The sequence below is a fragment of the Triticum aestivum genome, chromosome 5A (assembly GCF_018294505.1).
Source record: "Triticum aestivum cultivar Chinese Spring chromosome 5A, IWGSC CS RefSeq v2.1, whole genome shotgun sequence".
NCBI lineage: Eukaryota > Viridiplantae > Streptophyta > Magnoliopsida > Poales > Poaceae > Triticum > Triticum aestivum.
The window spans coordinates 390,712,179-390,780,355 of record NC_057806.1 but is presented as its reverse complement, the minus strand read 5'-3'; the positions used below and the strand labels follow the sequence as shown (position 1 = coordinate 390,780,355).

The 68,177-nt window shown below is 46.4% G+C and overlaps 2 protein-coding genes across 2 annotated transcripts; both read right to left on the bottom strand.

The window, feature by feature from the left end:
* Positions 1 to 22,581: 22,581 nt before the first annotated feature.
* LOC123106976 (subtilisin-like protease SBT1.7) lies at positions 22,582 to 32,006 on the bottom strand. Its single transcript, XM_044528995.1, has 3 exons — positions 30,562 to 32,006; positions 26,589 to 27,341; positions 22,582 to 23,554 (listed from the first exon to the last, which is right to left on the bottom strand). The coding sequence occupies exons 1-3, from the start codon at positions 31,261 to 31,263 to the stop codon at positions 22,691 to 22,693; spliced, it is 2,319 nt and encodes a 772-aa protein (XP_044384930.1). The 5' UTR covers positions 31,264 to 32,006; the 3' UTR covers positions 22,582 to 22,690.
* Positions 32,007 to 38,355: 6,349 nt separating this feature from the next.
* Positions 38,356 to 51,216, bottom strand: LOC123106974 (senescence-induced receptor-like serine/threonine-protein kinase). Its single transcript, XM_044528994.1, has 13 exons — positions 51,094 to 51,216; positions 44,278 to 44,842; positions 43,123 to 43,622; positions 41,765 to 41,900; positions 41,521 to 41,592; positions 41,362 to 41,433; positions 41,206 to 41,277; positions 40,824 to 40,969; positions 40,452 to 40,720; positions 39,996 to 40,122; positions 39,693 to 39,761; positions 39,417 to 39,606; positions 38,356 to 38,879 (listed from the first exon to the last, which is right to left on the bottom strand). Exons 1-13 carry the CDS (start codon positions 51,194 to 51,196, stop codon positions 38,489 to 38,491), a joined length of 2,712 nt encoding a protein of 903 aa, XP_044384929.1. The 5' UTR covers positions 51,197 to 51,216; the 3' UTR covers positions 38,356 to 38,488.
* Between the last annotated feature and the right edge of the window lie 16,961 nt (positions 51,217 to 68,177).

Genomic DNA, 68,177 nt, shown 5'->3' with positions numbered 1-68,177 from the left:
CGCCGCCGCAGTCCGCGCCGCCGCCGAGCACCGCCGCCCCCTAAGCCTCCGCCCCACCGGACCTCTCACCGGAGGTAGCCGTCGCGCCCCGCCACCAGTTTTTTTATAAAGACCGACTGGTTTTTTTAGAACCCTAGATCCGTTTTTTCTGATTCGCCGGTTTTTCGCGGTTCTTCTATTTGGCGGACGTTCGTCCGAACGATCGTTTTAACGAACGGTTCTTCGCCCGTTAGAAACAGCCAACGAACGCTCGTTCGTTAGTCTGTTCGTCACTTTTCTTTTATCAGATTTATTCCGCAATTTTCTCTGATTGCGATTTCTGATCCGATATTAGTTTCTGTTTTTCTTTTCGCTCTTTAGTCGGAATCAGGCGATTCAAGTGCCTGGAGTTTCGTCTCGAAACCCTCTTTCCGCTTATAGTCTAATCATGGTTAGCCGTGTCCCCGGTTATGGACAATTCTTGAGTATCTAGTATTTGGGTTATCACATGTATCTCATCATTCTTAATTAATATCGTTGGGTTGTTAATCAGTTTAATTGGGATTGAGTTGGAGGAACCTTCTCAATGATGTTTCAACTACCATGATAGTTAAATAAAATATATTCCTTTGTTGTAGGAAAAAAATGGCTTTTCGCAAAACTGTAACCATAGAGCTTTCCACCAGCCAAATATGCATGTAGTGATAGCATTATTCTGTTCTTGATCTATTGTGTTACATTGCCAGCATATTCCATGTGCTGACCCGTTTTTGGGCTGCAACGTATTATGTTGAAGACTTTTCAGACGAGGAGTAAGGTTCGTTAGGTCGTTGCCGTGCAGCTCAGCTATGCCGTTGGAGTTGATGAACTCACTTTATCTTCCAAGCCTTCCGTTGTTATCGTATTAGATGGCCTTAAGCCATATTATTGTAATAAGTTCTCTCTTGAGACATTCGATGTAATAAGTGTGTGATTGCTACTCTGTTATAAATCCTTCGAGTACTATGTGTGTCAGCATTACCGATCCAGGGATGACACGGAAGCACAGAGACTTGACCATCTGAGATCGGGTCGCTACAAGATGGTATCAGAGCACACGCTGAGTGTAGGACACGACCACTAAGATAAACCCTAGGTCACACTTCTCTTCTCATTTCTGACTTCTCTCCATTTTCTACTCTTTAGGTTGGCGGAGATGAAGAACAAGTTTGCACAACCGGATGAAGACACCTCTTTTGGACGTCACTTGAAGGAAGTCACTAGGTACCTGAACATTGGAATACCAAGTTTCACCGGGACGTACAACGCCACTTTACCTGAAGAGGAGCGCTGGAGGATACAAGTACAAGTTCCAGGAAGGATGTTCTCGCCAACTTCTAAACCCATAGAGTTTTCTTTCGAAGCACCCACCTGGAGTCTAGGCAAGAGCATGGCAGCCCACATTACCATTGGACACATTGGAGAAGTTTACAACAGGGAACTTAAGGACACTATTTACCAAATATGTGGGCGTCGAGACGAGCAATGGGAAGTAATCAGCACCAGGAAAGATAGATCCATTGCAGCTTTCATCCAGGAGTTAAACCAGCACATCCGACGTCAGGAAAACCAGATGTGCGCGGACATGATGGACTTAAAGAAGGCGAAGACTAGAATCATCGAGCTGGAGGAAGAACTCAAGTTTACGCGATGGATATGAGGAGGAAATCAAGACACTACTGGAGAAGAATGACGACCTAGTCAAGAAGATCGGAGTATTCATGGGTGGACCAGCACAATAGAAGAAGAAGAAGAACCCAAGGAGATACGCCCCGAGGACTACATCATCATCGACGACACCGACTCCGATCCTAGTGATGATGACTATGAAGACGAAGCAGGAGCAGACATCATGGAGTCTTCCACCGATCAAAATTTCTAGATGACTACCATATATCACTAGTATTTCCCCCATGTATTTAGTAGTAATTGAGCACTTGTGCGATAGTTCTAGATCGTTTGTATGCCCTTGCTTGATTGATTGAGTGAAATGATTGTGTTTGTCTCATGTGCATATGGGTAGTGTTCTCTCACTAGACCCCTTCTCTATTCTAATCTCTTCCATCTAAACCCTCAGATGCCTCCGAGACGTGACACCGGTTTTGCCTTCCCACCGGAGCTCACCCAGTTAATCCAACAACAGAATACCTTGATGCAATTGCTAGTTCAGAATCAGGGCAACAACAACAACAACAACAACCCGCCGCCCGTGGACAACCTAGCCCGTTTTCTAAGGTTACAGCCGCCAGTGTTTTCCAGTAGCACCGAGCCCATAGTTGCGGACGATTGGCTGCGCCGTATTGGAAGGGAGTTGACCACCGCAGGTTGCACAGATGCTGAGAGAGTGCGCTTTGCCGCACATCAATTGGATGGACTAGCAGCCTCATGGTGGGAGAATTACACAACCACTTTTCCTATAGCCAATGTCACTTGGGACTAGTTTCAGCAAGCTTTCCGCACAACCCATGTCTCCACTGGAGCTATGCAAATGAAGAAGCGGGAGTTCCGCAACTTACGCCAGGGGAACCGTACTGTGGCTCAGTACGTGGATGAGTTTAGCAAGTTATCTCGCTACGCCCCTGATGATGTGGCCACAGATGCAGCAAAATAGGAGAAGTTTATGGAAGGGCTGAATGATGAGATGAGTATGCAGTTGATGGTAGCAACCTTCAACAACTACCAGGAGTTGGTAGATAAGGCTCTTATGATTGAAGGGAAGCAGCAGCAGATTGAGAGCCGCAAGAGAAAGTATGGACAAGGGAAGTATAACTCTGGAGCTCAGCAGAAGCCTCGCCTAACCCCGAACTCGGGAGGACTTGTTCATAACCATGGAGGTCACAACCACACTGGAGGAGGATCGCATAACCACAATGGATCTAAGAATGGGAATGGGAATGGAACCAACAATAATCATAACCGCCCCAACCCAGCCACACCCGCCAAAAGGGACTTAAGTCATGTTACTTGTTTCAAGTGCGGGAAGACTGGACACTACGCCACGGAGTGCCCTGAAGGAAAGAATGGAAATGGAAATGGGAGCGCTGGGAAGAAGCCAAATCCATTCAACAAAGGACAAGTGAACCACGTTAACGTGGAGGAGGTTGAAGAGCAGCCGGACGCGGTAATAGGTAAGTTTATGGTTAAGTCATTTACCGCTCTTGTTCTTTTCGATACTGGTGCATCGCATTCATACATATCAAGGGGATTCGTGGATAAGTTTAAGCTACCAACCCAGACCCTTAGGACCCCTCTTTTAGTGAGTTCACCCGGAGCAGAGTTTATGGCTAGCCGATGGTGTGACCAGATACCCTTAACCATTGGTACACATGTTTTTCCGTCCGACCTAATTATCTTGGAGTCACAAGGATTGGATGTGATATTGGGTATGGACTGGATGTCAAAGTTTGGAGGAAGCATTGACTGTGCTAGTAAGTCGATTTATCTCACCACTCCGGAAGGAAAAAGGATTAAGTATGTATCTAGGCATGTGCCTAGGAGGAGTCAGGTGAATGCCCTTACGGGAGTTGTTCAGGAGGAAGTGCCTGTAGTGAAGGATTACCCGGATGTTTTTCCAGAGGAGTTACCAGGCATGCCACCGATAGAGACATTGAGTTTTTGATAGAACTGTTGCCAGGTACCGGACCAATATCCAAGAGACCCTATCGGATGCCCGCAAATGATCTGGAAGAAATTAAGAAACAGATCAAGGAGTTATTGGAGAAAGGATACATCCGAAGAAGTTCATCACCTTGGGGAGCCCCAGTACTTTTGGTTGAGAAGAAGGATAAATCCCTGAGGATGGTTGTTGATTATCGAGCATTAAATGAAGTGACGATTAAGAACAAGTACCCACTGCCGATGATCAACGATCTGTTTGATCAGTTGCAGGGAGCTAAAGTGTTTTCGAAGATCGATTTGCGATCGGGGTATCATCAGTTGAAGATACGAGAGAAGGACATACCGAAGACAACATTCACAACACGATATGGATTATACGAGTACACGGTCATGTCATTTGGACTGACTAACGCCCCTGCCTATTTCATGAGCATGATGAACAAGGTGTTCATGGAGTATTTGGACAAGTTTGTTGTGGTGTTTATTGATGATATTATGGTATACTCGAAGAACGAGGAGGAGCACAAGGAGCATTTGCGCTTAGTTCTTGAGAAACTCAGGGAACACCAGTTGTATGCTAAGTTCAGCAAATGCGAATTTTGGTTGGAGGAAGTCGGGTTCCTTGGACATGTTATATCGGGAGAAGGTATAGCAGTAGACCCCAGCAAAATTCAGTCAGTCACTGAATGGTTGGCACCCACTTCAGTTAGCGAGATCCGCAGTTTTCTTGGACTCGCAGGATACTACCGGAGATTCATCGAGAATTTTTCCAAGATTGCAAAGCCAATGACTGAACTGTTGAAGAAGGATACTAAGTTTAAATGGACAGAAGATTGCGAGGCAAGTTTCCAGGAATTGAAGAAACGCTTGACTACAGCGCCAGTGCTAACACTGCCAGATATACATAAGGAGTTCCAAGTGTACTGCGATGCCTCACGCTTAGGACTTGGATGTGTGCTTATGCAGGACGGGAGAGTTGTTTCGTATGCCTCACGACAACTGAAACCTCATGAGTTAAACTATGCCACACATGATTTGGAGCTAGCAGCCGTAGTACATGCATTGAAGACCTGGAGACATTACCTTATTGGAAACCGTTGTGATGTGTACACGGACCATAAGAGTTTGAAGTACATTTTCACCCAGAAGGAGCTGAACCTTCGACAGAGGAGATGGTTGGAACTTATAAAGGATTATGACATGAAGCTACACTATCATCCAGGAAAGGCCAACGTCGTAGCAGACGCTTTGAGCCGGAAGAGTTATGCTAATATCCTTGAAAGCAAGGGACTGCCGAAGGAATTAGCAGAGGACATCATGGAACTTCGATTGGAGATTGTTCCTAGAGGATTTATTGCAACAATGGAGGTCCAGTCAACATTGCTGGACAAAATTCGGGAAGCTCAGAAGGATGACAAAGAGATTGCCAAGATAAAGGAGAAGATGGGCAAAGGAAAGGCCAAAGGTTTTCGTGAGGATGAGCATGATACCCTATGGTTTGAGGACCGAGTTTATGTGCCCAATAACCAGGAGATCAGGAAGTTAATACTTCACGAGGCCCATGACTCACCCTACTCGATACACCCCGGAAACACAAAAATGTATCTGGATTTGAAGGAACGTTTCTGGTGGACCGGTATGAAGAAGGATATTGCCGAGTATGTCACCGTATGTGATGTATGTTAGTGTGTGAAGGCAGAACATCAGAAGCCAGCAGGACTGTTACAGCCTATGCTGATACACGAATGGAAGTGGGATAAACTGGGCATGGACTTTATCACCGGATTGCCCAGGACCAAAGTAGGATATGATTCCATATGGGTAGTAGTTGATCGCTTGACCAAAGTAGCTCACTTCATCCCAGTGAAAACCACCTATACAAGTGCAAAGTTAACCAAGATATATATGTCCAGGATAGTATGTCTGCATGGAGTTCCGAGGACCATCGTATCAGATCGAGGAACACAGTTTACCTCAAAGTTTTGGCACCAGTTGCACCAGACTTTGGGAACGAGATTGGAGTTTAGTACAACATTTCACCCGCAGACGGATGGACAAACAGAGAGAGTCAACCAAATTTTGGAGGACATGTTGAGAGCTTGTGCGCTAGATTATGGATCTAGTTGGGATGACAATTTTCCATACGCAGAGTTTTCATATAACAATAGCTATCAAGCCAGTTTGAAGATGGCCCCATTTGAAGCCCTGTATGGACGAAGGTGCAGAACACCGTTGATGTGGGACGAGGTAGGAGACCGACAGTTGTTTGGACCAGACTTGATCAAGGAGTCTGAGGAGAAGGTTAAATTGATTCGTGACAGACTGAAGATTGCTCAGTCCAGGCAGAAGAGTTATGCAGACTCAAAACGCAAGGAGGTAACCTATGAAATTGGAGATCGAGCATATCTGCGAGTATCACCCTTGCGAGGAGTGAAACGTTTTGGAGTTAAGGGAAAGTTAGCCCCGAGATTTGTAGGACCGTATCGTATTTTGGAACGGATGGGAGAAGTTGCCTACAAGTTGGAGTTACCCGAGGGATTGTCAGGAGTTCATGACGTGTTTCACGTTTCACAGCTGAAGAAGTGTCATGCTGAGATGGCAGATGTACCGCTAAGAGATACAGTACCCCTGGAGGCGATTCAGTTGGACAGTGATTTGACTTATGAGGAGAAACCAGTTAAGATTCTTGAGTTTGCCAGCAGAGTCACCCGCAGTAAGGTTATCAAGTTTTGTAAAGTTCAGTGGAGCCACCATACCGAGGATGAAGCCACCTGGGAACGGGAGGATGATCTTCGCAAAGACCACCCACACCTATTTTCTAGCCAACCCGAATCTCGAGGGCGAGATTCATCTTAAGGGGGGTAGGTTTGTAACATCCCAAATTTTCAATTTGGAATGTTATACATAGTCATCCATGCATATCATATTTTATTCGCATTTCATCTCGTGATCCTCGAAATCCTAAGCAACTCAAGGACCCTCGGAGAGAGTTGGGGATTTCCCGGTTTTCAAATTTGATCTCTATCAAATCTTGAAAACGAGGATTTTTGGTTTTAATTATTTTCTCTCCATAAATATTTCACACTAAAATATATGAGAGGAGATAATATGACTTCACCAAGATAATTGAAATATTGGAGGAAAAATATTAAAACCAAATAATTGTTTTATTTGGATTTTATTGCAATTTTGTTTGCATTAGAAAAAAAATTGCACTTTTTCCAAAATTGCATTTTAGGGCCAAGAAAATGTTCATCTCGTTCTAAATATTTTATTTAGATGGAGAAAATTTATTTTGGCATTTTTAGATTTTTACTTATTTTTTAGGATTTATTTTGGTCGGCGAAATTATTATTAAAAAAAAAGAGGTTCCCGCGCCGACTGGGCCTAAGGCCCAGCCGCGCCAGGCCGCCGCCGCCGCCTTCCCCGCGAGCGCCGCCGCCGCCGACTCGGACTAGGAGTCCGAGCCGGACTCCTCTCCGCCGCCGCGTCTTGCCCCCTCCTCCAAGCCGCCCCGCCCCGCCCTTATATACGCCGCCACCCCGCCCCCAACACCCCACCACACCACCGCCGCCCGCGCCGCGCCAAGCCGCCACCGCCGCAGCCAAGCCGCCGCCGCCTGCCGCTGCCGCCGCCAGTCCGCGCCGCCGCCGAGCGCCGCCGCCCCCTAAGCTGCCGCCCCGCCGGACCTCTCGCCGGAGGTAGCCGCCGCGCCCCGCCGGCGGTTTTTTTATAAAGACCGACCGGTTTTTTTAGAACCCTAGATCCATTTTTTCGGATTCGCCGGTTTTTCTCGGTTCTTCTATTTGGCGGACGTTCGTCCGAATGATCGTTTTAACGAACGGTTCTTTGCCCGTTAGAAACAGCCAACGAACGCTCGTTCGTTAGTCAGTTCATCAGTTTTCTTTTATCGGATTTATTCTGCAATTTTCTCTGATCGCGATTTCTGATCCGATCTTAGTTTCTGTTTTTCTTTTCGCTCGTTAGTCGGAATCAGGCGATTCAAGCGCCTGGAGTTTCGTCTCGAAACCCTATTTCCGCTTAACCAACTCAAACAAGTTTTCTCTACTGCAAAATTTCACCTAGTTTCAGATTAGTAAACGAAGCTTCTTTCTTTCGCCGTTTGAGTTTCGTTGCTCCATTTGATTTGATTCTTTTTGTGAACCGAAGTTCTTAAGTTGAAATTTCTGGTCAACCTATTTCTTGGAGTTTTGCTTGTGCATTGTTGCTTGTTACTTATGTATGCTATTGTTTGCTTGCGATAGAACACCCGGAGTGCGAAGCGTGCTACTACGAGTCCCTAGGTTTCGCAGATCGTCAGCAAGGCAAGTAACACTTTGATCATATCCCTTTTATCACCCAGTTTTTATGCATTAGTCTCAATCCTCAAACATTGCATGATTAGGATGTTATTAACTTGTGGGTTGGGAAGTAGTCGATGAGGTAGAACCTATTGCCCTGTTACATTCAAACCCTTGGGAGTTACTCTACGCGTTGCTTATATATACTATGCTATGCTATGCTCGTAGACGTGGTTTGGGTTGAGTGAAATACATGACAGATGTGAGCTTGTTAATTAATGGTTCAACTTAAGGTGGCAACTTAATCAAACATCTGGGTGGATTGAGGCACCTGGAGTACCCAGTGTTGCCTGTATTTTTTGGAAATCCCGGAGTACCCGTGTGATCTTCCTATGGACCGCCACCCAGGCTCAAAGGGAACTGAGATGATTCATGCTAGAAACTTCCGTGTGCAGCCACAAGCTATTATGGGCTCTAGCATAGTTGAGTAAGTTACGTGAAGCTCTTGAAGAGGCAGATCAGCAGGTAGTGGGATGTAGGTTTGGTATGGTCTGTCCGGAGTAGAGAGTTAATGTTTCTGAAAGACTGTGTCTCGGTCATCCGTTTCTCAAACACCATGTAGTGCGAGAAATCAAACGGAGGCGATCGAGTCTTGTGGGGAAAAGTGCGCAAACCTCTGCAGAGTGTACAAACTAATCATGGTTAGCCGTGTCCCCGGTTATGGACAATTCTTGAGTATCTAGTACTTGGGTTATCACATGTATCTCATCACTCTTAATTAATATTGTTGGGTTGTTAATCACTTTAATTGGGATTGAGTTGGAGGAACCTTCTCAATGATGCTTCAACTACCATGAGAGTTAAATAAAATATATTCCTTTGTTGTAGGGAAAAATTGGCTTTTCGCAAAACTGTAACCATAGAGCTTTCCACCAGCCAAATATGCATGTAGTGATAGCATTATTCTGTTCTTGCTCTACTGTGTTACATTGCCAGCATATTCCATGTGCTGACCCGTTTTCGGGCTGCAACGTATTATGTTGCAGACTTTTCAGACGAGGAGTAAGGTTCGTTAGGTCGTTGCCGTGCAGCTCAGCTATGCCGTTGGAGTTGATGGACTCACTGTATCTTCCAAGCCTTCCGCTGTTATCGTATTAGATGGCCTTAAGCCATATTATTGTAATAAGTTCTCTCTTGAGGCATTCGATGTAATAAGTGTGTGATTGCTACTCTGTTATAAATCCTTCGAGTATTGTGTGTGTCAGCATTACCGGTCCAGGGATGACACGGAAGCACAGAGACTTGACCATCTGAGGTCGGGTCGCTACAGGGGTAATCGGCGATAATGGGTACATATGTACCATCATAGCTCATCTGATAGAATGTTCCCTCCTCAAGCTCCACGAATATGTCCGAATCTTCTTCGTATCCGGGGTTAAGATCCCGGTTGCGATTCTCCGGCTGAGGGGCAGGGTCATAGATCCCCTCAATAGCCTTTTGCCATTCCTGTTAGGAGCAGATAAGATGCTGCATGTCAATGAATGATCCAGGGACAGGATAAAATAAGTGGGGCCGAACCTTACCCAGCTTGGAGGATTGTACATGGAAAGTCTGTCTCGATATTGTAGGCGGCTGAACTCCTCCTTCTCCCCTTTATACAGCTCGGCCAGAATCTTGGCTAGAGCGGCGGGGGTCTTCGGGCCATTTCGGCTGTAACGTGAGGCGTCGCCTTCTCCGTTATAATGCCACATGGGCAGTCCTTGGTATTGGAGTGGCTGGACCCCCCGCGTTATAGAAATTGCCATCACCTCGACTATTGGCAATCTGTACTGGGCAAGTGTTTTAATCTTGCCCAGTAGAAAGCTGATCTCCGCGATATCCTCTTCCTCGAGGCTCTAAGGACGCCAGCTATGGCGCTTCTTCAGCGGAGCATTTGAAAACTCGGGGAGGCCTATGCGGAAGGCCACTCTTCAGGAGCTTTCTTTGGCGCGCCGGACAGGTATGCGGTCCCGGCGATGCGCCACACTTTGGCTCCTCCCACTTCAAAAATTGATCCACCTTGATTGTGAGGGACGAGGCAGAACAGTCTTCTCCATAAATCAAAATGGGCCTCGCAACCGAGGAATAGTTTGCATAGGGCGACATAACCCGCAATGTGGAGGATGGAGCCTGGGTGAAATTGTGCAGCTGGAGGCCATAGTGCTCCAGCAGCCCTCGGAGGAATGGGTGAATTGGAAACCCCACTCCCCTCAGCAGATAGGGGATGAAGCACACCCATTCTCCCGTGGACGGATTGGGAAAATCCTCTGCCTGGGTTTTGCCGTTGAAGGAGGCCGACCCTGCTCGAACAGGCACCAGATCTGCTGGAGGGAGAAATCCCTGCATTTGCAGCTTCGCCAATCGGCTATGGGACACAGAGCACCTCTCCCACTCGCCTCTCTCTAGGTTGGAACAGGAAGAGGAGCTGGGATTGTTGGCCATGTTGGAATGGTCTTGCCTGGCGGTCTCTGAGGATTTTCTCCGCTTGGTGCCGAAAGGATCTGAGATCCAATCTCTTTAAATAGATGCTCTTCCTTGCAGTACTAGGGTGTTATTTGCAAAAAATACCCTGACTGTCCGCATTCGCTCGACACGTGGAAAACAAGGACATTAAGCGCGCTGGAGCCGAGGGGAGACATTGAATCTACGACCAAATACACTACATGGAAATCATTAAAGGAGGAACCCGCCTTGCAATACCAAAGACAATCTGTGTGCTGAACACCTCGCTATTGAAGACTGGTTCGGGGGCTACTGAGGGAGTCCTGGACTAAGGGGTCCTCGGGCGTCCGGCCTGTTATCTATGGGCCGGACTGATGGGCTGTGAAGATACGAAGACTGAAGACTGTACCCGTGTCCAGATGGGACTCTCCTTGGCGTGGAAGGCAAACTTGGCAAACAACAATGAAGATTTTGTCTTATGTAACCGACTCTATATAACCCTAGATCCCCCCGGTGTCTATATAAACCGGAGAGTGTAGTTCGGAAAGGATATATACTCAATACTGTAGTCATACAGGCTAGACTTCTAGGGTTTAGCCATTACGATCTCGTGGTAGATCAACTCTTGTAATACTCATATTCATCAATATCAATCAAGCGGGAAGTAGGGTATTATCTCCATAGAGAGGGCCTGGACCTGGGTAAACAGCGTGTCCCCTGTCTCCTGTTACCATAAACCTTAGACTCACAGTTCGGGACCCCCTACCCGAGATCCGCCGGTTTTGACACCGACAGCGGATGCTTGCAATAGGGGTTAATCATAAGTGGGATGCTTGTCCAAGGAAGGGCAGTACCCAAGCACCGGTCCACCCACATATCAAATTATCAAAGTACCGAACGTGAATCATATGATCGTGATGAAAACTAGCTTGACGATAATTCTCATGTGTCCTCGGGAGCGCTTTCCTTTATATAAGAGTTTGTCCAGGCTTATCCTTTGCTAAAAAGGATTGGGCCATCTTGCTGCACCTTATTTACTTTGATTAGTTGTTACCCGTTACAAACTATCTTATCACAAAACTATCTGTTACCAACAATTTCAGTGCTTGCAGAGAATACCTTACTGAAAACTGCTTATCATTTCCTTCTGCTCCTCGTTGGGTTCGACACTCTTACTTATCGAAAGGACTACGATAGATCCCCTATACTTGTGGGTCATCATGCGACGATTCCTTCTTGAAGGCGTAGCCTAGGAGTTGTGCATTATTTTTTTATGTTGTGTCTTGTATCATAGGGTTAGTGGCTATTTGGGAGAGTTACTGTCACGAGGTATACGGCCTCAGGGTTTGTTTTTCGCTTTTTTCCGGGTCGATGATGTTCGGTTGTTGGATCGGATTATTAATAATATATGGATGCAGGCATTGTCCTGATGCAGAGGCCGAGGGATATCCTCCTTTTCAAAAAAAATTCATAGGATGACATAGCTACCTGCTTAGAGCATCTCTAACCGGTCTCTTAAAAGCTTTAATGGGATTGCTAAATCTCAGTCGACTGAGACTTACCAAGTCTTAGCGCTGCAATAATCGTGGGATTTTACGTGAAGATTCGTGCAAAATTTCCATTCTAATTTTTTCTTTTTATATGTTTTATCACTTGACTGAGACTTGCTACATCTCAGTCGACTGAGATCTAGCCACACCCAACCTTTAACTCTTCATTTCGAGAAGTTGTCATACCTAGCGATCTCTCAAACCGTTAGAGCGTAAAAAATATATGAGTTGGCCGCAAAGGCAGCCCGACTCTCTTAAATATACTCGACCGGTGCCTCCCATAGTAAATATATCGGCCCCCGAACGGCCACCACTTCATGTCGTCGCCACCCATTCTTGCCATCGATGCCCCTGATTTTGGCCGGAATGAACTTCAAGACTTCCGCCACCTCACCGACCACCGCTATTGGCGTGACACCGCCGGAGTCGACCCACATGCTGCTGCCCGCACGAAGGAAGAGGCCGGGGACCAAAAACTTCCTTCAGGCCTCCCCACCGTCAACCAAGGCCGGCAGCAAGAGCGGTGGCAAGGCCGGCCCCAGCGACGGCAAGTCACCCTTCTCTTGATTTGGCTGGCGGTAAGCGGGCGAAGAAGCCGACATCATCCATTAAGATGCTTGCCGAGGCGGAGGCGAAAAAGAAGGCAACTCCAGCGCCTCGACTTGTCCGGCTGCTCGTACCCCGTCGCTAGCCACCCCTACGCCCCTCAATATGAATATCCGATGTTTTCTCAACAATAGAGTGTTGGAAATATGCCCTAGAGGCAATAATAAAAGCATTATTATTATATTTCCTTGTTCATGATAATTGTCTTTTATTCATGCTATAACTGTATTATCCGGAAATCGTAATACACGTGTGAATACATAGACCACAATATGTCCCTAGTGAGCCTCTAGTTGACTAGCTCGTTGTGATCAACAGATAGTCATGGTTTCCTGGCTATGGACATTGGATGTCGTTGATAACGGGATCACATCATTAGGAGAATGATGTGATGGACAAGACCCAATCCTAAGACTAGCACAAAGATCGTGTAGTTCGTTTGCTAGAGCTTTGCCAATGTCAAGTATCTCTTCCTTTGACCATGAGATCGTATAACTCCTGGATACCGTAGGAGTGCTTTGGGTGTATCAAACGTCACAACGTAACTGGGTGACTATAAAGGTGCACTACAGGTATCTCCGAAAGTACCTATTGTTTTATGCGGATCGAGACTGGGATTTGTCACTCCGTGTAAACGGAGAGGTATCTCTGGGCCCACTCGGTAGGACATCATCATATGCGCAATGTGACCAAGGAGTTGATCACGGGATGATGTGTTACGGAACGAGTAAAGTGACTTGCCGGTAACGAGATTGAACAAGGTATTGGATACCGACGATCGAATCTCGGGCAAGTAAAATACCGCTAGACAAAGGGAATAGTATACGGGATCGATTGAGTCCTTGACATCGTGGTTCATCCGATGAGATCATCGTGGAACATGTGGGAGCCAACATGGGTATCCAGATCCCGTTGTTGGTTATTGACCGGAGAACGTCTCGGTCATGTCTACATGTCTCCCGAACCCGTAGGGTCTACACACTTAAGGTTCAATGACGCTAGGGTTATAAAGGAAGCTTGTATGTGGTTACCGAATGTTGTTCGGAGTCCCGGATGAGATCCCGGACGTCACGAGGAGTTCCGGAATGGTCCGGAGGTAAAGATTTATATATAGGAAGTCCTGTTTCGGCCATCGGGACAAGTTTCGGGGTCATCGGTATTGTACCGGGACCACCGGAAGGGTCCCGGGGGCCCACCGGGTGGGGCCACCTGCCCCGGGGGGCCACATGGGCTGTAGGGGGTGCGCCTTGGCCTACATGGGCCAAGGGCACCAGCCCCAAGAGGCCCATGCGCCTAGGGAACCCTAGAGGGAAGAGTCCTCAAGGGGGAAGGCACCTCCGAGGTGCCTTGGGGAGGATGGACTCCTCCCCCCCTCTTGGCCGCCGCACCAGATGCCATCTGGAGGCTGGCCGCCGCCCCTTGGGGTGGGAAACCCTAAAGGGGGCGCAGCCCTCCCCTTCCCCTATATATATGAGGCCTAGGGGCTGCCCATAAGACACGATTTGATCTCTCGTTGGTGCAGCCCTGCCCCTCTCCCTCCTCCTCTTCTCCCATGGTGCTTGGCGAAGCCCTGCGAGATTGCCACGCTCCTCCACCACCACCACGCCGTTGTGCTGCTGCTGGAAGGAGTCTTCCTCAACCTCTCCCTCTCTCCTTGCTGGATCAAGGCGTGGGAGACATCATCGGGCTGTACGTGTGTTGAACGCGGAGGTGCCGTCCGTTCGGCACTTGATCATCGGTGATCTGAATCACGACGAGTACGACTCCATCAACCCCGTTCACTTGAACGCTTCCGCTTAGCGATCTACAAGGGTATGTAGATGCACTCTCCTTCTACTCGTAGCTGGTCTCTCCATAGATAGATCTTGGTGACGCGTAGGAAAATTTTGAATTTCTGCTACATTCCCCAACAGTGGCATCATGAGCTAGGTCTATTGCGTAGATTCTTTGCACGAGTAGAACACAAAGTAGTTGTGGGCGTTGATGTTGTTCAATATGCTTACCGTTACTAGTCCAATCTTGTTTCGACGGTATTGTGGGATGAAGCGGCCCGGACCGACCTTACACGTACTCTTACGTGAGACAGGTTCCACCGATTGACATGCACTTGGTGCATAAGGTGGCTAGCGGGTGCCAGTCTCTCCCACTTTAGTCGGAACGGATTCGATGAAAAGGGTCCTTATGAAGGGTAAATAGAAATTGGCATATCACATTGTGGTCTTGCGTAGGTAAGAAACGTTCTTGCTAGAAACCCATAGCAGCCACGTAAAACATGCAAACAACAATTAGAGGGCGTCTAACTTGTTTTTGCAGGGTATGCTATGTGATGAATGATATGTGATGTATGAGATTGATCATGTTCTTGTAATAGGATTCACGACTTGCATGTCGATGAATATGACAACCGGCAGGAGCCATAGGAGTTGTCTTTATTTATTGTATGACCTGCGTGTCATTGAAGAACGCCATGTAAACTACTTTACTTTATTGCTAAACGCGTTAGTCATAGAAGTAGAAGTAGTCGTTGGCGTGACAACTTCATGAAGACACGATGATGGAGATCATGATGATGGAGATCATGGTGTCGTGCCGGTGACGATGATGATCATGGAGCCCCGAAGATGAAGATCAAAAGGAGCAAAATGATATTGGCCATATCATGTCACTATTTGATTGCATGTGATGTTTACCATGTTTATGCATCTTGTTTACTTAGGACGACGGTAGTAAATAAGATGATCCCTTACAAAATTTCAAGAAGTGTTCTCCCCTAACTGTGCACCGTTGCTACAGTTCGTCGCTTCTAAGCACCACGTGATGATCGGGTGTGATGGATTCTTACGTTCACATACAACGGGTGTAAGACAGTTTTACACAGCGAAAACACTTAGGGTTAACTTGACGAGCCTAGCATGTGCAGACATGGCCTCGGAACACGGAGACCGAAAGGTCGAGCATGAGTCGTATAGCAGATACGATCAACATGAAGATGTTCACCGACGTTGGCTAGTCCGTCTCACGTGATGATCGGACACGGCCTAGTTGACTCGGATCATGTGATCACTTAGATGACCAGAGGGATGTCTATCTGAGTGGGAGTTCATAAGATGAACTTAATTATCCTGAACATAGTCAAAAAGACCTTTTGCAAATTATGTCGTAGCTCGCGCTTTAGTTCTACTGTTTTAGATATGTTTCTAGAGAAAATATAGTTGAAAGTTGATAGTAGCAATTATGCGGACAGTAGAAAGCTTATGTCCTTAATGCACTGCTCAGTGTGCTGAACCCCAAACGTCGTTTGTGGATGTTTCGAACATCGAACATACACGTTTTGATAACTACGTGATAGTTCAGTTAAATGGTTTAAGTAGAGGCACTAAAGACGTTTTCGAAACATCGCGGAACATATGAGATGTTTCGAGGGCTGAAATTGGGATTTCAGACTCGTGCCCACGTCAAGAGGTATAAGACCTCCGACGATTTTCTTAGCCTGCAAACTAAGGAGAGAAGCTCAATTGTTGAGCTTGTGCTCAGATTTTCTGAGTACAACAATCACTTGAATCAAGTGGGAGTTGATCTTCCAGATGAAATAGTGATAGTTTCTCCGAAGTCATTACCACCAAGCTGCTAGAGCTTCGTGATGAACTATAACATATCAGGGATAGATATGATGATCCTTGAAATATTCGCGTTGTTTGACACCGCGAAAGTAGAAATCAAGAAGGAGCATCAATTGTTGATGGTTGATGAAACCACTAGTTTCAAGAAGGGCAAGGGAAAGAAGGGATACTTCATGAAACGACAAATCAGCTGCTGCACCAATGAAGAAACCCGAGGTTGAACCCAAACCCGAGACTAAGTGCTTCTGTAATAAGGGGAACAACCACCGGAGCAGGATTACCCTAGATACTTGGTAGATGAGAAGGCTGGCAAAGTCGATAGAAGTATATTGGATATACATTATGTTAATGAGTACTTTACTAGTACTCCTAGTAGCACCAGGGTATTAGATACCGGTTCGGTTGCTAAGTGTTAGTAACTCGAAATAAAAGCTACGGCACAAACGGAGACTAGCTAAAGGTGAGCTGACGATATGTGTTGGAAGTGTTTCCAAGTTTGATGTGATCAAACATCGCACGCTCCCTCTACCATCAAGATTAGTATTAAACCTGAATGGTTTATTGAATCTCGATCGTAGTGATACACATTTTCATGCCAAAAGATATAAGATAGTAATGATAGTACCACTTACTTGTGGCACTGCCATATAAGTCATATTGGTATAAAACGCATGAAGAAGCTCCATGTTGATGGATCTTTGACTCACTCGTTTTTGAAAAGTTTGAGACATGCGAACCATGTCTATTGGTGTATATGCATGAAGAAACTCCATGCAAATGGATCGTTCGGACTCACTTGATTTTGAATCACTTGAGATATGCAAATCATACCACATGGGCAAGATGACTGAAAAGCCTCATTTTCAGTAAGATGGAACAAGATAGCAACTTGTTGGAAGTAACACATTTTGATGTGTGCAGTCGAATGAGTGCTGAGGCATGCAGTGAATATCATTATGATCTTACTTCACAGATGATTCGAGTAGATGTTGAGAATATTTACTTGATGAAACACAAGTCTGAATTATTGAATGGTTCAAGTAATTTCAGAGTGAAGTAGAAGATCATTGTGACAAGAGGATAAAATGTCTATGATATGATCATAGAGATGAATATCTGAGTTACGAGTTTTGGCACACAATTAAGACATTGTGGAAATTGTTTCGCAATTAATACCGCCTGGAACACCATAGTGTGATGGTGTGTCCGAACATCATAGTTGCACCCTATTGGATATGGTGCGTACCATGATGTCTCTTATCGAATTACCACTATCGTTCATGGGTTAGGCATTAGAGACAACCACATTCACTTTAAATAGGGCACCACGTAATTCCGATGAGATGACACCGTATGAATTATGGTTTAGAGAAACCTAAGTTGTCGTTTCTTAAAGGTTTGGGGCTGCGACGCTTATGTGAAAAAGTTTCAGGATTAAGCTCGAACCCAAAGCGGATAAAATACATCTTCATAGGACACCTAAAACAGTTGGGTATACCTCCTAATTCAGATCCGAAAGCAATATGAATTGTTTCTAGAATCGGGTCCTTTCTCGAGGAAAGGTTTCTCTCGAAAGAGTTGAGTGGGAGGATGGTGGAAACTTGATGAGGTTATCGAACCATCACTTCAACCAGTGTGTAGCAGGGCACAGGAAGTTGTTCCTGTGGCACCTACACCAATTGAAGTGGAAGCTTATGATATTGATCATGAAACTTCAGATCAAGTCACTCCCAAACCTCGTAGGGTGACAAGGACACGTACTACTTCGGAGTGGTAAGGTGATCCTGTCTTGAAAGTCATGTTGCTAGACAACAATGAACCTACAAGCTATGGAGAAGCGATGGTGGGCCCGGATTCTGATAAATGGCTTGAGGCCATAAAATCCGAGAGAGGATCCATGTATGAAAACAAAGTGTAGACTTTGGCAGAACGGCTCGATGGTCGTAAGGCTAATGAGTACAGATGGATTTCAAAAGGAAGACGGACAATGATGGTAAATGTCACCATTAAGAAAGCTCGACTTGTCGTTAAGATGTTTTCCGACAAGTTCAAGGAGTTGACTACGATGAGATTTTCTCACTCGTAGCGATGCTAAGAGTCTGTTGGAATTATATTAGCGATTACTGCATTATTTATGAAATCTTGCAGATAGGATGTCAAAACATTGTTTCCTCGACGATTTTAATGAGGAAAGGTTGTATGTGATACAACCGGAAGGTTTTGTCAATCCCGAAAGATGCTAATAAGTATGCAAAGCTCCAGCGATCCTTCTAAGGACTGGAGTGAGCATCTCGGATTTGGATTGTATGCTTTGATGATGATCAAAGATTTTGGGTTTGTACAAAGTTTATGAGAAACTTGTATTTCCAAAGAAGTGAGTGGGAGCACTATAGAATTTCTGATAAGTATATGTTGTTGACATATTGTTATGGATCAGAAATGACGTAGAATTTCTAGAAAGCATATAGGGTTATTTGGAAAGTGTTTTTCAATAGAAAACCTGGATTAAGCTACTTGAACATTGAGCATCAAGATCTATAAGGATAGATCAAAACGCTTAATAGTACTTTCAAATGAGCACATACCTTGACATGATCTTGAAGGTGTTCAAGATAGACCAGTCAAAGAAGGAGTTCTTGCCTGAGTTGTAAGGTACGAAGTTAAGACTTAAAGCTCGACCACGGCAGAATAGAGAGAAAGGACGAAGGTCGTCCCCTATGCTTAAGACGTAGGCTCTTCAGTATGCTATGCTGTGTACCGCACCTGAAGTGTGCCTTGCCATGAGTCAGTCAAGGGGTACAAGAGTGATCCAAGAATGGCTCACAGGACAGCGGTCAAAGTTATCCTTAGTAACTAGTGGACTAAGGAATTTTCTCGATTATGGAGGTGGTAAAAGAGTTCGTCGTAAAGGGTTACGTCGATGCAAGCTTGACACCTATCCGGATAGCTCTGAGTAGAGATACCGGATACATATAATGGAGCAACAATTTAGAATAGCTCCAAGTAGAACAGTTATTTGGATTAGCTCCAAATAGAGCGTGGTAGCTGCATCTAGGAGATGACATAGAGATTTGTAAAGCGCACACGGATCTGAAAGGTTCAGACCCGTTGACTAAAACCTCTCTCACAAGCAACATGATCAAACATAAAACTCATTGAGTGTTAATCACATAGTGATGTGAACTAGACTACTGACTCTAGTAAACTCTTGGGTATTAGTCACATGGCGATGTGACCTGTGAGTGTTAATCACATGGCGATGTGAACTAGATTATTGACTCTAGTGCAAGTGGGAGACTGTTGGAAATATGCCCTAGAGGCAATAATAAAAGTATTATTATTATATTTCCTTGTTCATGATAATTGTCTTTTATTCATGCTATAACTGTATTATCCGGAAATCGTAATACACGTGTGAATACATAGACCACAATATGTCCCTAGTGAGCCTCTAGTTGACTAGCTCGTTGTGATCAACAGATAGTCATGGTTTCCTGGCTATGGACATTGGATGTCGTTGATAACGGGATCACATCATTAGGAGAATGATGTGATGGACAAGACCCAATCCTAAGACTAGCACAAAGATCGTGTAGTTCGTTTGCTAGAGCTTTGCCAATGTCAAGTATCTCTTCCTTTGACCATGAGATCGTATAACTCCTGGATACCGTAGGAGTGCTTTGGGTGTATCAAACGTCACAACGTAACTGGGTGACTATAAAGTTGCACTACAGGTATCTCCGAAAGTACCTATTGTTTTATGCGGGTCGAGACTGGGATTTGTCACTCCGTGTAAACGGAGAGGTATCTCTGGGCCCACTCGGTAGGACATCATCATATGCGCAATGTGACCAAGGAGTTGATCACGGGATGATGTGTTATGGAACGAGTAAAGTGACTTGCCGGTAACGAGATTGAACAAGGTATTGGATACCGACGATCGAATCTCGGGCAAGTAAAATACCGCTAGACAAAGGGAATAGTATACGGGATCGATTGAGTCCTTGACATCGTGGTTCATCCGATGAGATCATCGTGGAACATGTGGGAGCCAACATGGGTATCCAGATCCCGCTGTTGGTTATTGACCGGAGAACGTCTCGGTCATGTCTACATGTCTCCCGAACCCGTAGGGTCTACACACTTAAGGTTCGATGATGCTAGGGTTATAAAGGAAGCTTGTATGTGGTTACCGAATGTTGTTCGGAGTCCCGGATGAGATCCCGGACGTCACGAGGAGTTCCGGAATGGTCCGGAGGTAAAGATTTATATATAGGAAGTCTTGTTTCGGCCATCGGGACAAGTTTCGGGGTCATCGGTATTGTACCGGGACCACCGGAAGGGTCCCGGGGGCCCACCGGGTGGGGCCACCTGCCCCGGGGGGCCACATGGGCTGTAGGGGGTGCGCCTTGGCCTACATGGGCCAAGGGCACCAGCCCCAAGAGGCCCATGCGCCTAGGGAACCCTAGAGGGAAGAGTCCTCAAGGGGGAAGGCACCTCCGAGGTGCCTTGGGGAGGATGGACTCCTCCCCCCCCCTCTTGGCCGCCGCACCAGATGCCATCTGGAGGCTGGCCGCCGCCCCTTGGGGTGGGAAACCCTAAAGGGGGCGCAGCCCTCCCCTTCCCCTATATATATGAGGCCTATGGGCTGCCCATAAGACACGATTTGATCTCTCGTTGGTGCAGCCCTGCCCCTCTCCCTCCTCCTCTTCTCCCATGGTGCTTGGCGAAGCCCTGCGGGATTGCCACGCTCCTCCACCACCACCACGCCGTTGTGCTGCTGCTAGAAGGAGTCTTCCTCAACCTCTCCCTCTCTCCTTGCTGGATCAAGGCGTGGGAGACGTCATCGGGCTGTACGTGTGTTGAACGCGGAGGTGCCGTCCGTTCGGCACTTGATCATCGGTGATCTGAATCACGACGAGTACGACTCCATCAACCCCGTTCACTTGAACGCTTCCGCTTAGCGATCTACAAGGGTATGTAGATGCACTCTCCTTCTACTCGTAGCTGGTCTCTCCATAGATAGATCTTGGTGACGCGTAGGAAAATTTTGAATTTCTGCTACGTTCCCCAACATAGAGGGTGGGGAGGAGGATGATCCTGAAGTGGAGGAGGAGGAGGAGATCGATAATCCCATGAAGACACAATCAAGCATGAAGAGACCAAGAATACACAACTATTGCCAAGAAGAAGATTGCTTTTTGTCAAGCTTGGATGAACGTGACGCTCGATGCATCGGTTGACACAGATCAATCAAAAGAGAAGTATTGGGGTAGGACGGAAGAGTACCATAGCACCATCGTGGATGTCACATCAAGCCGCACTCAAGGCTCTTTTGGGCACTGCCGGGGCACCATCCAAAAGCAATGCAACCAATGGTTCGGTTGTATTGATCGAGTCAACCATTCGCCACCGAGTGTGGTGAAAATCTTTATGTGCCTCTCGTCCAAGAGCTATACAAGCAACACAACAAGAAGAATGGTGGCAAGGGCTTCATGTTGCACCATTGCTACAAAGAACTTGCCAACAATGAGAAGTGGATTAGGAGAAACTTCAAGGCCACTCCGTAGAGGTCAAGGATTAGCATATCGTTGAAGCCAGTGATGAGGAGGATGAAAATCCCAATAAGAGGCCCGATGCTAACAAGATTGCAAGAGAGAGGAAAAGAAGAGGAGCCTTCGGCGGCAACTACAAGGAAGAGCTTGTGTCTATGACTGACCAAGAAATCATTGGTGATCGAACGCAAAGAAGAGAAGGCGAAAAGGTGGAATGAGCTCAAGTCTTTGGAGGACGAGAAATGGAGGCCTAAGTTGGCGGCCGGAGAGAGGAAGTTGAAGGCGGAGGAGCGGAGGCATGCACTCAAGGAGGAAAGGTGTGAGAGAGAAGGCCGAAGAACGTGTTCTCATGTTCATGAACCCAATCAGTCGACTGATCAAATGTTTTGTTTAGACATATGACATACAGTACCATTCATTAAATATATTTTCGTATTATATTTGTTAGATATTATAGGTGTTGATACTTTCTAACATGACGCTGTTAGCTATTTTCAAATCTGCTTCTCTCCAAGTAGCATTTGTCCCGATACAATACGACGGCAGATGATGCGCGGAAGCAACACCAGTCTGTTTAGACGTATGACGTACAGTACCATCCATGATAGAAGTGCATCTCAAGTATTCTAACCTAGCTAAACACGAATGCATCACCAAGGAAATACGCATGGTCAGCCACCGAGAGAGGCATGCAAAATGCAAATGCGGGTCTACGGATTAAAACTATGTAGTAGTATGTATGATTCCATTCCATGAAGTTGGACGACGATCCATACGAAATTAGATGCAATTGTACTGAGAAAAATAACATGATGATTATCCCTTTCTCCTCATCACAAGTTCACCACAGTGAAATGCTGATTCTTCTTCTTCTTCATTACAGATCAACTCTCAAGTATCACAACATTACTCTCTCAGAGTTCAGGCCTACATGCATGGCATCAGTTGTCCCATTTGAAGGCGACGGGGCTCCTGACCCGGTGCTTCCTGTTCTCCCAGGCGATGTGGCCGAACTCCCACGTGCCGGCCGTCCTCGCCTTCGCCCCCGCCTCGCTGCTGAACTGCACGCTGTAGCTCCTCTTCTCCTTCGGCCACCTGAACTCCAGCGTCGCCGGCGTCACGGTCACCTTCACCCCGTCGGGCACCGCGACCGTCACGTTGTAGCTCTCGGGGCGCGCCGACACCATGGTCACCGTCCGCGTCAGCGTGCGGACGCGGGTGCGGCCGTCGAACACCACCACGAGCGACGGGTAGTTGAGGTTGGCCACGCCGCCGGGGATCGTCCTGTCGCACTTGCTCAGCTCCGGCACGAACTGCCGCATCTGCTCCACCGTGTAGTTGAGGGTGCAGAGGAAGTCGACGTAGTCCTGCGTGCCGGCGTCGTACACCAGGCCTGGGTCCATGGCGAGCCGCGGGAGCACGAACCCGGCCCCGGCCGCCAGCGGCGTCGCGCCCATGACGGCGGCGCCGATGGCACTGCCGCTGTCCACGATGTCCCTGCCGTCCTTGTCGAGCGGGCCGGCGGTCGTCACCAGCGCCGAACGGATCATGGCCGGCGTCCAGTCGCCGTGCCGCTTCTTGATCAGAGCCGCCACGCCGGCCACGTGCGGGCACGCCGTCGACGTCCCCGAGAGGATGTTGTAATCCACTCTCCGCGCGTCCATGTCGGAGCCAGATGGCGAGGCGGCACCAGACCAGGCGGCGAGGATGTTCACTCCTGGCGCGATGACGTCCGGCTTGAGGATCTCGGGGACAATCGGGTTGGGGCCCCGCGAGGAGAAGCACGCCACCATCGGCGCCCGGTTCTCGCCGGTGATCGTGTAGCATGTTAGAGTTGTGTCGAATATTATTGTATAAGTTAGGTTACAGTTGGACTTGGAGTCGTACGGTGTGTGAACAGGATATGGAGTCGTGTTCAAGTAGGACATTTGTATTCTAGGCCTCTCATATATACCGAGGATAGACACATGATGTAATCTATGCCAACATAATAGCACGGGCACGCGGGGGAGCCGGTGGCGTGTGCCGGCGCCCGGGCGGTCGGAGTGCGGTATTGTGACGATGTCATGGGGAGGAGCGCCCGTAGTCATGTCCTTGGGATGTAGCCATATCGGTGAACCTCGTTAACAAATCTCGGTATCGTGCCTTATGTGATTGCTTGGTCCTCGGTAAATCGACGGAGGCCGCAGATCGTTGATCTAGAGGAAAAGCTCGGCTTGGATCAAGGTTGTTCGCGATAACATGTCGCCTGCGGGGCGCCATGCGCGGACGAGAAATCGATCAGGAAGCGAGCAGCTACAAGAAGCAATTCGAAGCGGGAGACAGATCGATTAAGTTGGACGCCGGTCGGGCGGCTGGTGCGTGCAGTCAGCAGATGGGATCGAATCCGATCGGAAAGCAACTTGGTGGCGGCGGCGGCGGAACGTGCGTCAGGACTCGGAAGACGTAGCGATCGAGCCGAGGTGGCTAGTGACTACACAACAGGAGTCATAGCAGGCCGTGGCCCATGGACCGGTGCAATAGGTGGCCGATAGGCACTGGGCTGGAGCTGACAAGGCCCGTGTTGGGCTGCTGGGAGCTGCAGGTGAGACTTGTGCATGGCCAGAGGGGAACCGGGACAAAGCGCAAGTGCTGGAGAGTTGCAGGAGGATGTACGTATAGGTGCATGAGATTTGTTTATAAAAAAGAGAGAATCTGCAACGTTTATAAAAAAGAGAGAATCTGCAACGTATGGTATATACTGTGTCATGGACAGCAATGGTATAGAAAGAGGAGCGATGGGACTTGTGGACGCATGCATGGTGCAGCCACGGAAGATACCATGGTAATAACTCTTTTTTGGGGTTGCATTGCTAATTGCATAGATGTTTGTACCAGGAGGTTTGCATGTTGCCGTCACATGCAAACGAACGTGCTTGGTGTCCAGGAGTAGTTGGAAGATAAAATAGCTTGTCTTGGCTGCTAGGGGTACACGGACAAGTGCTAGCAATGGATAAGGAAAATAATTTTGCAAGGAATCAGGTTTGCACGGAAGGTTTTTTTGTCAAGATTGCTAACAAGGTTCAAAGAGTATGTGGCGAGGATGGCGACGTGCGTATAAGGCTTGGAGGAGTCTGGAGCGCGCCGTGACAGGATTATGCAAACACAAGGCGTCAAGGCAATGCACAGATGTGCGAGGCGGACACGACGCAGGGTGAAGCATGGTTGCAGTCGGATAATTTCGGTTGGGTCGGACTGGACTGTCTGACGGATCGACGGGGATGTCGGTCAAAGCAGAAGACGGCGATGATTTCAGCGACGACGACATAGGAGCGTGATGCTGATGGTGGCCGACTTCTGGGGCGTGGAAACACGTGGTGCAGGCTTGAGGGCTTGTGCGGCTTCGACAGACTATTGCGCAGGGTTGATTCAAGACAGTGCACATGAGAGCTTGGAGTCGACAGGGCGCGGGAGGGTGGCACGTACAACCACCATGGAGTCATGTTGAAGGTGGAGCTGGAGTCTGATGGATGACTACACTCTGAGCTGATGGAGGGGCTACGGCGTAAGTTAACGGAGAGTCGAAGTCTATTTCAGTGGGTAAAGCGAGAGACACGTGGATCGGACTGGGCGCCAGTGGTTTGATGGAGGCGTGATACTCGACATCCGTCGGTGATGATCGATGGTTCTCTGCAGTGGGAGTTGAGACAATGGGGGCTAGCTACCCGGGAGACTCGACCAGGACAGCAGAGACTCGACGCGGTGATAGCGGCGAGGTGTGCGGTAAGCACGGGAGACAGCGACATGCCAGGGCACCGGTGGTCAGATATATTGTTAAACAAAGTGTGGATGGGGTGCTGAAGCAGTGTTGACGAGTACCGAATTCAAGTTGATGACTAGGTCTATCGGTGTCGGTTGATGGACAGGAGTTGACCATGAAGAATCTGAGAAAGTGGCCGAAAGTCTGAAATTGTCAAAGGCTGAGAGAGTACATGGCCGTATATTTTGTGGTGTTCAGTGCATATTGCAAAGTGCGGATCATAAGTATAGAAGGAGACGGAGTGCTATAGCTATGGGACATGTCAAAGACTATCCGGGAAAAAAGGATGAGACAACTGTAAATTTGACTCAGGGTGACACAAGGCAACGGTGAAATTCCTTCAAGTTTCAGACAGACGATCAAGAAAGAGAGGTGATGTTGAGTTCAGGTAACTCTTATTTGTGGCATCCAATACGTGAGTTGTTCATTTTCACGCAGACAGTGGTCGGTGTGTGATGGTGTTGAACGAATTCTTCGAAAGTTGGGAGCACAAAGTAAAGTATTGAGGAACTTAATTTTGCTCGAGTATTGACTGTGAAAAAGACGAGAAAGGACTATAGTTGCAGGTGGAGTCATATGGAGTCTGGGAGTAGCAGCGGTGCTCATGGCGTATCTCAAGTCCAATATATATGGAGGTTCGACGCATGGACAAATTCAAGGTGGTGGAGAATATTCTTCAAGGTGGAGTTTGTTAGAGTTGTGTCGAATATTATTGTACAAGTTAGGTTACAGTTGGACTTGGAGTCGTACGGTGTGTGGACAGGATATGGAGTCGTGTCCAAGTAGGACACTTGTATCCTAGGCCTCTCATATATACCGAGGGTAGACACACGATGTAACATATGCCAACATAATAGCACGGGTACGCGGGGGAGCCGGTGGCGTGTGCCGGCGCCCCGGCGGCCGGGGTGCGGTATTCTGACGGTGTCATGGGGAGGAGCGTCCTAGTCATGTCCCGGGGATATAGCCATATCGATGAACCTCATTAACAAATCTCGGTGTCGTGCCTTGTGTGATTGCTTGATCCTCGGTAGATCGACGGACCGCCTCGGATTTATTCTAACATCGCAGGTGAAGTTGAAGGACGCCACCGGGTACGCTACGGACGACATGTAATCGTCCAGCTTCTTGCCGCCGGTGGAGCTGAGCAGGAGACCGGGAAGGTTGAAGGGTTGGGCCCTCACCGCGTCCCCGAACCGTATCCTACCATCGGCGGAAATCATCCTGGCTTCGCCGGCTCTCTCCACGTCAAAGCCGGCCCAAGCTCCTACACCCTGGGAGCACACCACGACCTTGCCCATGACCCTGTCGGGCGTCAGGTCGCCGTACTCGCTGCAGTCGCTGCTCACTAGCGGGGTCGTGCCTGCTCCCTGGGAGAACGGGATGTTGTACAGGGACTGCCCGGTGAGCACCACCCCGTTCCCGAGCCGGAGTGTCGCCGGGAACACCCGGTCCGTGGTGGCGGCGCCGACGGTCGTCATCCACGGGGCCACGTTGGTTATGCTTGACGCTTTCGGGCCGTCGTTGCCGCCTGCCATGACGACGAAGACGCCTCTGCGCTCAGCGCCGAACGTGGCGACGGCGAGGAGGTCGTCGTAGAAGGCTTCCACGAGGCCTCCGAAGGACAAGGAGATGAGGTCCACGCCGTCGCTCACCGCGGCATCGATCGCCGCGGTAATGGCCGACAAGGAGCATCCGCCCCGGATGCACGCCTTGTACATGGTGATCCTCGCCATGCGCGCCACGCCGCTCGCTCTCCCGCCCGCAAACTTGAAGAGATCGGCCGAGGGGACCTCTGTTGGACGACGAGAAGAACAAGCAGCTGGCGGAGTACTCCGGTGCAGCTAAAGTATTTGCTGCTCCAGCAAGTTCGTCGCCGTACCCATGATTTGATCGCGGGAACTTCGGAGTCTGGAAGGCTCTCATGAAGTGTGGTCTCCGCGCCAACGAGCTATGGGACGCTGTCGACCCAGGAGGCGACACGTTCAAGAAGGAGGGAGCCGAGCACCGGAAGGATCGGTAGGCGGCGTCGGCGTTTTATTCGGTGATGCCGATGGATGTCCTCCAGCACCTAATTGCCAAAGCAACGGCGAAGGAGGTGTGGGATACGCTAAAGCTCATGTTCGAGGGACACACCCGTGTCAAGCAAGCCAATCTCCAAACTCTCCTAAGGAACTACGAGACTTTGGTCATGGGCGATGATGAGTCCGTGGATGCGTTCGCTTCACGGGTGGCTACTATCGTCAATCGGATTCGCGCGCTTGGGGAGAACCTCACAGAGGCCTCGGTTGTCCGGCGGTTCTTGCGTGCGGCCCCTCCCCGGTACCTGCAAATTGTCACGGCGATCGAGCAATGCGTCGATCTCGCGACTCTCTCCATCAACGATCTTGTCGGAAGATACAAGGCTCATGATGAGCGCATGAGGTACAGTCTTGGGGACGGAAGGAACAACGAGCTTGTAATGCTCACGAAGGCGCAGTGGATCGCCCTAGAAAAGCAAGGGGGATCCAGGAGCAGCAGCAAGAAGAAGGGGAAGCAGCGTTCGGTGAGAAAGAACTTCGCCGATTCGGACGCCGACTCAGACGACTCCTCAGAGGATGAGGCTGCACCACCACCGAGGAGAAAGTTTGACATCAGAAAAGTGAGGTGTTATAACTATGGCCTCCTCGGCCACTTCAAGGCTGACTGCGAGAAAGCACCGAAGCAGAAGGCGCTCATAGCCCAGCAAGGAGATGATAGTGACATGATGTTGATGTGTGAAGATGATAGTGACATGATGTTGATGTGTGAACTCGTGGACAAGCAGGATCTAGTTTTTCAAGCGCCGGCTAAAGAAATTGTCGTGCTCGTGAAAGAAAAAGTCCACCTTCATAATCATGGTTCGAAAACTCATGTCGATGCTACTGATGCGGAAGGTGACTCCAAAACTTATGTCGATGCTACAGATGTAAGTGCTAACTTTGCTAGATCGGATGCAGCGAAAGCAGCGTGTGCTCAACCATGGAGAAGCAGTCTTTGTGTTGGTCAACCGGAGGAAAGACCCGTAGGCGGCCGCAAAAGCGATACAAAAAACAATGACATAATGGCGTACGTGGCGCCAGATGTCCACGAAAACAACTCGACAAAGAGCGTTGCAGGCGGTCGCCAAGTAGCGAGTCGAGGCGAGCGAGGCACACGCGTTCTGTTGCAAAGCCCAGCCATGTGGGTCGGAGGGCGCAGCCTAGCAAAGGACGGGTACCCAGAAGAAGCCGGTCACTCCTGCGAGTTGGGCGGTGGTGGCCACTGCAAGCTAGCAGCTCAAGCATCACCACGTGGAGGCATGGTGCATGGGCCAGAACGTGGGCAACATCCAGAGGAAGGAAAAGACCCACTTAAGGAAGTGTCTCATGGTTCATACGTGGTGGCACCTGGAACATTACTACGTGTAAATGATGCAGCACCAATCTCATGCGCAGGGGGTGCAGTAGCATCACTTGGTGGTGGCCAGTCAGCAAGTATGTCTAGTACTCTATTTGTCAGCCTAGAAGCGAGCATCAGTGGTGGCTCGCAGTTGCTAGCAGAATTGTAAGCACAAGATGATGTCACTTCGGCACCTATGTCGCCTCCGAAAGTACCGGAGAAAACGACACGTCCATCTACATCCGGAGTTACACCCATATTCGGAGAAATTTCTTCAGACGATTAACCCGGTAATGGTGAACGAGAGTGGGCGACTGTGTCTAGCAAGCGCCGAGGAACCGGCGAAATTTGTGGACGCAAATACGAAGGAGTGTTGACGTCATGCTATGAAAAAGGAGTTGGGGTCGATCCATGACAATAATACATGGGAGCTTGTGGATCTTTCCAATAATGAAAAGGCGATAGAGCTCAAGTGGCAATTTAAGGTCAGGAAAGATCTTGAAGGGTGCATGAAGCACAAAGTGAGATTTGTGGCCAAAGAGTATGTGCAAGAGGAAAGTATGAACTTCGAAGAAGTGTTCGTTCTCATTGCAAAGATGGAGTCGGTGAGATTACTCATCGCTCTCGCGGCTCAGAAATCATGGAAAGTACATCACATGGATGTAAAATTCGTGTTTTTGAACAGTCAGATAGAAGGAGATGTGTATGTGAATCAACCACCGAGTTTCATCAAAGAAGGAGAAAAGCACAAGGTACTGAAGTTACACAAAATCTTGTATGGGCTATGGCAAGGACCTCGGGAGTGAAACATCAAACTTGATCGGACATTGATTTCTCTTGGATTTGAGAAAGCCCCACTAGAGCATGCAATGTACAAGAGAGGTGAAGGAAATGATCGTCTATTGGTTGGCATCTACATCGACGACCTATTGATTACTGGAGCAGATGAAGAGGTGATTGCAAAGTTCAAGCTACAGATGAAAGAGTTTTTCAAGATGGATGATCTAGGTCTTTTGAGCTACTACCTCGTGATAGAGATACATCAAAAAACGAAAGGGATCACACTATGTCAGGAGGCATACACAAGGAAGGTACTTGAAAGCCGTGGCATAAAGTATTGCAATCCAATTGACGCTCCAACGAAACCTTGTCTTGAGCTGAACAAGAAGAGTAAAGCACCCGCAGTTAATGCAATAGAGTATATTGCAGCTGCCACTGCGGCGTGTGAAGATGTATGAAGGTGTGTGGCTAGGGTGGCTACACGGTGATCTCATGGATCGAGATCCGGAACAAGTGATGCTTAATGTTGATAGCAAGTCTGAAAGTTTTCTATGCGAAGATCCACTGCGGCATGATAGAAGTAAGCACATTGATACAGTGTGAAAGTTTGCCGTGCGTGAGTACTGCTAGTACTGGATCGATCCGTCAATCGATTAGCTAGCTACTAGTTGTTCTGCCTGTACGTGGTTCCGTCTCAGACGTGTTTCGCTTCGAGCAAGTGCACCGGTCAACAGCAAATTGTTCAAGAGTCAGTTAGCTTTGCTTTGTCGTCGTTCTTCGTCGGTCATATCATCATCATCGGAAAGTACTCGGCGTCGGGTCTGGGCCAACAACCTCGGAGCCTGCAGCCGTTGACGACACATGCGTTCCGTGCCCATCGATGTCCCTCGGACTCGAATCGGCGAGGCCACCGGCATCTAGCTCGTCGACTGTGATGAAGGACTTGGCGCCGACGAGCTTGTTGCTGCACAGGATGGCGTTGAATCCTGGGGCGTCCACGCACTGGCCCCTCCAGGTGGACCTGACGGGGCTGACCCCGGCGTCGCTGAAGCTGGCGCGCTCCGGCCAGATGCCGCTGTCGACGAAGCCGATGATGACGCCGTCGCCGAAGTCGGCGTCCGGCCACGCGCCGAAGTCGTCGTGGAGGCCCATGAACCACGGCGACCTCGTGGTCTGGGTGTGGTACAGCCTGTCCTTGTACACGCGGGACACGCCTGGGACGGTCGCCATGCGCTGGGCCTCGCCGTCCGTGAGACGAGCCGCAAAACCGTGCATGACGGTGCCGTAGGTGTAGCGGATGCGGTTGGAGTTCTTGCCCAGAATGGACGCGTACCAGCGCTCGAGGGTGTCGAACTTGGACGGCTTGGCGAGGTGGTTGGTGAGGACGATGTAGGTGCTCGAGCTGGAAGGATGAGGCTGCTTGTGCCCCCCGGCAATGGCGTTCTTGGCCTTCGAGGTGACGGAGGAGTGTGTAGACTGGACAAGGAGGAGAACTAGGAGTGAGCAGCGCAAGAGGATGGAGACCATGGAAGCCATTGTTGGATTGTGTGTGGAGTGAGCAGCGCAAGAGGATGGGGACCATGGAAGCCATTGTTGGGTTTTATAGAGCTTGAGCAGCCCAGCGTGACGCTACCGGACAAGGCATGCATGCGTGTTCAGATCAACAAGACTGCAAGAAAATGCATCGCCAAGAGAAAATATTTGCATCATCAAATTTTTATCTTAAATTTTGAAGTTTGCATTACCATGTTTACCCTAAATATATCATCATGCATGCATGGTGGCTCAGCTACAGCTATTGGATGGTCCTAGATGTGGATTTCTTCCAGACTAAACCTTAGCTAGTGGAAGCTAAATGCAGCCTCGAAACAAGAATTATTGACCTTTGTTTTGTACTCTCTCTGTCTCATAATATAAGAACGTTTTTGACAAGGAAGTACCAAGTAGTTGTGATGAACAGCCTTCCAAACCAAACAAGGAAGGATTGAAACGGCCTCCACTTGCCTTGTCTCGCATGCAAGAGCACATGGCTTTCAGTTTACATTCTAGCTTTGTACACCGAGGGATGAAACAAACTGCCTAATCTGTCACACAATCGCATATGCGGGCAGGCAAGGCTATTTTCAGTCCCTGTACAGCCCTGGTGAAGTTTAGGATGAAATGAGACCACAGCGATCGCTGCTTGATGAAATCTCGTATATGCTTGTAACTTAGGCCGCCGACCGCCCCCATCTCTAATCCTTTCCATCTGGTCTGCAGATCCAGTTTGTAAGTGACAGAAAAATTGATTTATTCATCTTATTAATCCGAAGGAGTGAGATTTAACATCTTAAATTCCTATTCTCCTATTATTTTAGGGTTTGTTTGACATGTGGTTTTTTCTTAAAATTACTTGACGGTCTAGATGGTTAATCACATGGATTACACAATCTAGATTAGTGCCTCAAGTTACACCCCAATCACAACGTCAAGTAAGCTAGCAAAATAAAAAGGTACCTATTTTTGTAATCAGAGTTTTTTTTTGTTATCATACATTAGCTACTATGGTTTCTTATTTATGTGAGGTTACTAAAAACATTGTAGACATGTTAGTTTTGAGAGGATATATTAGTTTTACTTGTTCGTGTTGACCCCGATGACTTGTTTTCCTGGCTTCGCCCCTGACCCGGGCCCTCTGGACTATTCGCAACAAAATTTCTATTGAAGGATTGTTCCCTTCTTGCCCTGCTAATTACATTTTTAAATGGTGCCTTTTTTTTAGCAATGGTGTCCTCTCTTTTTTGCGGGATAGCAATGGTTGGTGTCCTCTGACGAAGAGGAAGGACAATGACGTGGCGAGAATGTCTTGCTCAAGAAAGCAGTTTCATGCTTACCATAGGACAGCTCATTCATAATTACGGCGCTTACGACTCATGGCCCCTTTTGAATCTTGATGTACTCTATAAGTAGTCTGTAGCTCATTTGTAATTTCGTCGCTTATCATATGAGTATGTTATAACTATGTTACGTTGGCTGTGTTGACTTTTACTATTAATTTAAAGTTGAACGCTTCTTATGGCTGTTTTCTAAAATATGAAGCAATTTCATGTTACGATCAATTCTGATATATCGCTGTAATAAAAAATTTAATCTTTGAAATGATATATCGCTGTAATAAAAAATTTAATCTTTGAAATTTTGAATAGGAACTCCTTAAATCTTCAAATCCTGGGCCCTTACATGATTTTTTCGCTGCTCATGTCAAAACATATTTCATCATTAAATTTTAGAAACATTCAATATACATCCCTATGTACATGTGTATTCTTTTCAATTTTTGAAATTTAAAGAGTTAAATTCTGATTATTATTTTTGTAAATGGGGCCATTTCCGAGGAAACACCGGATATATATCCGATATTTTCTCCGTAACATTCCTGCGCAGTCCGCGCCAGCAACAGAAAAAAACGCTTCTCTCGCTCCCCTTGGGCGTTGACTTGCGAGTCGCCAGCGTGAGTGGCCCACGCCCTACACAGCCTCCGGTGGCCATCGAGATTAGCCAGCTCCCCTCCGATTCCCCGCGGCCATGCTCCCCCATCTGGTGCTGGTGGCGAGGCTTCGAGTTCCTGCCACAGTTTGCAGTAGCGTATCCTTGTCGAGGTAACTAGGTTACACCGCAACCTGATTCATCGAATGCTTCAAATTTTGATCCATATCCATGTGTTGAAGTTGTATGTTCCAGCATGATTTCGCTATGCATTGCTACGCACCAGGTGCCCTAACTCGGGCTCAATCGAATTCCTAGCGTTTTTAGCTGTGAAATAGTGAATTGCAGGTTCGAATAGTTTGTGCTTGTTCGTATTAGCAACTGAGAATTCATCATGCTTCGTCGTGTTTTTTGTGATTTAACATTGGAAGAGATGTCTTCCATTTGCTTTTAGATGCTCCTGAACAGAACTTTGGTATGCATGTAGCAGGATATTCTGCCGGAGAGAAGTGACAGAAAATACAGATCCGGGTAATCTTTTTAGCTTTACACTAGTTAAATGCCCGCGCGTTGCTACGGGCAATAAATAAGGACTCATATAGAGCTAGTCTAGCATATTTTTTATCCCACACATCTATTTATAATACATGCATTTGTCTCCACTGCATTCGTCTGCCTCCCCTCTCACTCTCCTTCCCTCCGCTCCTCCTTAAGATCTAGCCCACCGATGCGCACTCACCTACACCGAAAACCTCTCCAACACCCCTACGGACGAGACCGACAAAAAGGACGTGATCCGAGGAGCAACGAAGGAGTCCGTCCAACAAGCCTGAGCATGCCGCCATCAAGGAAGAGGCCCACATGGTGGACATCATCATCGTGGACTCCCTGTCCGCCGCCAAATTTGTGGCATGGCGTTGGGCGGAGCACAAGCAGCACGAGAACCATGCAATGACTCAAGCCTCCCTTCTACACCAACTATAGTTCCCACAATGACACATGTTTTACTACTATTCTTCTTTGTTGCAACACTACCCACTATCTGAGTGAATTCTGACAGAAAGTGTCGGGTTATATTCTACAGATAAAGATTGATTTGAAAAAGGTACTTACCAAAATTTATTCTACAACAAGCCCCTTGATTTTTATTTTCTACACTTTCTAAAGCTCGTAGAGAGAACCGGAGAAGTCCTTGCGGCGACGATGTCATGGGTGTGATCACTCGGTGCAACCAACTCCATCAAATAGATCTAGGATATTTCATAAATTAGAAAAATAATAAAACTTTCTTATAGTAAACTGAGAAAGCAACATATAAAAAATGAAGTAGATATAGTATGACTAATTTACTAGTACTACATTGATAAATTAGGACTATTATTTTTGAACTTATAAGAAGATTTTTAAATGCATTATTATATAATTGGCTTACACTCTCGTCATTCATATTGCAAGATCAAAGAAGCATACCATTTACAAACGAGGACCATGTGCCTCCGGAAGCACATACATGCTCCTGATCACAGGCTTAAAAATAACTTTCCAATACCAATAATTCTTTGCATCCACGATACTCTGAGTCTACAATTGCAAATAGAAGTCAGTTCAGACGAAAGCAAATGCCCACAAATCCTCAAGCTATACAAGAATTGCAAATAAAAGTCAGTTCGGGCCTTGCCTGTGTGAGAGATGAAGCTAATGTGGTCATCATATACAGACCGCCCAACGACGGAGAGGCCAACGTAATGCTGCGTGCTTACGATCCTAGCACAGCCAATCAGCCTCGGTGGTGCCGGCGAAGTCGGCTATGCCCACGACCCGAATTAATGTCTCCAGGATCTCGCAAACCTGGAAGAGAGGACGATGCGCGCACAACAGCAGATCGACAAGGATTGGTGGTGGGGCGACAGATCTGCCAGTGACAGTAGATGAGACAACCATGGAGGTCGTTCGTTATGGCCAGGGATGTTGCTCATGGTGGATGGCGGTTCCAATTCCAACCGTACCAATGCTCTCCTTTCCTATCTTCGTCGCCACACCACCGCCTCCACACCTCACCCCAGCTCCCTCTGCATCTCACGTTCTTCCCCACCGCGCGAGATTCCTTCACTTCCAAATTTTCTTCGTCGCCGCCTTGGCTACTCCCAACGGCGAGCGCCTCCCGACTCCCTCCAATTCCACCGCGACGACCTCACCATCCTTTCTCCTCCACTCTCATCATGAGCGCTGCCCCCCGTCGCTCATGGTCTTCCACATGCCGATGACCTCCGCAGTGGCTCAGCAAACGGCCGGATTCGCACGCGGCAGGGAGTGGGAGTAGCGTGGTAGACGACGTAGTCAGCCGTGGGCATGGTTAGGGTTTGGCCCGATTAAAGAGGATTTGTGTTTTTACCCGGTGGGCCGTCAGGGGATCGAGAAAACCCTGTGAAACAGGGGGTACGTGCGTAGGAAAAAAAGGGCAGCGGGAGGGAAGTGCGCACGACGTGGGGATGGGAAGTCGGACGAAGGGACAACGTAAGACGGGAGACGGAACAGTACATTTCTTTTAGATAGTAGAGATATTGCTCCGGTTTGCAGAAGAACATCCACATTTGGAAGTGGCAATTCCGATATCCTGTTATAGCTTTTTTCAGGCAGTCTTTCTGATTGATCTTTGAAATCTCTACTCCTAATGGAGCAATTGGTAGTCTCGCTTCCAGGTTTTTTTTCGTCCCACCACTTTTGTCCGTTTTTTTCGTAGGTTAACCGTCGTAGATTTTTTTCGATGCTGCTTTCTTATTCACCGGTTTATTTACCCATCAGTTCTTTCCTTGCAAATCAGCACTTTCCAAACGTGCACGTAATCACGGATCTAAATTTACTAACTTATCCAAATCAACCGATACCTTCCATTATTGCAAATTTCTTTAGGAAACAAATAATAGATTTTAAGGAAACAAATAAAAGATTTTAAAGACGCATCATACTTTACTAACAATCACTAAAAATCAAATCTAAATTAATTAATCTTACTTTAAATCACTCAATCACTTTAATTAGAAAACATTTTCTTTCCTAACTGCAGTTGGTAGTCTCGCTTCCAGGTTTTTTTTCGTCCCACCACTTTCGTCCGGTTTTTTTCGTAGGTTAACCGTCGTAGATTTTTTTCGATGCTGGTTTCTTATTCACCGGTTTATTTACCCCTCAGCTCTTTACTTGCAAATCAGCACTTTCCAAACATGCACGCAATCACGGATCTAAATTTACTAACTTATCCAAATCAACCGATACCTTCCATTATTGCAAATTTCTTTAGGAAACAAATAATATATTTTAAGGAAACAAATAAAAGATTTTAAAGACGCATCATACTTTACTAACAATCACTAAAAATCAAATCTAAATTAATTAACCTTACCTTAAATCACTCAATCACTTTAATTAGAAAACATTTTCTTTCCTAACTGCACCCCGCTTAGTGTGCACATAACAATCCGAAGTAATTAGAGTCACATGATTGAATCCATTTATTTAGAGTGACATGATTGAATTCATTTATTAACAATAATCCTCACCAAAAGTGCGTTTAGCAATTTTAGAGGGCGGACCAAAACTCTGTCATCCGCTCGCCCGCGTTTGTTTAGGTACAGGAAAAAATGGCATAATATATGGAAACAACACGACCGGGGAGGCGGCGCAATCTTCGGGGATAGGGGATCGGAGGAGAAGGATTGGCCTGGCAGCATGATCGGGGTGCTTCCCCGCGGCCGCGGCCGTCCTCGCGATGCCACCTACCCGAAATCAACGCTGCTCCCTGTCGTCAGCCGAGGCGACGCCGCCTGCCCTCCTACCCACGGTCCGCTGCCGCGTGCAGCTACGGCGGGAGGAGAAGCGACGGGGCCGAGGTCCTTCATGTGTTCCGGGATGGAGGCCATGATTTCGTCGAGGTCGTTGCTGCCTCCTACACTCAGGGTGTGTCACCGAGATCGAGGCGAGCATGAGGAGCTGTGGCCACCGCCATGGTCACCCCATCGCAGGGGATGGAGCACGCCGTCGGCCTACAGCTTGTGGAGATCACTGTTGCTCTTCAGGTCGCGTGGTGACCGGATCTTGCCGATGTGTCCCTCCCCAACGACCTCCTCTTTGCCCGGTTGGCCGGCATGGATCTCGCCACTGCTGCCCTCAACTTCTCTGCCTCGAGCTCGACGGTCAGCCACCATGGATCCCCCAGCTGGAGGGTCACGTGAACCAGCCGTCCTCCCATGCTGCAGCGGCGAGAAGGTGACATGGCTCTCCGTACACGAAGAGTGGAGTTCAGTCAAGTACTTATATACTTGGCCTCTACTGCTGATCCATGTACATGGAGAAGAACAGACAACCGCTCATTCATGCTTCGTTCCACTCCTTTGCGCTACATTACTGGAGGTGACATTTTCCTATCTCTCTATGTTGTAACAAGCCTGCTGCCTGCATAGTTAATGGATTTTTTATCTAAATTTATCGCTGCTTAGTGCTTTGTTGCAATTGTTCACCCAAGATTCTTATATATAATCTGAGCGTATGTAGGCATACTTAGCTTTGCTATTCCATTTTTTTGGCGCATAGAAATAAGAGTATTGTCCAGGTTAGGTATTCAATTGAGTATGGTATTTGGATTGCTATCAGAATGTCTTTTCTATGCATGTGATTTCTCACATCTGGTTATAATATTTGTGAAGACGTGCATTGCACGTGCACTTGGAAGCGGGCCCGTGGCCCGCGCTGGACGGCGCCGACGCCGACCCGAGCCACCTCGTCCGCGTATTCTTGGAGCTGTGGCTGGTCGATTTACATGAAATTAATTCCCCCAGTTCTGGTGGCAAATATAATACACATAATCCATATTGTTATGCACTAACGTGTATGTGTGAAATAGATGAATTATGGTCCCGTACCCAATAAGATAGATATGCGTGTGTGTTAGAGAGAGAGGGAGAGGGGGATAGAGAGTGAGGAAGAGGGAGGAAGAGTGTGTGTCTGTGTGTGTGAGGATTTGATGGTAAAAAAGATCGTCAATGTCGTAATATTGAACTCTTAAAATTAATGTGACCCCGTTGCAACGCACGGACGTTCTTCTAGTACTCTTAAGACATCACCTACGAAGCTAAAATTTCAGACATTGCATAGTTCTATAGGATACAGAATGCATGATATGCTATATGTCACAGATACATCTCTCAAGTTGTAGCATACGTGTCCAGGACTCCATTAGACATGCACACATGTCCATGAATACACCAATATTTAAAGAGTAATTTCAGAATGGATCACTTAGGCTTCATCTTCCTGATGCTACCCAGCTAATTGACAGGTCCACATTAGAACCGACTTGGCTAATGGTGCTTGAACTTACACGTGATTCTTCCAGTGCTAGAGCGTCCTTTAGCTGAGCCACCACCATACTCATTGTTGGCCTCTCACTGGACACCTCTCTTGTGCAAAGCAGGGCCATGTCCACAACCTTCCAAATAGAACTGAAGTCATATTGACAGTGAAGTCTTCGATCAACAATTGCCTCAATATCGCCCATGATAACCTTCTCCTTTACACGCTGCACAATATGCACAGGGGTCGGCAAGATTGGAGGTTCACCTGTGACAATCTCTAGTAAAACCACTCCAAAGCTGAAGACATCACTGCTTGTGGTGAGCCTGCCGCTAACACAGTACCTAGAAAAGAGCAGTTGGGCCAATGTGCCTGGTTAGTTCGTTCTGTGAAAACTATTTGAATTTTATGAAGTTAAGTAGAAAATGAAGCAATGCACACATAGGCCAACAATGCCTGGTTAGCAGGATTCATATGCAATCACCCTTTGCTGTGCAGCTGCAATCTACTTCTAGTTTAGGCACCAAATATGCACAATAGTATGTATGTTTTTCTTTTTCATTTAATGTACCATTTATCGGATTTTCCACATTTTTGTTACTCATAACATTCAATGAGTCTGAACTTAGATATTTCATACACAGCTATAGTAAATCGCGAGGCACAACTAATTCTGCTGGGAACTTCTAATATTAATTTGGTGTTTAAATCGAAGACGCTTACATATGCATGGGTTCATTACAAAGGCCTGATTGCCTAATATGGGGCCTTTATTTTAATAAAAAATAATATAATTCAATGCACCTTTTTTTATAGTGAAGTGTTTTTTACTTCCTAATAACTTTATACATGATTCTAAGAGAATAGGTATGAAAACAAACTCTGGATCGATGTAGCCTAGAGTTCCTGCAGCTGTCACAGATATGTGACTTTGTGCCACATTGATGTATGACTTGGACAATCCAAAATCTGAGATCTTAGCAACCATGTCATGTCCTAGAAGAATGTTGTGCGCCTTCAAGTCTCTATGAATTATTGGTAATACGCATCCCGTGTGCAAGTAGTCCAAACCTATGTAAGATAATACATGTTATCATATATTGCTTGTGCATTTAACTGGCAAAATCAAGAAATGCAGTGTTTCCTCCAAAGTACACCTTGGGCAGCTTCAAGTGCAATCCGTGCTCGATCACGCCATCCCAGTGTCTGAACAATTGCATTTCTGCCTGAAGTATCACAATTGAAGTTGTAAAAGCTAACAATTTATCCGGATGCGGTCGCAAAGTGAGTAACACAAGATGCATTTAATGAAGGCTTAAAATCATGTAAATAGTTTTGTACATTGCATGATCTCTAAAGAACAATGATACATAGTACTACTAATCATAGTTTTTTTCTTTAGGAAAGGGATTTCGCAAGGAAGTCCGGGATTATAATTTTGGAATTTGCAAATTACGAACCTTGTATGTTATCATAAAGACTTCCATTAGGCATGTACTCATAAATTAGAGCTAAATGGTCCTTGTCAGTGCAGTAGCCAACCAGCACAACGAGATACCTATGGTGCACGGTTGTTAAGCTCCCAACCTACAAAATAAAATAAAATAAATTTAGAGTCTGAGACCCTGCAGAAGTGTTTTTAGTTCTGAAAGTCAGTTTCAAAATGATATTATGGAAGTGATGGAATCGTTATCCCTTTCGCCTGGCAAGTTACAATATTGGATATGCATTTATTAGTTCCACCTGTTATTTATCTTACCTAATGATCTACAAACTTCATATACCCATAATTTCACAAATCTTTTCAGTATACTACGAATAACATGAGAAATCCTTGGACAATTGAATCTATATTCTGCTTGGAATGCATACTTATAAAAATTGCCTGTCATACTCTATAGATTCAAATTAAATACCTCAGCTAAAAACTCTTCCATCCCTTTTCCTGTTGCTGATGTTGGAGAATGCATCTTGACAGCAACCTGGGTACCATCTTTTAATTGGCCATGGAAGACAGGTCCATAACCTCCTTCACCAATGCATGCGGAAAAATTGTTTGTTATTGCAACCAACTCCACATATGTGAATTCACGGCTGTCGGATGTGTGTATATGACCTTTACAGTTTTCTTGACTTTTGGGACCTGGCAGATCAACACATCCCAGTAGCACACTTGGAACTGAATCTTGATAAATCATTTGTTGCAGCAAAGGAAAAAAGTCGAAATCATTAGAACTCGTATCTTGAAATAAACCAAATTTGTAAGAATTAACAGGACATATATCTACCTTGCTTTCTGCAGAAACAAAACACTGTCAATGTACATGCCAGCAATGCCATTATCACCACAGGTACTGCTACGACAGTTATGAGGAGGGTGTTTTCCTTATGTGGTGATTTTCCATTGCATGGATCTCCATTTATGGTGTCATACCTAAAATTACATTAAAAAATTGCTCTAATGAATTGGATGAAGGCATATATGGATGTTCCAGAGGTTGATATACTAGACATCAGAGTAAAAATAAACACTTAATATGTTGCTTTTTATTTCACCCTAAATCTGTAGATGTTGCATTCCAATTCTTACAAGTCGGCCTCAAGGAGGTCTGCTTTAAAATTGTATCAGCATCTATGGAGCAAAATCAAAGAGAAGAAAGAGATCCAGACCTTAAAGTAAGTGAGCGTGCCATGCATAAAGCTTCAGGAATTGGACCATCAAGATGATTCCCTGATAGATCGCTGCAGAAAAAAAAGACAACAAATCATCCCCAATCAATCTATATGACTGTCTTGTTTCATAAACTGCCAAAGCATAGGACTTACAGGACACGAAGGGACAATAAGTTTGTCAAAGAATCGGGCACTGGTCCATTTAAATTATTGAATGACAAATTCCTGAAATAGATTTTGAAAACATACCACTTACTGACAGAATTTCGAGCTATTAACTAAGAAAACAAACTTTTATAAAATTATACTCACAAGTATTGGAGTGATTTCAAAAAAGAAAATTGTTCAGATATTGCACCTTGCAAATCACTGTTGGACATGTCCCTGAAAAAATGATGTACTATGTTAGTGCTACTATGTTGGAAAAACAATAATTAATCCGCTGGATGATTTAGATTAGGGTTTAAATCTGGATAATCTCACACACTTGGAACCAAAATTCAGTGCCAGCTTTATTAATTCGAAAGTAGTATGAAAAAATTAACCAAAGACTTACAAAGTTTTTACTCTTGATGTCACTCCATCACTTCTACATGTCAATCCAATCCATGTATATTTTTCGGGTAAACATGGGTCACCCATCCAGTTCTTCTCGACTTGGTATTCACTTTTGATATTCATCATTGCTTCAACTAAGAGAATAAAAATGATAGAACAAAGCATGAAATTAGCATACTACAATAGTATAATTAGGGACAACCCTATTAACCTTATGAACTGAAAAAAAGTTATTAATTTGCAATGCATACTACAATCTGGTATTCCTATGTGAGTTATCTGTGATGTTTCTCCTTTTTTTCTTCAGTTTAAGGATTTCTTCACCTATTCAGATTTCAGAATTAAAACCAGTCTGAAATTACAATGAATACACATGATGTGTGAAGTATTAGCAGTATATATGATTTTTGTATGAAGTACACATGAAATGCCATAGGCATTTGCATATTTGGAGATGGTGCTGGTTGTAACCCCTTGAAAGAAGGGCTACAGGGTCCTGATTAAAGTAATTGATAAACTTGGAAACTGGTAGGGGCAAATGCAATTACTATTCCCGAGTAGAGATACATGTCCCCATCCTTTACCAAATAGCATCAGAAAAGTTGTGAATGAACGCATGAAGTACATATAGTTATGTGCAGCTAGTTAGGATGGAAAATCATTTGCAATGAAGAGAAACAAGTGAGAAGTTCAAGAAGCTGAATGTTGCAGAGGTATCTTATACAAAAGTGCAAAGATTTAGTGTAAGTACCAAATCAGCATGAAAATTCAGAAAATTACTAGCCTTATACATTTAGTGTTTCAAGTTTACGTTTATTCAACATAATCTACATAAAGAGTAGAAAAGGTAAGAAAATTCTGACAAGTTATAAATAAAAAGGATAGGAAAATTAAATAAAAGTTAGATGTGTTCTGAGCAAACTTGTCTTGTCTTCTAACGCACTGTTAATCTGAAGCTTAATTTTAAAGAATGGCACCACAACCATGAACTACATCTAGAACTTATTTGCAAGAAAGTAAGTGTTGATCCGATACCTAGCCAAAAGTTGCTTTGTGCCCAAAATTGGCTTTTGTACTGGATACCTACCATGTTCGTGTTTGCACAAATGATTTCACGTCTCAATATTTGGAATGGTGTGAAGTGTATTATTTGTAGGACCCTATGGTGAACCAGACATTATCCTAAATTTGTTGCCTTTTTTTATTCAGCGTAAGGGTCTTAGTTGTTTCTCTTTGCATCTTTGTATTTATCATTTTCTCTTAACACATGTGAAAATGGCAAACCATGACTTCACAATTATGCAGAGAACTCTTCTCCGTTGGCTGGAACCAAGGGAGATCGGAATGTGGACGTACCATCTTGTGTATCGGTTGCAGTATCATCATGCTGGATGAGGTAGTATATCTCGTATGCACTTAGTATGGGAGGGAGCACAGAGGTGTTGGTAGCGATGATGCAGACATTGTAGAAACCGCTGGCATCAGTGACTATAGTGGTGGCAGTTGTATAGTCTGCAAAGAGATAGACTGGGCTGACTGGCCGATTATTTGCCTCCCACAGGAAGCCATTGTAGTATATATCAAATTCCCGTTTGTGTTGATTCTGGAAATCAGTATAATACAAATTGAGGTAGTACCCAGGCGGTGCCATGGCCAGCCAGGCAGAAGGAACTGTCCACGACAAGTTGAGAGGGATGGAGGTGGTAGGCGAGGTGACGGCAGTTTGGAGCACTCTAATTGGTACCTCAACTTCATCAGTTAAATAATGTTTAATTTCACTTGTTGTCGATAGATTCAGCCACCGTGAGGTACCGTTTGATGGCCACCACAAACGATCGTAGGGATCATCCGGATACCTGCAAAGGTAACAACTGAGTTAATATGCTTGTGTATATCTTTATGTGTTTATGTAAATTGTTATGTTTTCACTAGTTATGAAGTAGCAACTTTGTACTTATTTTCTTGTTGTACACTATTTCTGCAATTGATGCGAACCACACTTCCTAAAAGTTTGTATGTAAACTGTGTTTAGTGGTTTTGTATATGCTAATGTTTCATCACCGAGTAAACTGCATGCAGGTTAGTAAACTTTATCAAATTCTTTGCCTGGATTGTAAGCTCAAGATATACATTTTTGATAATATGATCCCCAGAGTTATACAAATGAGCTAACAGGTGTGTTAATCTTATTCAGCATGCCCATATATTGAATTTTTGCTCAATCTAAGTCTCCTCTAACCACTTGATTGTCACGTAAAAGAAATCAGCGGAGAATTATTGTTGTTAGTAGATATGAATGAAAGACCCAAGTAATACAATGTTTAGAAAGATATAGTGCAGTTCACTGTTCTTCGTCTTATTTACAGGTATTTGTTACTTTTATATTGCCTCTGTACCAAAATGTAAGACATTTTTTTGGTTTTGCATAGGGCATTGAAAAATATCTTATATTTTGTTACAGAGGGAGTAGTTAATAGAAAATACACTATATTACTCTCTGAACTTAATTACCTGACTAGGCTGCTTGCACCAAGGCTACGCCGTTCCTGGAGCGCGATGGACTGATTTTGCAAGGCTACTGGGTACAATGAGCTCTTCATCTGCCTCATCTCCAGTGACGACACAAAGGCAGTCCCACTGCCAATGTCTATCAAGCAAACGGATATTGAGCTTACCTCAGCCACAAAGATTGCCTCCGCGACGTACATCGTTGTAGTGCTGCTGACGCTGATCCGGTCCCAGAAATGGAGCCCCATGTAGAGATCAAACACCAGTGGCAACCTGACGAGGTCACGCTCCTTACCATCATAATTCCCGTGCAAGAACGTTGCTCTCACGAGGTACTTGAGGCCTGTCGTGGCAGGAGACAAGGTGTAGCAGTTCCGGCCTCCATTGGGAAAGCTTCTGAGGTTCAAACTTGACCTGAGCAGTTCAAGAGCATTGTATTCTACAGAGATGTTGTGGTTCTCTCCGGTGTTTATGTACCCATCGTCTGAAGTGTAGTTGAAACCTGTTTTCTCGTCCAGGTAGCTGGATCCACCTGGAAGCCCGCAGTCTATGCTGATGAATCCTTCGTCTGCACGGATGGGGAAACATGTTAGGTAAAAATCAATGGTACGCGGGTGGAGCAAGAAATGGATCAAATCTCGGGCTGTAGTGAGCTGAGCCCTGTTTCCTTGTGATTATTTTTGTACTTTCTCAGGAGGCTTTGGTGAACTTTTCATTTTTCTAACTTCTGTATAAAATCTTTCGAATACATACATTGTGAATTGCTAGAAGTCGATAAATGAATTAGATGTTAGAATACATATTGGGTTTAAAGATAGAGATAAGGAGATATAGATCGAATAGATTTAAACAATGTATATCTTGTCTTATACTCCAAGCATCTACCCCTTGTGTATTATATATATACCCCATATAAAGGTCGGATCACAACAACATAGAACACCATAATATTCAGTCATCTCATATTTTATAATTATATTTAAGTTAGAGAATAGGAGTTAGAGATAGGATTGGTTTAAACCATGTACGGCTTGTCCCCTACTTCAAGTCTCTCTCGCATATTGTACTCTATATATATCCCACACCTGGGTTAGATCAATACAACAACAACACAATATTCTTCCATCCAATACTTTCACATGGTATCAGAGCGGTTTGTCCAACGACGCCGATCCTAGAACCTTCCACCATTTCCGCAGCTTGCCGCCCCCGGGGAGATAAATCTCCTCTCTCCGGGGGTGCCGCACCCGATCAATCAAAGATTAGATCGGTCACGTAGTTTTGGATCCATTTTTTCGAGTTCACAATCAATAGATCAATTCCTTAGTTAGATTCGATCAATTCCTTTTAGCCACAAAATAAAATCCCTAAATCTACCCTCAAAATTCCGGTGAAAATCAAGCTTTGGTTGGTCTACACAACGGCGGGGCATGTTGCCGACCGTGGGGGACGCAGTCACCGATAGACTGCGGCTTCTCAGGCGGAGACGGCGCACCGGCGAGCAGCAGCGAATGACACGCACGTTCACAGGTGGGTGTAGCTCCCGTAGAGATTTCCATCGTGTACGAGACTATGAGTACGCGGATCTCACAACAGTGATCAAGATCACGCCCGTTTGGATCACGGGAGGGCGGACTCTCGCACGCGGATCTCCGGGACGACACCTCCAGTACGCGGCTCGACATGTCTGTAGCTCCATCAACCCGCACGACCTCCAGGGGCGGCCTCGCACGCACACGCGCCGTAAGCAGCAGCAATTCCAGCCTTCCAGGTACAGGACGAGTCACTCCCAGTAATTCATCATGCAGATGCGCCATCAAGCTTCACATACATGCACGGCACGACCAAGTGTGTGCTGATGGATATGAGCATGCTACGATCGAGCTCCAACCAGATAGCATCGGCATCGAGCTTCTTCCGGACCCGACTCCATGCGTCTTCATCTTCATCGACCTGTCCAGCATCAGCATCTCACGCACGCGGCGTCAATCTGCAACAGTTCCTGCGGCACATCTACTCCAACATGGAGGGGTGCAGCCAGCCGAACACATCTACACCGAGCCGACTTGCTACAACTGCATCGACATCACCAATCTGACACATCGATCTACACCGAGCGTTCTGCATCAATATTCGACGACCCGAGCCGAACTACATCAACCAGTACGACTACGCCAGGCTATGAGCCAACATACTTCTTCATCACGGCGCGACATCGACAGTTCGTCGCCGTGGAGGGACGCCTTCTAGCAACGCATCATCTCGCCGACACTTCATCACCAAGGTTTTCATCAACGTCGTCTTCACCAACATCTTCATCAACACACCGCCGCCGCCTCGTCCACAAGATGGGCACCCAGCGTCCTTTGATAGACTTTTCTGCAAGATGCGACCTCGACAAACGCAATGACCGCGTCACGATGATGGCATCGACCGCGTCATCCACGACGGCACAACTGCATCGACATGGCGTCAATATAGTGACGACCCCAACACGGCCAACGGTTCTGACAAAACCGATATGTGCTCGATGGGTTTCCTCTGGTCTTGGCAAAACCGGTGGACTCATCGCCGACGGCACCCTCTGATATCCGCAAGGTGCATCGTCCACGACTGCAGCTCCGTCATCTATAACATCGCGCAATTTTTTACGCCTCCGGCTTTGTGCGGCTTCATCATCCACGACTATCTCGACCACGGCTACATCACATGATCGGCTACCTCAACATTGACATTAATGGCTACGTCTACAGCAACTCATCGGCAACAACTCCAGTCAACAGCATCCGTGTCGTCACTAGCGTTCACGCCACTCCCGCTGTGACTGCGGGAGGGAATAGAGGAGAAGGCAGGAAGGAACCAGAAGGGGACGCAGTCACCGCCCTAGGTGCCGACCCATCAGAGACGCAGTTGATGATGGCGCGGCGGAGAAGACGACGAAAGCACAAGAGTTCAAATTCAGTCGTCATCGTCTGCTTCACTCACGCTACGACTGAGGGGGAATGTTAGAAGTATAATTATGTTTAAGTTAGAGAATAGGAGTTAGAGATAGGATTGGTTTAAACCATGTACGACTTGTCCCCTACTCCAAATCTCTCTCACATATTGTACTCTATATATATCCCACACCTGGGTCAGATCAATACAACAACAACACAATATTCTTCCATCCAATACTTTTCACATTAGACTATGATTTATTGAGCTGAATATATCTCACAAGTCCCGACAAAAAGGCCTGACATGAGATTGTAATGGTTATCAATTTAGTGTTGAATTAAAGTATGCCAGAGGGAGATAGTGTGCTTCAGGGTGGAGTCCATGGCAATGCAGTTATAGGGAGGTCTTGTCGGACCAAGTGGTTCTGTCCCAGGCGCCGACTAGATTGTTTTCATTCAAGAGAAGATTCAGACCCAATTGTGATTACCCCTCAAAAAAAAATTGTGATCTTTCATCTCTGTTAGGGGTCCTCTCATGGACTTAAGTGTAATTTTCCATTATATTGGGTCAAGTTTGTAATTTGTACTGCCCATCGCTTTGATCTAAACCTGATCATACCTTGGGACGGGTCGGGCTTAACAAAGCAGCGGACGGTACAAGTGTGGGCACCGAGTCCCTTGCGTGCTTTTATTTTTGGCTTTTGATTTTCAAACTTTTATATCTTTCAAACGTAAAGTCCAAATTAAGTTCTATTTGCATATTCGTGTTTATTGTGATGAGTGCTTTCAAATAAAATCCATTTTGAATATGTTTTGATGAATTTTGAAAATAAATGTTAAGTTTCAACTTCTAAAACTTAGTATGCACGATTGATAAAATCATGATTTTCGTGGCTACGGCCGACAAAAAAGTACCTTAAAATTTTATCTATGAAACTTAGTAAAAATGAGCGAGAAAATTACAAGTTTCAGTTGAAACTCATAAGTTTCAATGACTGAAACTTGAAACTTATTACGCTCTTGTGAGGGGCCCAACTACTTCATAAATTGCGAGGCAACTGGGCACCCCAACACGTTGATGAGACTGTTGCCTCCCGAGTCGCTCGTGGCGACTCCAGAGGCCCCACGCCGCCACCACCAAACCAACCGCCCACCACCGCTGCCTTCCCTAGCCGTCGCCGGAGGATGTTGCCAGGCTAAGCCCTGTGTGATGGACGGCGGCGGCGGGGCCTTGCTTGGCCTGCTCTCACGCCTGCAGGCTTCCTCCCTCTCCCCAAGATCCAAAAGTTTCATCACAGTGCGCCGCCTCGATCTACTCGGCTCCTGCCGACGCTCATCGCCGCTTGCCGCGATGGGCTCCACCGGTCTCCCTCGTCCTTCCTCGACCTCCATCCGACTGGGCCGGGAGCGCAGCTTCGACCTGCTCTGCCGCGGCCGGTCCTCGCCACCGCTCGCCGTGCTGGCATCCAACGGGCTCCCTCGACCGCCCTCGACCTCGCCTGTTGCGCTCCGCCTTCACCGCAGCTCTCCAGCGCCTCGACTCCATGCCTCTACTCCACGCCCTCGAGCGCTGAGCTATGCGCCTCAGCTCTGGATCCACATCCGCTGCTCCGGGATACAACCTTCCCCTCTCACGCATGGCCTGCACCAGCGTGGCTTGGCTCCATGCCGGGTCTTGCTCCTCCATGCCCCGACCAGCTCCTGCCTCGCTCCATCTCGTACCGTCGCGCGACATCCACTTCCATCGTGCCCGTCGGCGTCCTCCACCATTTAGATCCGGCCAGTGCTCACCGCTCTCAACCTGCACCACCATCCTCCACGTCGACCCTCCTCTGCTACAGGCCAGTGTCCCACGGCTGCGGGATCCATCGCCCCGCCTTGTTCAGGTCTTGGTCTGCCTGCTCGTCCAGCCTGGGTGGTGCGGGGTGGCCGCCCGACCTCCTTTGCTCTGCTTCACCCCCAGTGCTAGCGTTGATTCTGATGCTTGGGCGAGGCTGGAGTATCTACGCTGGCTGGCAGTGCCTTTGAGGTCAGGTGCTTACTCCCGGAGAAATCCTACTTTGTATGAGTGACCACGGCGGCCGCCCTTTCCGTCGTAATCCTCCCCGGAGGCGTGGTTTGGGAGATGCATCTCCTCTCGGGGGGGGGGGGGTCCGGGCGAAAGCTCCGACGACGATGTACACCTTGTTGAAGGCGTCGCTTGGGAACCCCTGCCATTGTCATTGACATGCCTCGTGCTAGGTTGCTGGCGACTTTGGGTCTGCCAATGACTCCGTGACACCCCCCTCCAACCCATCACCCGCTGCCTCTCATCCGACCCCTGCCCTTCGGTGGTGTGTCGTCCTATTGTTGTGCCTGCTCAAGACCCTCCCATGGTTGTCGTTGCGTTGCTTCCTCGTCGAGCCCTTTGCCACCATCCTTCCGCCTTTGCTCATCATTTGTGTGCCATCCATGTTGGTGTGTTCTTCTTCATGTGTTTCTCTTCGTTTGTCCTTCGCGTGGTCTCCACCCTGTTGTTGTCATGCTCAAGACCCTCCCATGGTTGCTGTTGTGCTGCGGCGAGCTTCGGGCTCTTGGTGTTGTCTCGGTTCACTTTTGCTCAATGACGACGCAATGATGCCTCCCCAACCTGCTAATCGTCTCGACCGCCCGTGGAGGATCTCCCAGTCAAGGTTCGTGTTAAGGTTTGGCACTCGTTGATTATAGATGATCCTTTGGTGTGCCGTGGGGCTCGGTATGCACGCCGGTGTGGTGCGTTAGGTTGTTTGCTGAGTCTTGGTATTGTGATCCCTCGACAGCACCCTACATCTACTTGTGTCTCTCGTGGTGTTGGCCTTTCTGCCTGCTAGATAGGCCGTGCCTTCTCTTGGGCGTCAATTTTTTTCTCTTCTTCTGTAACCTTGTTACATGTACGGTTTTCGGCCCGGTTTCTCTCATAAACGGGATCAACTTGTTTAGATTTTTGATCTGGTTTTCCTTATAAATTGGATCAACCAAAGCTTAAGGGGTGACTCTTGGCTTTGACAGCTTTTTGAGCAATATATTCAGGTGGGGATCTTGTCACCTGATTTTGACCAGATCAATAGTTTTTTAAGGAGCTCTCACATTTAATTATTTTAATTCACCATATTCTCTAATTTTGAAGCTCTTTTGTTTGATTGAGATATTCGATTTTGAATTTGGTTTACGATTTTGATCTGTCCAACGATTTTTTAAATCAATCAACACCAGCCTGCTAAAAAACATATCAACCCCGTGCACCCTCTTACCACCTAGAAAAAAGAATCGCCACCATGTGATAATACTATAGCACCAATATAGTACATGTAGCCATCGATGGAGAAATTTATCCACAGAAGTGTGAGTTGATTAACGCATAACATAGAATCACGCCATGAAAGGCCCACAAATAACCTCATTATAAATAAAAATAAAACACACGCACCATCATCTTCCCCATCCGTCAAACTAAATATTCCGTCAGTTCCAAAATACAAGGGGTATTAGCTCTTTGAAAAATCAAATTTCTTTAACTTTAACCAACTTTAGAGCCAAAAATATCGACATCCACAATATTAAGTCAAAAAATTATGAAAATTCATTTCATGATGAATTCAATAACACCAATTTGATATTACGAATTTTGATATATTTCTTCATAAATTTGATCAAACTTAAAGAGATTGGACTTTTCACAAAAGTAATACATCTTATATTTTAAAACAAAATGAGATTATTTTTTTAAGAATCTCAACAATACCAAGGACACAGCAAAGCACGCCAACCCTTCTAATACTATAGTAACCGTGAAAATTTAATTAATCTTGGACTGGGCAAGGAAAAAAGACCTTCATTACTGAGAGCAAAGCCGTGGACGTACCTAAGGAATCAGCATCGGAGTGCACATGTACATGTAGTAGACTCGCAGCAAGAAAGATCAAGAAGCAAGGTATCGTGCAACCCATCGATCTATTCAAACCCATCCTCTGCCCTCGGAGCCAGCCAGAGGGATGCAATGCAGCTAGCAATGGGGTATCGACCATAGTTATATAAGCAAGACGCCTTCAGATAGGACGGCCGAGAGAGCCTAACTGGGTAGCTGTATGCACAGGGTTGTCAAAGTCCGCGGTCGCGATCGACAGTGATAGTAGCCTGATCACTTCCAGATTATAACATGACGGTTGATCCCGTCCAAGTCTATACCCAGTACTACAGGGGCGTCTAAGCGTGCAATCCGGGCGAGATGTTCAGTCCACCCATCCACCGCTGAACCGTGTCTTGCACAGTTGCACCGGAAGGACGCAAAATACCCAAGACTTTGACTTGCAGGTATACCCTGGATTTCCTAGGGCTCAGGGCATCTCCAATCGCAAGCTCTTAAAATGGACTGACGTAAATGTCCACACGTGGCGGGTCACAACGTAGTTGCTTTTGGTTGGACATGCAGATCTCTACACGTTCGCAAAACATCCTTAAATTTGCAACCAAGTCCGTGAATATTTAGGGGATCCCGTTGAATGGTAAAAACGATCTAGACACTGCGGTCCAGACATACAGAAGCTTCGAGAGTCTTTTTTAGAGATTTGCTCACCAGCTTGCAGAAAATGAAGGCGCAATATGCATTGATTTTTCCCCATCCGTCCGATATATGTATGGCTGATTATGGAATTCGGCAACCACCGTGTTGCCGCAATCGCTGCAGAAAACACTAGTAGTATATCAAAGTTACTAGAGGAGCGAAATAAGTGAGTTGGCTGATGGAGCACATGTCAATTTTTCTTAACATATCGTGCGTTATGCATCGATCAATGCATTGTGAAGCATTGCCAAAACTCTCGTTTTTAACATGGTATCATACCTATGATCCTAACCCTAACCATCGCCGCCGCCGCCGCGATCTAATCGCCGCCACCACCCGCCGCTGCTGCCGCCACGTCCTTACGCCGCCGCGCCGCCGCCCACGTGTGCAGCCGCCCTCCCCCTCTCCACGCTTCCGCCCGCCTCACGCCGCGCCGCCCTTCCCGCGTGCCGCCGCACCCCCCTTCCCTCTCGGACTCATGGCCTCCCCCGGTTCCTCCGGCACCACCCGCAGCCGCCGCACCAATCCGTTCGACGATCCCGACCCCGTCGTCATCCGCGATCTCAACATCCTCGCTCGGGTTTCCGTCATTCTCGATCATATCTCCTCCACCTACTATGCCTGGAAGACGTACTTCTCCCTTGTGTTCAGTGAGTACAACCTCCGGGATCACATCGATAGCTCTGTGGATTCCCGCTTCATGGAGGACGATGAAGAGTGGACGTCCATCGATGCCACTCTCATCCGTTGGTTCTACACCACCATCTCGAAGGACCTCTTCCACACGGTGGTCTCCGCCGACGATGATGCTCACACCGTTTGGACCAAGCTCAACGGCCTCTTCACCGACAACGCGCTCCAACGCAAGGTTTTCTTGCACGGTGAGTTTTTTGGGTGCCAGCAGCTTGACTCGTCTGTTGACGATTATTGCATGCGCCTCAAGAAGCTCGTTGACGAGCTCCGCGACCTCGATGAGAAGGTCTCCGACGAGCTTCTTCTTAGCACCCTCATTGCCGGCCTGAACGATGACTTCGGGAACGCCGCCTCCAACATCCCTCTCATCACCAACCCGACCTTCCCCAAGATCGTCGCATACCTGAAGCTGGAGGAGAGGAGGATGCGGATGTCGCGCACCTGGGCCACCGACATGGCCCTCACCACCGGTACCCGCGGCGGCGCGCCGCCCACCGCCCCGGCTCCCCCGTCGCAGCCTGCCCCGGGCCCCTTCCAGGCGCCGCCGCCGCCCGGGTTCCCCTACCAGCAACCGCCGCAGGCTCCCCCGCCGCCCCCCGCCAAGCAGCAGCAGCGCCACGTTAGCCGTCGTGACCGCGGCGGCCGCAAACAACAGCAGCAGTAGTCGGCTGCCCACGGCGGCGCGCCGCGCCACCCGCAGCAGCAGCTCCCGTCGGCGCCCTAGCAGGCTGGCCAGAACCCCTGGACGGGGGTCGTTCACGCGTACTCCATGCTTGTACCGCGCGCCCCTATCCCCGACTTCTTCGGCGCCCGCCCGACCTCTCATCAGGCGCTTCACACAGCTCCTCAGTCGTACGCGCCCGCGCTGCCCTACGGCCCCTCTGCGGCCTATGGGCTACCTTCGGCCGGTGGGTTCGCGGCGCCGCCGCCACAGCCATTGCCGTTGGCCCCGGCCCTTCCGCCGGCGCCTTGGTGTAGGATCGAAAGTATGTCTAGAGGGGGGGGTGATTAGGCTACTTGACCAAATAAAAATCTAGCATTTTCCCAATTTTAATTCTTGGCAGATTTTAGCAACTTAGCATAAGTCAAGCAAACAACCTACACATGCAATTCTAAGAGTATAGCAGCGGAATGTAAAACAATTGCATATGAAGGTAAAGGGAGGAGTTTGGAGGGAACAAATGCAATGTAGACACGGAGATTTTTGGCGTGGTTCCGATAGGTGGTGCTATCGTACATCCACGTTGATGGAGACTTCAACCCACGAAGGGTAACGGTTGCACGAGTCCACGGAGGGCTCCACCCACAAAGGGTCCATGAAGAAGCAACCTTGTCTATCCCACCATGGCCATCGCCCACGAAGGACTTGCCTCACTAGGGCAGATCTTCATGAAGTAGGTGATCTCCTTGCCCGTACAAACTCCTTGGTTCAACCCCACAATCTTGACGGAGACTCCCAAGTGACACCTAACCAATCTAGAAGACACCACTCTCCAAGAGGTAACAAATGGTGTGTTGATGATGAACTCCTTGCTCTTGTGCTTCAAATGATAGTCTACCCAACACTCAACTCTCTCTCATAGGATATGATTTGGTGGAAAGATGATTTGAGTGGAAAACAACTTAGGGAAGGCTAGAGATCAAGATTTATGTGGTTGGAATGAAGTATTTTAACCTCAACACAAGTGTAGGGGGTTCTCTCTCAGAAAATGTATGTTGAAAGTGTAGGCATGTTCTGATGGCTCTCTTCACGAATGAAGAGTGGGTGGAGGGGTATATATAGCCTCCACACAAAATCTAACCGTTACACACAAATCACCAAACTCAGTGGGACCGAATCATACAACTCGGTCAGACCGATTTAGTTCATAATGTGACAGTTAGGGTTTTCGGTGGGACCGACATCTCAACTCGGTGGGACCGATATCATTAGGTTTAGGGCATAACGTAATCTCGGTGAGACCGATTACACAAACTCGATGAGACCGATTTTGGTAATAGACTAACCAGAGAGTTGGTCAGGCAATCTCGGTGGGACCGATTCTCTCTCTCGGTAGGACCAAAACGTTACGAAAGGGAAACAAAGAGTTTGCACTGCAATCTCGGTGGGACCGATCGCTCATCTCGGTTGGACTGAAACATTGCGAAGGGAAACAGAGAGATTACAATCCCGTCTCGGTGAGATCGAGATCCCTATCGGTGGGACCAAAAAGACTGTGGCAGTGGCTATGTCAAGTGAACTCGGTGGCGCCGAATAGATCAAATCGGTGGGGCCGAGTTTGACTTTTGGTTTGGGATATATATTTGGATATGAGAAAGTGGTTGAGGGTTGTGGAGCATATCACTAAGCACTTTGAGCAAGAACCTCATTAAGCAACACCTCATCCCCTCTTAATAGTATTGGCTTTTCCTATGGACTCAATGTGATCTTGGTTCACTAAAAAGAAAATGTAGAGTCTTGTGCTTTGAGCTTGAGCCAATCCTTTTGTCCTTACCATTTTGAGGAGTCCACTTTCTAATCCATGCCATGCCAATCATTGAGCTTTTCCTAAAATATTTATCTTCAAGTAGCATTAGCTCAATGAGCTATATGTTGTTAGGAATTACCAAAACCACCCAGGGATAGTTGCACTTTCAATCTCCCCCTTTTTGGTAATTGATGACAACATATAGATCAAAGCTTCGACAAATGATTATAAGATTGAAAAACATCATCACTTTGAGAAGTATGTGATAAGCAAGAGCTCCCCCTAAATTTGTGCATTATTTAAAATTGGCTTTTGAATGCAAATGCACAATCGATTAGGATCGTGGGTTACTCTTCCATGTCACATACATCTTGGTGGAACGCTCAAAATGATAGAAATTAAAAGCATGCACTCATCACCAAGGAAGTGAATGATCATATATGGAATATAAAGGATATCATCATTCAACCAAACATTAAGGTAGCATATGATCAACCACATGATCATATAAGCATCTCACAAGGACATAAAGTATCTCACACAAGCACACAATAAAGTAGTTCAACCAAAATAGCAAGAGAGATATAAAGCAAGACACTCTCTTGAAGCCTATGATCTATACATATTTCTCCCCCTTTGGCAACAAGTTACTAAAAAGTTTGAAAACGCATAGTGCTATACGTCACTCAGGCTTGGTCTTCGGGAGGTGGTGTAGATAGAACTCCAAGGACGAAGGCTTCCGATGAAGTAGTCGGAGTTGATGGAGTGGGTGCTGGAGGTGGCACTAGAGCTGTAGCTGCTGGTGCTGACACTGAAGCTCTAGCATATGAGACTGGCACTGCAGCAGACCTTGGACCTTGTGGCACACGCTTGAAAGCATCAGTGGTTGCTTTTCCTCTCCTCTCCTCTGCTTCCTCCTGAAGCTGCTCAACTGCAGTCTGAATCGCAGTCACCTTCAGATCAAGATCATAGAATTTTGTTTCCACAATCCTCTCCAGGCTCTCCTGATCCTGAGTCAGGGTGGCCAAGCCCTTCTCAATCCTCAGTGTAGCTTGAATCAGATAGCCTAACTGATCTTGCTTGCTCTTCAGGAAGACTCGAGATGCCTCTTCAACACTTGGCATCTGGGCAGCTTTCTCAACCTTTTCCTTGGCTATCTTCTCCTGGACTTGAGCTGATGATGGTTCTTCCTCATTCATCACAACAGTGTTGTCTTCAAACTCAGGATATAGAGGTAGATGCTCCTTGTCCAGTAAGTAAGTCCATGTGCCCATTTTAGAGCTGATGAGCTCTTGAATGTGTGGGGCATACCCACAACTCCTCTTTTGATCAGCAACAGTCCTTTTGATCGTTTCTACAATCAAGCTCATAACTTTGAACTTCTAGGGACATAAAAATTTGCAGCATGTTGATGGAGTGTCCTCTGATCATCTTGTGATCTCCTGACTTGGGTAGCAATGCGTGCCTTAAGATCCAATTGATCGTAGGCAGACCAGACAACAAGAAATGCACAGATCCAAGCTTGTGAGTTTCTAAAGCCTTATCAGGGATCTCCTTGTACATGTTTGCCATTGAGTTGTGGTCTTTCTTCTTGGTGGCATACACATCCAAGTCATCTTCATGTTCCTTCGGGGCATTGATTAGCTTGGCCCATTCATCAACTGTGGACTGGTACCTGGCACTGATACGTCTCCAACGTATCTATAATTTTTAATTGTTCCATGCTATTATATTATCAACCTTGGATGTTTTATATGCGTTTATATGCTATTTTATATGATTTTTGGGACTAACCTATTAACCCAGAGCCCAGTGCCAGATTATGTTTTTACCTTGTTTTAGGGTTTTGAAGAAAAGGAAAACCAAACGGAGTCCAATTGACCTGAAACTTCACGGAACCCATTTTTGGAAGGAAAGAAGCCCAGAAGACTTGAAGTGCACGTAAGGGAAGTTTCGAGGAGGCCACGAGGTAGGGGGGCGCGCCCACCCCCTGGGCGTGCCCTCCACCCTCGTGGGCCCCTCGTGGCCCCCCTGACGTACTTCTTCCGCCTATATATCTCCATATACCCTAAAAACATCCGGGAGCACAATAGATCGGGAGTTCCACCGCCAGAAGCCTTTGTAGCCATCGAAAACCAATCTAGACCCGTTCCGGCACCCTGTCGGAGGGGGCAATCCCTCTCCGGTGGCCATCTTCATAATCCCGGTGCTCTCCATGACAAGGAGAGAGTAGTTCTCCCTCGGGGCTGAGGGTATGTACTAGTAGCTATGTGTTTGATCTCTCTCTCTCTCTCTCTCGTGTTCTTGAGATGGTACGATCTTGATGTATCGTGAGTTTTGCTATTATATTTGGATCCTATGATGTTTCTTCCCCCCTCTACTCTCTTCTAATGGATTGAGTTTCCCCTTTGAAGTTATCTTATCGGATTGAGTCTTTAAAGATTTGAGAACACTTGAGGTATGTCTTGCCGTGCGTATATGTGGTGACAATGGGATACCACGTGATTCACTTGATGTATGTTTTGCTGATCAACTTGCGGGTTCCGCCCATGAACCTATGCATAGGGGTGGCACACATTTTCGTCGTGATTCTCCGGTAGAAACTTTGGGGCACTCTTTGAGGTTCTATGTGTTGGTTGAATAGATGAATCTGAGATTGTGTGATGCATATCGTATAATCATACCCACGGATACTTGAGGTGACATTGGGGTATCTAGGTGACATTAGGGTTTTGGTTGATTTGTGTCTTAAGGTGTTATTCTAGTACGAACTCTAGGGCTGTTTGTGACACTTATAGGAATAGCCCAACGGATTGATTGGAAAGAATAACTTTGAGGTGGTTTCGTACCCTACCATAATCTCTTCGTTCATTCTCCTCTATTAGTGACTTTGGAGTGACTCTTCGTTGCATGTTGAGGGATAGTTATGTGATCCAATTATGTTATTATTATTGAGGGAACTTGCACTAGTGAAAGTATGAACCCTAGGCCTTGTTTCAACACATTGCAATACCATTTACGCCCACTTTTACCATTAGTTACCTTGCTGTTTTTATATTTTCAGATTACAAAAACCATTATCTACTATCCATATTGCGCTTGTATCACCATCTCTTCTCCGAACTAGTGCACCTATACAATTTACCATTGTATTGGGTGTGTTGGGGACACAAGAGACTCTTTGTTATTTGGTTGCAGGGTTGCTTGAGAGAGACCATCTTCATCCTATGCCTCCTACGGATTGATAAACCTTAGGTCATCCACTTGAGGGAAATTTGCTACTGTCCTACAAACGTCTGCACTTGGAGGCCCAACAATGTCTACAAGAAGAAGGTTGTGTAGTAGACATCAAGCTCTTTTCTGGCGCCGTTGCCAGGGAGGTTAGTGCTTGAAGGTATATCTTTAGATCTTGCAATTGAGTCTTTTAGTTTCTTGTTTTATCACTAATTTAGTTTATAAAAGAAAACTATAAAAAATGGAATTGAGTTTGTCTCATATGCTTCACCTTTTTAATATCTTTCGTAAGTATGATGGAAAGGTGTGACGCCCCCGATTCAATCGTACACTAATCATACACGCAAATGTGTACGATCAAGATCAGGGACTCACGGGAAGATATCACAACACAACTCTACATATAAAATAAGTCATACAAGCATCATATTATAAGCCAGGGGCCTCGAGGGCTCGAATACAAGAGCTCGATCATAGACGAGTCAGTGGAAGCAACAATATCTGAGTACAGACATAAGTTAAACAAGTTTTCCTTAAGAAGGCTAGCACAAACTGAGATACAGATCGAAAGAGGCGCAGGCCTCCTGCCTGGGATCCTCCTAAACTACTCCTGGTCGCCGTCAGCAGGCTGCACGTAGTAGTAGGCACCTCCCGAGTAGTAGTAATCATCATCGACGGTGGCGTCTGGCTCCTGGGCTCCAACGTCTGATCGCAGCAATCGAGTATAGAAAGGGGGAAAAGAGGGAGCAAAGCAACCGTGAGTACTCATCCAAAGTACTCGCAAGCAAGGAGCTACACTACATATGTATGCATTGGTATCAAATGGAATAAGGGGATTGAGGGAGTCCTGGATTAGGGGGTGTTCGGGTAGCCGGACTCCTGGACTATGAAGATACAAGATTGAAGACTTCGTCCCGTGTCCGGATGGGACTTTCCTTGGCGTGGAAGGCAAGCTTGGCAATGCGGATATTCAAGATCTCCTACCATTGTAACCGACTTTATGTAACCCTAACCCTATCCGGTGTCTATATAAACCGGAGGGTTGTAGTCCGTAGGCAATCAACTCCATACACAACAATCATACCATAGGCTAGCTTCTAGGGTTTAGCCTCCTTGATCTCGTGGTAGATCTACTCTTGTACTACCCATATCATCAATATTAATCAAGCAGGAGAAGGGTATTACCTCCATCGAGAGGGCCCGAACCTGGGTAAAAAACATTGTGTCCCTTGTCTCCTGTTACCATCCGGCCTTGATGCACAGTTCGGAACCCCCTACCCGAGATCCGCCGGTTTTGACACCGACAGGGATCATATGTGGACTGAACTGCAGAAAGCCAGAATAAGAGGAGGATAGCTAGTCCTATCAAAGACTACGCTTCTGGTAACCTCCATCTTGCAGCAGGAGAAGAGAGTAGATGGTAAGTTCACCAAGTAGCATCGCAAAGCATAATCCTAACTGATGATCCTCCCCTTGTCGCCCTGTGAGAGAGCGATCACCGGTTGTATCTGGCACTTGGAAGGGTGTGTTTTATTAAGTATCTGGTTCTAGTTGTCATAAGGTCAAGGTACAACTCCAAGTCGTCATGTTACCGAAGATCACGGCTATTCAAATAGATTAACTTCCCTGCAGGGGTGCACCACACAACCCAACACGCTCGATCCCATTTGGCCGGAACACTTTCTTGGGTCATGCCCGGCCTCGGAAGATCAACACGTCGCAGCCCTACCTAGGCACAACAAAGAGGTCAGCACGCCGGTCTAAATCCTATGGCGCAGGGGTCTGGGCCCATCGCCCATTGCACACCTGCACGTTGCGTACGCGGCTGGTGAGCAGACCTAGCAACCTCCATTACAAAGGAAGTTGTGTTACGCGGTCCAACCCGGCGCGCGCCGCTCAGTCGCTGACATCACGAAGGCTTCGGCTGATACCACGACGTCGAGTGCCCATAACTGTCCCCGCATAGATGGTTAGTGCGTATAGGCCAGTAGCCAGACTCAGATCAAATACCAAGATCTCGTTAAGCGTGTTATTCTGAAATAACCACGGACGCCGACCAGGGCCAGGCCCACCTCTCTCCTAGGTGGTCTCAACCTGCCCTGTCGCTCCGTCACAAAGTAACCATCGGGGGCCTTCGGGAACTCAGGCCCACCTCTACCGGGATGGAGCCACCTGCCCCTTTAGCCCCCAACATCGGAATCACTCGCGGGTACTCCTACGAGCCGACCCGACTTTAATCACCCACCGGTATAGCATGTATATATGTATAAGTATATACCCGTGATCACCTCCCGAGTGATCACAGCCCGATAGTATAGCATGGCAGACGGACAAGAATGTAGGGCCACTGATGATAAACTAGCATCCTATACTAAGCATTAGGATTGCAGGTAAAGGTAACAATAGTAGTAGCAAGGACAGGCTATGCATCAGGATAGGATTAACGAAAAGCAGTAACAGGCTACACTACTCTAATGCAAGCAGTATAGAGGAGAGTAGGCGATATCTAGTGATCAAGGGGGGGGCTTGCCTGGTTGCTCTGGCAAGAGAGAGGGGTCGTCAACACCGTAGTCGTACTGGGTAGCACCGGCGTCGGTCTCGATGTCTAGCGAGAGAAGAGCGGGAAGAAACAATAAATATAATGCAAACAAATGCATGACGATGCATGACATGACAAAGCACGATGCTAGGTGTGCCCTAACGCGGTACGAGGTGGTACCGGTGAAGGGGGAAAACATCCAGGAAAGTATTCCCGGTGTTCCGCGTTTTCGGACAGATGAACCGGAGGGGGAAAGTTGCATGTTCGGTATGCTAGGGATGCGTGGCGGGCGAATGGGTTGCATATCCGGGTTCGTCTCGTCGTTCTGAGCAACTTTCATGTACAAAGTTTTTTCATCCGAGTTACGGATTAAACGATATGATTTTCTAAAGATTTAAATCATTTTCTGATTTTAATTAGTTATTTAATTCTAACATTATCCAAAACAGTGAATGATGACGCATGCATGACATCAGAGTGATGTCAGCAGGTCAACTGGTCGGTTGACCAGTCAAACTAGACAGGTGGGTCCAGTGGGACCCACATGTCATTGTCTGGGCCACTAACAGGGGGTTTAGTCTAACTAATCTGGGTAATTAGCAGGTGGGGGCCCAGTAGTCAGTGAGAGATTAGGTTTTAATTAACTAATTTAATTAATTAGCAGTTTATCTATTTCTTTTTATTCGTTTTATTGCACGGGGCCCGCATGTCAGTGCCACTAGGCTGCCCAGTCAGCAGTTGACTGGGTCAACCCAGTCAACTGGGCCATCAGGGCCCACTGGCCAGCAACACAGAGGTGGGGCCCGCCTAGCCACGTCGGCGGACAGCGCCGGAACGACGTCGGTGAGGCAAAACACGGAGGCGCGGCTCGGGAGGTGGCCGGAAATCCGCAGTGGTGGTCCGTTTTGAGCGCGGGAGGTAGCGTTCAAACGAGTGCGGTGAGCCGCATCTAGTGGTGGCGGTGGTGTGGCCGGAGACGCACCGGAGCGGCGACGGCGAACAGAGAGGCGGACGCCGGAGTTCGGCCATAAGAGGGATGGGCGATGCGCCGTGCTATTTGGCAAACAGAAGGGCGGGGCGAGGTCTACGTGCGCACGCGAGCACAACTGCACAAGCCTGGGACCAAAAGGGTCACCGGATGCCTGCCGGCGACGAGCGCGTGCGACGACGCATTCGGGTTCTCGACGAGCATGGCGCTAGGGGGCACGGGAAGGCTCGCGCGCGCGTGTTGGGCTCCTGGGAACCTCACGAGCTCTACTACGAGCTCGGACGCGAGCTGTGGCAACGGTGGCCACGGCGACGAGCTTCACCATGTCGGCAGGGCAGCACCAATGGCGACGGCAACTAGGGGGCGAGATCGACAGCGCTAGCATAGAGGAAAGGTCGGGGAGCTTACATAGGAGCACACGGTGGCTCGTTGGAAGGTTAGGAGCAGCAGGGCGCCGGAATCGCAGAGGAACGCCGGTGGCTGCCGAGGAAGAAGAAGCTGGCGTCGGAGTCGATGCAGGGGCGCCAAGCTCGAGGGGCTGGTCGTGGGCGAAGGAGAGGTTGGCGACGGAGCCCTTGGCGTGGTCCTAGGTGAAGGGGACGGCGGAGAGCACGTTGACGATGTCGGCCATGGCGACTGCGGTGGTGGCCGTGGTGGATCCGGGCGAGGAGGATCTGGTGGGAGGGTGCAGGAACCGAGGGAGAGAGCGGGGCGAGTGGGAGGAGGGATCGAGGAGGCGAGGGTGTGGCGGCCTTATCTTCGCCTCGTCGCCGACGAGAGGGTGCGGCGGGGACGCGCCCCTGTTCCGTCCCTGGTCGGGGGAACACGGAAGGGGAGGGAGAGCGAGGTGGGTCAGGCCAGCCGGATGGCCTGGTGGGCCAAAGCCCAAGGGGCCGGGGGGTTCTTTTATTTTATTTTTACTTTCTGTTTTGTTTCTTTTCCTTTTTTTAGTTATTTTCTTTTACTATTTTAATTAGTTTAAAGCACTTAGGCACTTTATAAAAATATGTTTATTACTCCATAATTAAATATGCAAATTATGGCACTGCCCAAACATTTTTGTTTTAACTTTTGAAAACTTGTATAATTTAACTTTATTTTAAATTCGAATCTGACTTGGTTTTGAACTAATGGTAGATTAGCAACAGTAATCCTGGTGACATGGCACCATTAGCGTGGAATTACTGTAGCTTGATTACCCGGGCGTTACAAAAGGAAAATTGTGCTCAAGTGCTAGAAGAAGAAATCTATAAAATGTTTGGCACTAAATCTTTGAATGATGAGCACGATTGCAATGTTGTTAGTACAAATTCTTTGAATATCCATGATACTAATGATGATTGCACTAGTGATGATGTCTCCTATAAACATGTCAATTTTTGTGGAGTACATTGGGTTTGTACGAACACACCAAATAGGGAAGATAGATATTGCAAGAGGCATAAGTACTTAGAAACTAAATTGTTGCAAGAAAGGCTAGATGAATGTGCTAAAAATTTAAATTATATTGGCCATACTTGTGAGCTTTGTAATCAACATGATCATTTCAAAACCCAATGCAAATAGTTTCATGATCGTATCGTGTCCAAAAATTGTGATGACTTGATTTCCCTTGCACATCATAATGAACTTAGTTTACTTATGAGTTACGAAGAAATGAAACGTATAACTAATTATCTTCCAGAATTTGCCCGTTATAAACTGCTTGGCTTTGATCTAGAGGAAATTTATATGTATTGTGTGGTAAATTGCATTGAAAATCCTTATATTGCCAATTACATAAAGAAAAGAAAACAAATAGAAGATGAAGAGAATACTAATGAAAGGGAAGAGACTTCCCAATATCCTCCTATTATTTCTTATGATGAATCAGGTAATGAGGAGGAGCCTCCTATTCAACCAATCTCCTTAATAAGGACCTCCAAAAAGAGGATTGAACCCACAAATGATGTGGTGAAGAAGAAGAAAAGAAAAAGGAAGATAGGTAAAAAGATATCTCTCCCAAATAATGCTGCTCCTATTGGCACTTGCTTGGAACAATATGATAATTGCTATACTATTGGTGCTATCTATACTATTAATGATGAAAGTGATTATGCTTATGACATGAAAAGGCCCAAGCTTGGGGATGCTATGTTTGATGAAGATGATGTTTTTGAGAATATATTTGCTGCAATTAATGTTTATCCCAAGCTTGGGGATGCTACGTTTAATGAAGATGATATTTTTAGTCTCCCAAGTTTTGATATGCAAATTTATAATGATGATAGCATGCCTCCTACCTATGATGATTATTGTGATGATACTTATGCTATAAAAAGTAGTGATTATATTTATAAAACTTGTCATGATTATGAATACCCCTTCTCTGAACATTACTCTTTTAATGTGGAAACAATTTATAGTATTCAAGTCTCTTATGATACTCCCACTATCCCGAATGAGAAGAATTTTGCTTATGTGGAGAGTAATAAAATTTCTATGCTTGTAGATCATGAAAAGAATGCTTTAGGTGCTGGTTATATTGTTGAATTCATTCATGATGCTACTGAAAATTATTATGAGGGAGGAATATACGCTTGTAGGAATTGCAATAATATCAAGTTTCCTTTCTATGTGCTTAAAGTTTTGAAGTTATGCTTGTTTTACCTTCCTATGCAAGTTGATTCTTGTTCCCACAGGTTGTTTGCTCACAAAATCCCTATTCATAGGAAGTGGGTTAGACTTAAATGTGCTAGTCATATTCGTCATGATGCTCTCTTTATGTTACGATTCTTATCCTTTATGTGAGCATCATTGAAATCATCATGCCTAGCTAGGGGCGTTAAACGATAGCGCTTGTTGGGAGGCAACCCAACTTTATTTTTATTCCTTGCTTTTTGTTCTTGTTTAGTAATAAATAATTCATCTAGCCTCTGTTTAGATGTGGTTTTATGCTTTTAATTAGTGTTTGTGCCAAGTAGAACCTTTGGGAAGACTTGGGGAGAGTCTTGTTGATCATGCTGTAAAAAACAGAAACTTTAGTGCTCATGAGAATTGCTACCATGTTTATTTGGAGAGCACTATTTAGTTAATTATTTTTGAAGATGATTAATAGATAAATTCCTCAGGTCCAGCAATTTATTTGAGAATTTTATGAGTTCATAAGTATATGTTTGATCCAGATTACTACAGACTGTTCTGTTTTTGACAGATTCTGTTTTTCATGTGTTGTTTACTTATTTTGATGAATCTATGGCTAGTAAAATAGTTTATAGACCATAGAGAATTTGGAATACAGTAGGTTTAACACCAATATAAATAAAGAATGAGTTCGTTACAGTACCTTGAAGTGGTGATTTATTTTCTTATACTAACGGAGCTTACGAGTTTTCTGTTAAGTTTTGTGTTGTGAAGTTTTCAAGTTTTGGGTAAGGATTCGATGGACTATGGAATAAGGAGTGGCAAGAGCTTATGCTTGGGGATGCCCAAGTCACCCCAAGGTAATATTCAAGGATATCCAAGAGCCTAAGCTTGGGGATGCCCCGGAAGGCATCCCCTCTTTCGTCTTTGTTCATCGGTAACTTTACTTGGAGCTATATTTTTATTTTCCACATGATATGTGTTTTGCTTGGAGCGTCATTTTATTTTATTTAGTTTTGCTTGATGTTTGAATAAAATACCAAGATCTGAAATTCTTAAATGTTAGAGAGTCTTCACATAGTTGCATAATTATTCCACTACTCATTGATCTTCACTTATATCTTTCGGAGTAGTTTGTCGTTGCTCTAGTGCTTCACTTATATCTTTTTGGAGCACGGTGGTGGTTTTATTTTATATAAATAGATGAAATCTCATGCTTCACTTATATTATTTTGAGAGTCCTAAACAACATGGTAATTTGCTTTGGTTATGAATTTAGTCCTAATATGATGGGCATCCAAGAGGGATATAATAAAAACTTTCATATAAAGTGCATTGAATACTATGAGAAGTTTGATACTTGATGATTGTTTTGAGATATGAGGATGGTAATATTAGAGTCATGCTAGTTGAGTAGTTGTGAATTTGAGAAATACTTGTGTTGAAGTTTGTGATTCCCGTAGCATGCACGTATGGTGAACCGTTATGTGATGAAGTCGGAGCATGATTTATTTATTGATTGTCTTCCTTATGAGTGGCGGTCGGGGACGAGCGATGGTCTTTTCCTACCAATCTATCCCCCTAGGAGCATGCTGTAGTACTTTTTTGATAACTAATAGATTTTTGCAATAAGTATGTGAGTTCTTTATGACTAATGTTGAGTCCATGGATTATACGCACTCTCACCCTTCCACCATTGCTAGCCTCTCTAGTACCGCGCAACTTTCGCCGGTACCATAAACCCACCATATACCTTCCTCAAAACAGCCACCATACCTACCTATTATGGCATTTCCATAGCCATTCCGAGATATATTGCCATGCAACTTTCCATCGTTCCGTTATTACGACACGCTCCATCATTGTCATATTGCTATGCATGATCATGTAGTTGACATTGTATTTGTGGCAAAGCCACCATTCATAATTCTTTCATACATGTCACTCATGCATTGCACATCCCGGTACACCGCCGGAGGCATTCATATAGAGTCATATCTTGTCCTAAGTATCGAGTTGTAATTCTTGAGTTGTAAGAAAATAAAAGTGTGATGATCATCATTATTAGAGCATTGTCCCAGTGAGGAAAGGATGATGGAGACTATGATTCCCCCACAAGTCGGGATGAGACTTCGGACGAAAATAAATAAAAAAAAGAGAGGCCATAGAAGCCCAAAAAAGGCCATAAAAAGAGAAAAGGCCCAAATAAAAAATATGAGAGAAAAAGAGAGAAGGGACAATGCTACTATCCTTTTACCACACTTGTGCTTCAAAGTAGCACCATGATCTTCATGATAGAGAGTCTCATATGTTGTCACTTTCATATACTAGTGGGAATCTTTCATTATAGAACTTGGCTTGTATATTCCAATGATGGGCTTCCTCAAAATGCCCTAGGTCCTCGTGAGCAAGCGAGTTGGATGCACACCCACTAGTTTCTTTTGTTGAGCTTTCATATACTTATAGCTCTAGTGCATTCGTTGCATGGAAATCCCTACTCACTCACATTGATATCTATTGATGGGCATCTCCATAGCCCGTTGATACGCCTAGTCAATGTGAGACTATCTTCTCCTTTTTGTCTTTTCCACAACCACCATTCTATTCCACCTATAGTGCTATGTCCATGGCTCACGCTCATGTATTGCATGAAGATTGAAAAAGTTTGAGAACATCAAAAGTATGAAACAATCGCTTGGCTTGTCATCGGGGTTGTGCATGATTTAAATATTTTGTGTGGTGAAGATGGAGCATAGCCAGACTATATGATTTTGTAGGGATAATTTTCTTTGGCCATGTTATTTCAAAGAGACATAAGTGCTTGGTTAGTATGCTTGAAGTATTATTATTTTCATATCAATATTAAACTTTTGTCTTGAATCTTATGGATCTGAATATTCTTGCCAAAATGAAGAGAATTACTTAGATAAATATGTCAGGTAGCATTCCACATCAAAAATTCTGTTTTTATCATTTACCTACCCGAGGACGAGCAGGAATGAAGCTTGGGGATGCTGATACGTCTCCAACGTATCTATAATTTTTGATAGTTCCATGCTATTATATTATCAACCTTGGATGTTTTATATGCGTTTATATGCTATTTTATATGATTTTTGGGACTAACCTATTAACCCAGGGCCCAGTGCCAGTTTCTGTTTTTACCTTGTTTTAGGGTTTCAAAGAAAAGGAAAAGGAAACGGAGTCCAATTGACCTGAAACTTCACGAAACCCATTTTTGGAAGGAAAGAAGCCCAGAAGACTTCAAGTGCATGTAAGGGAAGTTTCGAGGAGGCCACGAGGTAGGGGGCGCGCCCACCCCCCTGGGCGCGCCCTCCACCCTCATGGGCCCCTCGTGGCCCCCCTGACATACTTCTTCCGCCTATATATCTCCACATACCCTAAAAACATCCGGGAGCACAATAGATTGGGAGTTCCGCCGCCAGAAGCCTTCGTAGCCATCGAAAACCAATCTAGACCCGTTCCGGCACCCTGCCGGAGGGAGAAATCCCTCTCCGGTGGCCATCTTCATCATCCCGGTGCTCTCCATGATGAGGAGGGAGTAGTTCTCCCTCGGGGCTGAGGGTATGTACCAATAGCTATGTGTTTGATCTCTCTCTCTCGTGTTCTTGAGATGGTATGATCTTGATGTATCGCAAGCTTTGCTATTATATTTGGATCCTATGATGTTTCTTCCCCCCTCTACTCTCTTGTAATGGATTGAGTTTCCCCTTTGAAGTTATCTTATCGATTGAGTCTTTAAAGATTTGAGAACACTTGATGTATGTCTTGCCGTCCGTATCTGTGGTGACAATGGGATACCACGTGATTCACTTGATGT

Bases quoted from the DNA above. Each gene is read 5' to 3' on its own strand.
- LOC123106974 (XM_044528994.1), bottom strand. From the start codon at position 51,196: ATGGGTTTGAATAGATCGATGGGTTGCACGATACCTTGCTTCTTGATC. The intron at 41,593-41,764 runs GTAAGTCTTTGG...TCATTTTTTCAG, and splicing joins ACATCAAGAGTAAAAACTTT to GGACATGTCCAACAGTGATT. The intron at 38,880-39,416 runs GTTTGTTTTCAT...GCTCTTTTCTAG, and splicing joins CTAGGCTACATCGATCCAGA to GTACTGTGTTAGCGGCAGGC.
- LOC123106976 (XM_044528995.1), bottom strand. From the start codon at position 31,263: ATGGCTTCCATGGTCTCCATCCTCTTGCGCTGCTCACTCCTAGTTCTC. The intron at 27,342-30,561 runs GTTGTTGGCCCA...CGTCCAACAGAG, and splicing joins CAACGGCTGCAGGCTCCGAG to GTCCCCTCGGCCGATCTCTT. The intron at 23,555-26,588 runs GTCGATCTACCG...ATCACCGGCGAG, and splicing joins GAATAAATCCGAGGCGGTCC to AACCGGGCGCCGATGGTGGC.